The sequence below is a fragment of the Ostrea edulis genome, chromosome 8 (assembly GCF_947568905.1).
Source record: "Ostrea edulis chromosome 8, xbOstEdul1.1, whole genome shotgun sequence".
Lineage (NCBI taxonomy): Eukaryota > Metazoa > Mollusca > Bivalvia > Ostreida > Ostreidae > Ostrea > Ostrea edulis.
This window is the reverse complement of record NC_079171.1, coordinates 22,916,528-22,988,616: the sequence shown is the minus strand read 5'-3', so window position 1 is coordinate 22,988,616 and position 72,089 is coordinate 22,916,528. Positions and strand designations below refer to the sequence as shown.

The 72,089-nt window shown below is 35.0% G+C and overlaps 3 protein-coding genes and 1 long non-coding RNA gene across 13 annotated transcripts; 2 read left to right on the top strand and 2 right to left on the bottom strand.

The window, feature by feature from the left end:
- Positions 1–524: 524 nt before the first annotated feature.
- On the bottom strand, positions 525–12,066 carry LOC125660707 (uncharacterized). Of its 7 annotated transcripts, none has more exons than XM_048892446.2 (7): positions 11,999–12,066; positions 8,985–11,571; positions 7,672–7,783; positions 6,861–6,995; positions 4,528–4,635; positions 4,073–4,280; positions 525–1,664 (listed from the first exon to the last, which is right to left on the bottom strand). In XM_048892446.2, exons 2-7 carry the CDS (start codon positions 10,634–10,636, stop codon positions 1,369–1,371), a joined length of 2,511 nt encoding a protein of 836 aa, XP_048748403.2. In that variant the 5' UTR covers positions 10,637–11,571; positions 11,999–12,066; the 3' UTR covers positions 525–1,368. The 7 variants fall into 7 exon arrangements, with proteins under 7 accessions (XP_048748403.2, XP_048748405.2, XP_048748407.2 ...); XM_048892448.2 differs by having other exon boundaries at positions 8,985–10,700; XM_048892450.2 differs by having other exon boundaries at positions 8,985–10,700; positions 11,850–12,022.
- Positions 12,067–15,468: 3,402 nt separating this feature from the next.
- On the top strand, positions 15,469–54,909 carry LOC125660706 (tyrosine-protein kinase Fer-like). 3 transcript variants are annotated; one of them, XM_056147182.1, is made up of 17 exons: positions 15,469–15,628; positions 24,711–24,924; positions 25,473–25,646; positions 26,089–26,185; positions 27,385–27,577; positions 28,378–28,521; positions 29,452–29,574; positions 35,352–35,474; positions 38,174–38,360; positions 40,339–40,518; positions 41,493–41,702; positions 44,253–44,429; positions 45,780–45,993; positions 47,937–48,060; positions 48,997–49,148; positions 49,247–49,369; positions 50,351–54,909. In XM_056147182.1, exons 2-17 carry the CDS (start codon positions 24,712–24,714, stop codon positions 50,488–50,490), a joined length of 2,574 nt encoding a protein of 857 aa, XP_056003157.1. In that variant the 5' UTR covers positions 15,469–15,628; position 24,711; the 3' UTR covers positions 50,491–54,909. The 3 variants fall into 3 exon arrangements, with proteins under 3 accessions (XP_056003157.1, XP_056003158.1, XP_056003156.1); XM_056147181.1 differs by lacking the exon at positions 15,469–15,628 and adding an exon at positions 23,568–23,714; XM_056147183.1 differs by lacking the exons at positions 15,469–15,628; positions 48,997–49,148; positions 49,247–49,369; positions 50,351–54,909 and adding an exon at positions 23,547–23,714 and having other exon boundaries at positions 47,729–47,964.
- A 2,265-nt stretch (positions 54,910–57,174) lies between these two features.
- Positions 57,175–58,080, bottom strand: LOC130049469 (uncharacterized). 2 transcript variants are annotated; one of them, XM_056147180.1, is made up of 4 exons: positions 57,923–58,080; positions 57,667–57,817; positions 57,489–57,544; positions 57,175–57,368 (listed from the first exon to the last, which is right to left on the bottom strand). In XM_056147180.1, exons 1-4 carry the CDS (start codon positions 57,963–57,965, stop codon positions 57,190–57,192), a joined length of 429 nt encoding a protein of 142 aa, XP_056003155.1. In that variant the 5' UTR covers positions 57,966–58,080; the 3' UTR covers positions 57,175–57,189. The 2 variants fall into 2 exon arrangements, with proteins under 2 accessions (XP_056003155.1, XP_056003154.1); XM_056147179.1 differs by having other exon boundaries at positions 57,175–57,544.
- A 3,342-nt stretch (positions 58,081–61,422) lies between these two features.
- Positions 61,423–65,294, top strand: LOC130049468 (uncharacterized). Its single transcript, XR_008797977.1, has 2 exons — positions 61,423–61,532; positions 64,687–65,294. It is a non-coding gene; the product is annotated as an uncharacterized LOC130049468 (long non-coding RNA).
- Positions 65,295–72,089: the final 6,795 nt, after the last annotated feature.

The window sequence follows — 72,089 nt, the reverse complement described above, 5'->3', positions numbered from 1 at the left end:
ATCTGACCACCAGCGGTCGAACCTGGCTGACCGCCACACATATAACTGGTATTATTTCAGTAATAGTGGAGAGCAAAATGTAGTTTCACTTCCCAGCTATATAATAAAGGCTTCACTTCTGGGATTATTTTTATTTGGGTGTAATTTTGCTCTCCACTACTTTCTCGTGTGGATAATCAGTTACTGTAGAATCATTTAAATTCGTGGGGGCCAATTTTCGTGGATTGCTGAATTTTTACGGGTTCGTGGGGACATAATTTCGTGGATTTATTTATTTGTAAGAAAGATAACTCTGGAATGTCTTAATTGAGGATGTAAATTTATGGGTGAGGGGTGCCCATGAATTCCACGAAAATTGAGCCACCACGAATTCTAATGATCCACAGTATATGTAATATTACCGGAAATTGAGAGAGAGACAGCTATAGTTGTCTTCCTTCATTTGGATGCGACTCCATCTTAATTTCTATAGTCATTTGGAATCCCAGTGCCCTTCAAACCACAAGACAAAATACTAGTAATCATTTTTCTTTCTTTCAATCTTTTATTGTAGTAGTGTAAATAAGTTTTCAATCCTTTCTGAAAATAGCACACAACTAGAACTGTCCTAATGGGACTAATACCCCCCGCACACAATGAATACTCAAACATACACTTCAACACTCTCTGTTGAACTTGCAATGCACAGCACAAAATTTTTACAATTTTATTTTTCCCCATGACATAATTAAATCCAAATTTTAATCTCCTCAGTTCAATGTCTATGTGTGTTTAAGGGCTTCTATTTGTTTATTCAAATTGATGGTCTCAGTTATTTTTTTTCTTTTCACTCTGATAAAACTTGACCTAGATTATGATAGCTTTATGGCATCATAAAGATACAATATTTTTCCACACTTTTCAGTATTTTGTCATAAAACACAATTTTTCATCCAGAAAACTTGGAAGTACAGGCTTGGACAACCCTCATTTTTATGTTATACAATTCTCTTTCCACTTCAGCGACTTCAAAATCTTATTTGTTAAAACCTGTGCTATACATGCATCTTTTCTGAAATAAACACAGTGGCTGGGTCATTGGAATATGTAACACCTGGATCCACCACCCACCAAAGGATACCTGAAATCCTTGATCCACCTATCATAATAAATTGAAATAAATAATAAATGTATGTGTACAAAATACTTCATATATTGTAAATGCAGTTCTCAATTTTTTTGTACTAGTAATTGTGTATTTTCAAATACTGACAAGTCCTGCCAAGTACTAATTAAACTGTGAGAAGTCATCAACAGTCAAACTCCATAAAAAAACACCAAAAAAACCAAGAAAAACAAAACTAACATCTGACAAATCTGAGTAAAACATCACACGAGCATATCAACGTGGTTCTGGTCATCATTAAACATGAATCCCTCTCGCCGGGCACGCTCAATGAGTTTCTTCGACTCCAGAATAAATGTGGAGTACGTGATATGTGGATACTTTTCCACCAGTTCCTCGACTCCCTCTGCTGTCACCGAGTCGCATCGTATCAGACCCAGATACTGGAGGGAGGAACACGTGGCGGACAGAGATCGAATGCCGTCGTCCGTCACTGCCTGACACCAGCCAATGTCCAGATTCTTTAATGCCTTTGTGTACTTGCCAACTTCTCCCAAGACTGCAAAGAAATAATAAAATGTAATGAAAAAAAGGAAAACCTGATTAAGAGAGTCGTATGCATTGTCATTACAAGGCAATATTAAGGAGGAATAGCCCCTCACCATAATGGCCGACTTCCTTTTGGAATATACATGTACAGTGAAACTTCTCCAAACCGGCCCCTCAGAAAACCGGTTCTCCCTGAATATCGGCCGATTTTCAAAGTCCTGGCAGAAATCTTAACATTTCTTTACAAAGAAAGTCTTACAAAACCGGCCACCCCTGGAAACCAGACATCGGCCACTTTTTAAAGTACATTTGTTAATAAACATGTGTAATTTACCCTTATAATACAGGCCACTTTTTGAAGACAAGAAAATTTTGGCCAGAGGGTGATCAAAACCAGCCAGGTGTGCAAATTAACTGACCAAAGAGCCAGGTGGGATATTATCCACTGGAGGTGTAAAAAACATGAGTGGCCTCTATAATTTCTATTGTTTACCTGTCATGAGTGTTAAGTGACACTTGACTAATCCAAGTGACTGACCCTTCCAAATTCAGTACCAAATGTAAAAAACAAAAGTTAGGAATATATTGAATTAATACGACATCAAATGCCATGTTGTTGCACCATATTATCGCATGGATATAAGCGGTAGTTAATAAAGAGCAAATCCATGACTGTTAATGATAATTGTTAAAAGATAACTTATTTTTCTTGGTTTCCAGATACTTAAAATTCCTAAGAAATATTCAAATTACAATTTCATATTTACATGTGAATATACAGGTAAGGGCTATTCCAGAAATAAATACATGGGGGGGGGGGGGGGGGGTCGGGAGGCACCTTTTGTATATACCAAGCACCCATAAAAAAAAATAAAAAATTACCCCATGACCCATCAAATTAATAAACTCATTTTACAATGACCCATCTAAAAAAAAAAAACTAACCAGACCCACCACAAAAATATTTTTAAAAATGAAAACGGTACAAATCTCGCGAGGTTTTCGGGACAAACATTCTAGTCAATGACGCGGTAATGCCTGTGCGACATTGTATCACAGTAGTTCTGAAGAAACGATGTCACATCAACAATCAAAGGCATCTATGGCGGGAATGTTGGAAAGACTGGGAGTCCAAACGATGCTATTATCATGAAATGGGTATGGATGTTTTTCCACGAATCGTTCGTCTTCTAATGGAGCCCGCGCCCGGAGGCCTCTATATCACCATCACACTGACTGATAAATATAACGCATCGGTACCCTCGTATAAATCAACTAAGGTTTGCCTATTTTTATTAGAAAACGGAATACCTATTGGTTACAAAATATTCCCAAAATCGATGCACTGTAAACTGTAATGAGTTCGCCGCCATCACGTCCAAAGGGACCCTACTAAACGCGCCTCTAATTTGAAGAATGTCGTAATGGAAAGTTATGCGCTGCAAAGAGCGACAACTCGAATAGTTCTATGTTACTTCCGATTTCCGATTTCGAAAGCAGCATTTCGAAAGCACGTTTTTCCCTCCGACGTTTTGTAACCAACACGACGAGAGCGACAATAAAAATATTCTGAAAACTCAACACCCACGTGGCACAAAATAAAACAATAGAAACTACCCACTACCCATAATAAATATTTTTTTAACAGTCCAACCACGGACCAATTAAAATATGAAAAAATACGACCACCCACACAAAAAAATATCGTTTGCCGCCCGACCCCCCCATTTGATCATTTCTGGAACAGCCCTAAATATACAGGTAAAAATTTTGAAAATTTTCTAAAGAACCACTAAGCGCAGAAAGTACAAATTTACATGAAAGCTTCCTGACATAGTGCAAATTCTAGTTTGTTAAAATCATTACCCTGGGGGTAGGATGGGGATCAAAGTTTTACATACAAATATATAGGGAAATCTTTAAAGATTTTCCCCTCAAGAACAACTGGGCCAGAAAAGTTTATATTTACACGAAAGCTCTCTGACCATAGTGCAGATCCAAGTTTGTTAAAATCATGACCCCTAGGGGTAGGTTGGGGCCACAATAGGGATTAAACTTTTACCTGCAAATATATCAGGGAAATCGACTGAGGTGAGTGATGTGGCCCATGAGCCTTTTGTTTATGACACTTCCTTGCGCTGGTTTAAAAGTTAACCTACATGTATACACATAACTTTATATTTGATATAAATCTATTTTTGAAATGCAAAGTTCTGATTTTCATTGATGATGCAGGCTGACATCTCCAGTCTCGAAATGTTATTTAAATTATAAAAGTCTTGACTTTTATATTTCAAAATAACATTTCTTGACCTTGGAGCCCAACCTGCAACATCCACGGAAACAAGACTTTGCTTCTGAAATAAATTCCTCCCTGAATATTTCAGAATCTGCAGTAAGGTCCTGTTGTAAACTTACACAGGTCTGTGATGTGACAGGACACACATTGTAAGAGATGAAGCTTTCGGCCATGTTTGATGACCTGCAGGAGACATTCGTCATTTATCTGAGGATTCAAAGACACGTTCATTGCTTCAAGGTTGGGACAATACTGGGTCAAGGTCGCTACATCTGCTGGCAGAATGCCAGGGAGACTGGATATGTCAACAATCCTTAACTTTCTCAGCTGGAAAGGAAAAAGTTTTGATCATTAATTTTTAAACAATTTGTTACTTCCTTTGATTGTAAAAAAAACAACCTCTTAACTGAAAGTAAAGTTTTGGACATTCTCATCAATATGTGCTGTGCACATTTAAAGGCCTGCATAGACATATGTACAAATGAGTAATAAAAACATTAAAAGAGACTTTCCTGCCAAGCTTATTTTTCGGGACTTGTTTTTAGAGGTTTTGATAAATTCCCCCGCTTTTTACCTGCTTCAGGGCTCTAACTCCCTTTTCACTGACTCCAGAGAACATCAAGGTCACGACCTCCAGCTCTGGGCACATCTCACACAACCTTACACAGGAGATGTCCGTCACCTTATGAATAATGAAAACTTTCCCAGTATTATCTGCAATAACACTTTTATTATCTTTATACCCTCAACAAACTAACATATTTCTTCCTTCAATACATAGTTTTCCAAATCTGTTTCTAATATAACAATCCAGGGCTTGAAGCTAACTTTTTATGCCACCAGTCCAGCCGGACTGATGGAGTATAACTTCAACCAGTTCTTAGAAAAAAATACCAGTCCAACAGTTTTCCAGAAATAATTAAACATATTTCGTTAATGTTATTAAAATAAAATTTAACTCAATATGCCTCAGACAATATTGTAACACTTAAATGTGGGATTTATATTTACGAATCAGATTCGTCTGATATCTACAGATCGAATCATGCCATATGTGTATAAAATTTCATAAGTATATTTTCCAAAATGATGCTTTAGAAAATTAACTGGTCCCATCAGACTGACTAAAACAAATGTATGTCAGTCCGCCAGACTTTTAACCAGTCACAGACCGACGGGCATATGTTGATTTCAATCCCCGCAATCCTTATAATAATTTACCAGTCCAAACAATGAAATACTGTAAATAAAATTTTATTCGCAAGCACTTTATTTACACGTAATTTTGCGAGACTAACCATTCACAAAAATAAAGCTCTTGCAAATCAACTCCAACATATTATGGTTATATGTTGAGTGACCTTTAAAAAAAATGACCTGTTCCAAAACTGTTAGAAAAGGAACTATTTCTTCACATAAGGTATATCTTCTGAGTAACCTTGACCTTTCCAAAATGACCTTGAGAGACCTTTGTCCAAAAGATCACTAACTGAAATATTGTTGAAATGAAGGTTTTTCATATGTATAAGGTACATGTTCTGGGTGACCTTGACCTTTCCAGAGTGTCCTATGTTTGAAAGCTATTTGCCTGTTACTTATTTGTGTGATATATGATCAATAGCTATTCAAAAACTGTTGAAATAAGGAACGTTTTTTATACAAGGTACATGTATATGTTCAGAGTGACCTTAACCTTTCCAAAATGACCTTGGTCCAAATGTTCCCTGTCCAAAGGAATTCTAATCGATTTCTGATGAAAGATTTAGGACATGGGAACATTTATATCAAAAACTGGTCAAAACATTCGGTAGATTTCAGATTTTTTTTAGTACTGTACATTGATCTTACAAAACAACTAGTGAAAGTCCCATTAATTCTATAGTACATGTATACCTCTAATAGACAGGCCAGAATGACCATTAATTCTATAGTATAAATATAACTCTGACAGATAGGCCAGAATGACCATTAATTCTATAGTATAAATATAACTCTGACAGATAGGCCAGAATGACCATTAATTCTATAGTATAAATATAACTCTGACAGATAGGCCAGAATGACCATTAATTCTATAGTATAAATATAACTCTGACAGATAGGCCAGAATGACCATTAATTCTATAGTATAAATATAACTCTGACAGATAGGCCAGAATGACCATTAATTCTATAGTATAAATATAACTCTGACAGATAGGCCAGAATGACCATTAATTCTATAGTATAAATATAACTCTGACAGATAGGCCAGAATGACCATTAATTCTATAGTATAAATATAACTCTGACAGATAGGCCAGAATGACCACTAATTCTATAGTATAAATATAACTCTGACAGATAGGCCAGAATGACCACTAGTATACCTCTGACAGATAGGCCAGAATGACCACTAATTCTATAGTATAAATATAACTCTGACAGATAGGCCAGAATGACCACTAGTATACCTCTGACAGATAGGCCAGAATGACCATTAATTCTATAGTATAAATATAACTCTGACAGATAGGCCAGAATGACCATTAATTCTATAGTATAAATATAACTCTGACAGATAGGCCAGAATGACCACTAGTATACCTCTGACAGATAGGCCAGAATGACCACTAATTGTATATTACAAATATACCTTTGGCAGATAGGCCAGAATGACCACTAATTCTATAGTATAAATATACCTCTGACAGATAGGCCAGAATGACCACTAATTCTATAGTATAAATATACCTCTGACAGATAGGCCAGAATGACCACTAGTATACCTCTGACAGATAGGCCAGAATGACCACTAAGTTTATAGCACAAATATGTCTTTGACAGATACATGTAGGTCAGAATGACCACTAATTCTATATTACAAATATACCTCTGACAGATAAGCCAGAATGACCACTAGTATACCTCTGACAGATAGGCCAGAATGACTTCCCTCAGAACAGGACAATTCTCCGCTATCGCCGCGACACCTCTGTCAGTGATGTGATGCGAGCATCTACTCAGGTTTATCTTCCATAGTTTTTTACACCCCTCTGCAATCTACAACATTTAATATATAAATACAAACACACCTGCTATTTCATCTCTCTTTCGTAAGTTTCCTGTAAATCTAAATATACCCATGTAAGTACGAAGGCTTGTCATGATTCACACCAACACTTGAATCAATTTTTAAAAGAGAAAATTCAGGTTGTAAAGCACAGTCCTTCACTACAATGAGGAAGCATCAATCCATGTCCTGAGTCATTAACTAAAATTAAGTTGGCTTCTTTCCAAAATAAGTAAAGAGTTGAGCATGGTAATTGACTATTGAAGTACATTATATATTTAATTCCCTACAGCTGTATGCTTACTGATTAAATAATATAAATAATTATATGAATTTGATGAAGAGTTGTCTGCTAATCATTACGAAAGAGTACAAATTTAGATAGAGTTGATTTTTTAATCAACATGATCAATATAAAACAACATTGATTTCATTACAAAACATGTTTAACATACGAAAACATTCAACAACCTTGATTTCATCATGAACATGTTTAATATAACCTCAATTTCTCTACAAACATGTTTAATAACCTTGATTTCATTACAAACATGTTTAATAACCTTGATTTCATTACAAACATGTTTAATAACCTTGATTTCATTACAAACATGTTTAATAACCTTGATTTCATTAGAAATGTGCCTAATGGTGTCCACTACTAACCGCACACAGTCCTTCGTCTGTGACCTTGTAACAGCCATCCAGAACCAAGGTCGTGAGGCGCCCACAATGCCGTCCCACAGTCTGTAGAACCACATCTCGTAAGTTGTAGCACCTTAAGTATAAAATACAATGAATGTCAATAAATAATCTCAAAAAATAAATCAATCAATAACGGGGATTTTTTAAGGGTCTGTAGGGGGCCGAAATAAGGTCCCATTCTCAATGTTAAAAAGCAGGTATTTTCCCCAATTTTTGCTTTAAATTTCCCATACAATGAAAACAAATCAAATCAGGGTACATCCTTATTGTTCATATACATCATTAAATGCCCACAGATTACAATTTTTGCTTCCTAATTGTTAAATAACCTTAATTTTTTAGGCCTCTGCTTATTTAAATGGGGTAGGCTTTGACCAAAATGCAAGTCAGAACCAGAAGGAGTCTAATTATTCCTTAATCATGTTAATGCACTGGTTTGGTTTTCTCCCTACTTCTTTTATCCATAGAACATTTTCCCCAATTTCATGCAAATGTCGCTATTTTTCCCAATTCGAAAGGCCCTTGAAATCAAGACCTTAAAAAAACCCTGAATAATCTCATTCTGAATTGTTTGGAATTTTCTATATTTTACTGCAGTGTAAAACATCACAATATTCTTCCCGTTACTATCATGTTTTAAGGCCAATTCATCTTTAGTAGATTATCATCTGGGGTCACACAAAAAATGAGGCAGGTGGATTCCCGAGAAAAAAAAATTAATGACAAAAGGCATCACACAAAGTGTTGATGAAGTTAACATTCAAAGAATCCTTGGTAGAAGATATAAAACCAACATTCTGTGACTTTAATCATTCACTCATGTCACTGGGAAGCAAGTTTGTTTTGAAATTGTAATTTTTGCGAAAATAAAAAAAAGAATCTGGGCGGGCAGGGATGATAATCTATCAATTTTAATTGGCCTAACCAGATTATACGATTATACAAAAGTCACTGCCCAGATTTCAGTTACATGTTCATCAAGAGTAGGTGACCATGATGAAGTGCAAACAGTGAAGACCTTGATCAGTTGTTGGTGGATCTAGGATTTTTATAGGGGGAATTCAATCAGGGATTAGTCTACAGATTTGTGAACAAACAGTTATAATTTAAAAAAACACAACCTGTGATTCAATTTTGAGAATTTTGGCAATTTCGCCAACTCAGCAGTTTCTAAAAGCTCAGACTACAATACATGCACAGATAGCATGAACGTGTATACAGGAAGATATTTTTCTTTCACAAGACACAAATGTACTTATAATGTACCAACTGACCTAGACATATAGAGTGACCGCAAGTGACCACACCACTTCAGAGAACACTCTAGGGCATCGGAGGTCAGATTCTGAGTATCACTGATGTCAATCTCAGTCACCCGGTCACTAATCTGGGTCAAGGTCAGCAACTGTTTGTCAGTGACCTTGTGCTGGTAGCGTAGGTCAATCCGCCTCCAGATGTCCGGGTCGTACACAAGCTGATGCCACAACTTGCAGACAAGTGAGGCCCTGTGTAATAAATCACAAATTCTAAGATGTCTTAATATATTCACAAGAATGGACGCTGGGAGACTATTGATATGATAAACATCTGTCAAAGCTGGACACGCCCCTTTATCTCCTGAGCTTCCCATGGAGAATCTTTGTTTAAATCTAAGGCTGTCGGGGCAACCTTGATGTTCTGATTCAACAATACGATTACTTCCACATTTTGAGTCGTCATTCGGAGGTGGGGTAATTTTGTCACTATTGATCCTATCACAGATATTGATAATGTCATTTGAGGGACCACTCAATGAGTTACAAGATGATCTGACATCCTGCAAATTTTCACCTAGGCTTTTTTGTATCCTAAATTTTGCGACCCTTCGCAAGGCGATTAATTCTGTTACTGTGGTCCTCTCATTGTCACAGTTGTTTCCCTTTACACCACTGCCAGGTGTCTGTTTAGATTGTATAACTGTCTCTCCACTTTCCCCATCCACTTCTCCACTCTCTGGATCAGACTGGGTGTAGCTGCTTTTGACCGGGAAATCAAGAACCTCAAACCCTGGATTGCAAATTTCATGGGGACTATTTGCAGTAATGGGACTATCAGGATTTTTTGTCTTATCAAAGCTACTTGTGCAAGAACAAGCATTCCAGAAAGGGTCAGAGGTCAATTTTAATTCTGAGTTTGAATTCATCGATTTATCACTACTTTTAACAACTTCACTGTTGCACTCACACAAATGTATTTTTGAACTACCCTGTAATGAAGTAGAAGCACTTTCCACACATTTCACACTATTATTTTCATGTTGATGTGATGAACATGTATGTGAACTCTTTTGTCTGTCACTTGTAAATTTTGAGGAAGACAGTACCAGACTAGGCTTCGAGTTATCAAATGAATTTTTCATTAAACTAGTTTGTACGCGAGAATATGCAGATGCACTTTTTGGCACATGCTGTTGTGGATTTATAAATAGCTGAGTCTTATTTGAAACTGATGAACAGGTTTCCCTCTTTGAACAGCAGCCTATATTGGATTGTGATGGAGAACAGCCTGAATTTGACTGATTACAATCAGGTACAGTAAGATCCAGACTACATGATAATTCCTCCCTACCACAGTTACAACCGGGCTGGATAGCAGCACAGTTCTGATTACAGTTCAAATTATCTTTATCAAAAGTAGGTCCACAAAATTCCCCAGAATTCATCTCCCCCAAGTCATGTGATGTAGATGTTGATTTTCCAAAGTCATTTCGAATACAGTTACAACAACTTTGATCACAATTGCATGGACTGATCCTTGTTTCCATCTCTGACAATCCACATGATCCGGATGAGGGGCCCAGATGATCTGGGTTACAAACGACGGATTTGCAGCTTTCTTCCTCTTCTGTTCTCTTCCTTTTCCATGGTCTACTATCGTCCTCCATCATGAAGTTCTCTCTTTGTTGTGGTAGGAAATTACAACTCAACAATCAAACACCACAGGCTCAACTTCTGAAAAAAGTAACTTGCATATATAATACAGTGGAGTCTCTTCAATCCATACATTTAAGTTGGTTCTTAGCAAAATCGTCCGGATAAATGAAGTGTTCAGATTTAACTAAATCTCATATCTATATATATATTGAAGTATCTAAATCAATAGGCTTACTTCGTTGATGTGTAACATGAAATAAGCATTAATGACAATTTGCACAATATGAAAATCAACCATGTCACTTACTATGATAGAAGAAATTCATTATTCTGCTTGTCTTATATTGAAAAAATGTAACTGTAAGATATCAAATAATCGCAAGTCAGCCAGGAAACCTTCATTTATCATGCAGATAATTCACACAGACCATTTCTCAAATATCTTTGTAGCTCCTACTTAATATTCCATGATAGATATTCATGAAAAGAAATCGCAACATCACTTAGAAAACAAACTCCCGTCATTTGATTATAATCAAATATGGCCAGATTTATACTGCACTAGGTACATTTACTATAATTTAGCGTGTGGTAGTCAGACAGGTTTGACCACCAGTGGCCAGGTAGCTCAATTGGTGGAGCACCTGACTAGAGATTCAGGGGACCCAGGTTTAAATCCTGGTCTGGTCCGTTGCATTTTCTCCCTTCCTGTTACATTTGATGCTGTAGACCAGCCCCTGGAACTGACAGGTGAACATGCCTGCAAAGGGATAAAGATCCTGGGTTGATGTCTTCAAGGTGTAAAGAAAATCAAGGAGGGAGGAATGGGGCGATCAGACGGACTCGATCGCCAGTGGCCAGATAGCTCAGTTGGTAGAGCACCTGACTTTAAAGATTCAGGAGGCCCCAGCTTCAAATCCAGAACACGTCCGTTGCATTTTCTCCCTACCTGTTAAAAGTGTATCTGTTAACCATCAACACCATGTCAATAGAAAATACTTGTACTGAATAAATCACCAACCAAAACACACATTGATCACTTCTATAATTACCAAATTGTGCAAGCATGCATACAAAACATGTAACGGCACCAAACATCCACAGGGTTTTGACATGATCTGAGAAAAGTTTAGTATATTATACAATATGAGTACTCATATTATATCATCTATACGACAACCTTGTTCAGGGTGTCAAAACCCTGTGGGGCAGATTGGATAAATTTACGTGTGGCCGGGTTGTTGAACGTTCCTCCAATGTTATACTAGAGTCAGACATATATCTATCGATATGAAAATTGAGGAGAATATTGAAATAGTGTATGGTGCACATAATAAACAACCATCAGGGGTCGATCTCTAGGAAATCCATCCTACCTGATTTTGCTTTTATGACATTTTCCCAAAAACATGCGTTTTACGTCATGGAGAAAGTTTTTCGGAATGCATCGAATATTCTTTTTTATTATCTCGATCCCGATTCTGAAAATGCTTCAAGTGCATGTAGGATCAAACTTTAATTAATTAATTAAACAATCAATCTAATTGAAATTAGATCCTATGATCCGCTCATCTACTATCGCTACACATAGTAGATGAGCGGATCATAGGATCTAATTTTAATTCGATTATTAAACAATTAGACATAATTAAACAACTGTAAAACCAATTAACAAAGGGGGTATCATTAAAGTATCTAAGTTTTCGGGGGTGTCGGATTTTTTTTTTTAACTTTTGTTTTCTTGTAACCCCCCCCCCCCCCTCTCTCTCTCTCTCTCTCTCTCTCTCTCTCTCTCTCTCTCTCTCTCTCTCTCTCTCTCAATCTATCGACGATGAAACTGAATTAAAATTATCATCAGGTCATTTATACCGAGCTCTAAATTAACTTTTTGCGAGGAATATACCCACCACATTGTTGCGCGCATATGTTAAATTGATAAGAGCAATATTAAACTGGTTTGATCCATTCAAATAAGGCGCGTATTTGATATCGATGTTTCGCATCAAATTAATTATTGCTCTCATCAATTGAATTGATGCACATATTAACAATAATTAATTGATTTGAAGCGCACATCAATTCAATTGTTGCATGCATCAGATGAATTGCAATATCTTTATATGATTCACGATATCTTCAATTATTTGAGTTAATTATCTTAATTTGCCGCGGTATTCTACAGTTGCAGTAACTATCAAACGCTGTCGAAATCGAAGTATTAAATTCTGAGACCTTGACCTTTGTAAACATGACCTTGAATTAGATCATGGCACACAACAAGTCAAAGCTTGGAATCAATGAGGATAACAGTCGAACAGTGGGTGATCAATTTCCTTAAACCTATAAAGAATATAAAATTAAGAGTAGGACAAATACAGATCCCTGGACACACCAGAGGTGGGATCATCTTCGCTAGCCAAGGGTTTTCGGTCCACTCCGCTCCCCATAAACTTTATGGGGAGCGGAGTGGACCAAAAACCCTTGGCTAGCGAAGATGAGGTGGGATCAGATGTCTAGGAGAAGTAAGCACCCCCTGTTGACCGGGCACACCCGCCATGGGCCCTCTATCTGCATGTCTTCATCAGTAAAAGGAGTAATCCGTAGTCACAATCAGAATGTAAATATCGGCCTAACAATCGGTATCAAACACGTCAGACAGCATTTTACCTAATGGTAGGTTGTATTAGCATTCTAGATCGTTATTACGACCAATGCAAACTGCTGATTTTAAACTTCCACATTGTGGATCAGCTCTTTGGGCGAATAGTACATCTCCTAATTTGTTCCGCACTATTAAAGCATTGATTGGCAAGTCTAAAAACCAAACGCATGTAGTCTGTGGTGTAAATACATGTGTGGGTTTAGTGTAGTTGTTGTGCTGGGTGTAAATATCAAATTATATGTAATTTTGTTATTATTCTCTGTTAATATTGGCCACATTGTGTAAATGTTCTCGTTTGTCCTGAAGAAGGGACAGGTCGACCCGACTATTTGATAGTCTGGTTGTTTGTGTCGCTGGTAATTTTAGTGCTCTTTATATTTTTTGTACACTAGAATCGTTGTGCTGTACATATAGATGTATAATATATATTTCTATAATGCAGTATATATTTTGTATGATCCTCTAACTCTAAGAACTATATCCCGCGACAAACTTTACTCGTTAAAACAGGTAGTAACAGTTCCATCACCAAACGCTCGACATCAGGTGTAAATATCACAGGTCCTCGGAGATTAACTTAAAAACGGATGTCCCCAGAAGGTGTGGCACGCTAAAGAACCCTCACTGCTCAATGGCCGTAAGCGCCGAGCAAAGGCCTAGAATCGAAGTCCTTCACCGGTCTTGGTGACGTCTTTATAATGAGTGAAAAATCCTCGAGAGCTAGGTACGATAAACAAGATACAATCAATCAATCCATTCTCAATGATAGTGTAACGAGTGACAGTTTGGCGAGGATATTCCATCGTCGTCGGGAGTTTTTGACTTGCGCTAGAGATGGCGCGCTAGTCATCCATTGAGCTAGGAGATTTATAGTTCCGCTGATCGGGAGTTCAACCCGGGCCCGGGCTGGGGCGGAAATGCATGGACATCCAAAATACAGTGAATTTTTCTTCATGTGCTTTATATTGAACATTTCTTCACTTTAGGGCACTTATATGTATGAGCTATAATATGATTACAAAAGAATTGCAAAGTGGTTTGATATTTTTATATATGAAAAGGGCCATAGTCTAAGCGGATTTTAAAACTTTAGTATTTCAGAAAAAAGTATATTTTTGATAGCTTGATGACGGTAAACTAACTTGATATAGCTCAGATATATATCTATCCTTTGAATTTTTGATTTAAGTAAGAAATGTCATATCTTGATTTAGCCACGCTATTCTAAGATGCGTATCAATTTCCGTATCATAATTTTCCTTAGACTTGCTCAAGTAAAATTTGGATGAAATGATAATGTAATAAAAACAACATATGTTTTTATTACATTATCATTTCATCCAAATTTTACTGTGTTTCTCTGCTCTCTACCATACTTAGTGTCACCAAACATATGTTTGGCATTATCAGAAGTATTAAAGAGAGCACTGATTATTAAACATAGAGACTTTGAACAGCAAGTCTAAATTTCCCTCTAAACGCTTCGAAATGATTCCCTTTTAAGAGTTAAGTAGGTAGACAGGCAAGACTTATATGCACCCACTTCTCTCTGCAAACTACCATGTTTTCATCTGGAAAACGTGTTGCGGGAAGTGGTTACGGGTTTACGCTTTGGTCGACGTTTAGACTCAAATATGCAATGGTTTACGTAAAAGACAAGTAATTTTCATAAATGACTGCATGCATCTGTCACAAGGAAATCGACTTTTACTCGCAGTTAAATCCAATTTTACATGTTCCTTATCCCGGGATTAAAAAAATAAATAAATAATAATAATAAAAATAAAAATGAATAAATAGATAGATAGTAAATGAATTTATAAAAAAAGAAATTAAAGATATAAATGAAAAATAAAGTAATGAAAAAAAAAATATAGAATTGAAAAATTTGGAAAGACACGCATTTTGGTTCTCTGACAAAGTTTCCATTTTGATTCATGCAAACATAATTTTTCTAATGCTATTGACAAGAATAACCTTTTTAATCATGACGAAAAGCTTTTCAAAAACAAAAATTATGTCTAAAATAAAGAACCTAAATCTTTATTCATAATTCATTGTTTTAATTGTCATACCCGTGACATTCCTGGGATGGGAGGGGCAGCTTTGAATACACATTGGCGGAGAAAAAGTACATCGGGTTCAATATTCCCAGAGAGATATAATTTAGAAATGTTCCGAAAACTACGCGAAAACTGATGACATCACAGCACAAAATAGGGAAAGCGGAAGCTCCGATAGGAAAAGCAGCGGTTTTCTTATAAAACTGATTGATTCAGTGATTGCTTAGGTCATTATGTAAATATAAGGATCCGAGCAGACAGCAAACAGCCCACGTGAGAGCGTAAGTGTAGAGATGAGAGCGAATGTAAGAGACAATACAGTTTTTGTGGATTGTGTACATGCACCCGTGCACACACCCCGTTTAGCTGGTGATGTTGTTCTGTTGGTGTGCAGTCTGTTCTAGTTATTAGTGATTGATGGAATTAATTCGTTAGATGTTTTGATCAGTACTGGGACTGAATATGTGCATAGTGAATATGTGGCTTGTAAATATAAACGTCGTATGCACACACATGTTGGAATGTCATTTTTTTTTAAGTGCACACATACACCGATACAGGTATATTATGTAGTACAAGTAAATGAGTCATGGGAGTCAATGGAATTTCATTCATTCAGTGGTCACTCAGGCTGGACACATCATGTAAATGACATAGATCAATATCAAATGTCTGTGGTATTTACCTAATGAGTACATTTCTTCACCATATGCATGTTTGTTAAACTGTAGTGCATAATGATAAAGTGAGCTCCATTTATCTATAAATTACTTTGACAGTAAGAGCGTCATGTGGTTTCATTATTGTTTTATCAAAATAAGCTTATTTTGGGTCTTGAATTCTGGATTACAATTAAATTATTTTTCTATTGGATCATTGCACTGAATCAATCTTTCATTTCCAAGCTTTAGTTTAAGCAAATTGGAAGTTAAAGTTTACTTTGTTTGAATATGATGAAGGGCACTACAGATTTTGAAATATTTAGATATTAGAAATGATAGAGCGAGTTTTTTCTACCCATTGGTACTGGTACCGGTACCCATTCAATTGGAAAAAATAGCGTCAAAATTGAACTAATTGGGAATTTTCTACCAATGTATCGGCAAATGATTTCAACTAAGAGAAAAGAAAAAAGAGTTCTACAAAACAAGAAGTAGTAAATTGGGAATTTTTAGTCTCAAAATTGGGGGAAAATTAATGGTTTTTGGCATTGGAAATGGTGCCATTTATCAGTACCAGTTATATAAGGAAAAAAATCGTTGTGATATATATGCCATTTATTTACCGATATATATTTTCTGTTTCATAATATTGAAAGTTTAAAACATCCTTGTTCATTCATCTGTAAACATGTTAAAAAAAAACAAAACAGCAATTCCTTTGGATCCATATTTCACCTGTATTTTAAAAGCTTGTCCAGGTAAACATAGTAAGCCCTATAGATATGATTGGTAGTATTTTTTTCTTTACCCTGCATTTAATTACAACAAAGTTTTAAAAACGGTACATATAAACAACACAATTATACTTTAAACATGCTTTTAGTGTCTGTGATTTTACTTCCTTTTAGCCATTTTAGAGTGATAAGATTATCACCCATCACTGTAGCTCGGCTTGTAGAGGTAGGTCAAGTGTTTGAACCCCAGTCACAACAGATGCTGATTATTTTTTGTAATAAGTAGCGAGTGATGGCTTGTCTGGCTCTTGGCATTGCAAGTGTGAAAGTCGTGGTTGTGATTCCGTGATGTTGTTACTACATGTAGTACTACAAACTTTGTGTCTATTTATCTATGTAATCTACTTGGTCTACTTTTAGTTTCCATTTCAATGAAATGCTGTTTCCTGATTAAGGCCAATTAAAATTAATTGATAGATTATCATCCCCGCCCGCCCCTCATAAAATGGCCCGCCCTGATATTTTTATTTTTGCAAAAATTACGATTTCAAACAAACTTGCTTCCCAGTGACATGAGTGAATGATTTAAGTCACAGAATGTTGGTTTTATATCTTGTACCAAGGATTCTTTGAATGTTAACTTGATTAACACTTTGTGTGATGCCTTTTGTCATTAATTGGTTTTTCTCATGAAATAGAAATTTAAAAATAGAATTCTCCCACCCGCCCCATATTTTTGTGTGACCCCAGATGATAATCTACTAATTAAGTTGAATTGGCCTAATGTTGGAATTATGTCTCATCCAGGGGGAGACATTGTTTTTGTACTTTCTGTCAATCTGTCACAAAATCTTTAGAATAGTTCTACTCCTATATGGCTTATTGGCTTATTTGATATACATGTACTTGAAACTTTGTACAATGGTTCATTGTCATTTGGGACAGGAAGATCCAATTATTTTCCTAAAAGTTTAATATAGTGGATCTACGAGGGGTGGATGATGTAAAATAATGTGTGAACACTTTTGCTATATCGCTTATTGGATAACTTTCAGATTTAAAATTTGTACAGTACTTTCTTATCATCTAATGATGTCCACATTTTTCTGACCCAGGGATGTAATATTTTCCTGCAATTTACAGTGGATCAAAGAGAAGTGTTAAATATAGCTCTTTTTCACACATTTACAAGCATGACAAGTGTATTTTCACTTTCTAAGTACTGGTACTTCAGCATATTTTAAAACAGTTTATGTACAACAATGACATTGGTCACATTGATGTTGAATCTTTTCTCCATCTTTTTCCTCAATGCACAAAGTGCAGTTTATAAATTAATGTTATGTTCATGCATGATCATGCTTTCTTCTCCATATCATGCAGGACGTTAATGGGAAGGGTAGGGTGTAAATTGGAGCTTTTTGGCACTGGGGAGACATTTGTTTTTAACAAAAACAAATAATATTTTGACGATGTAACACAAATTTATGATAGCAAAGTGCTCTATTTACATGCAGATATTACTATTTCATTTGATATTATAAACAGATTTGATACTGTATTAGTATTTCATGTTTCTTTGCGTGCTTTGCTTATTTCAGTCTGGACTTTAATTTCCTTTGACAAACGCAAAGGAGGAAGTAGTCTGAAAATTTCTTTTGAAGGTTTTTGATAGAGTTTGATACTACATATTTGATAGTATAATAAAATTTGTGAACACATCCATCGTGTTAGAACTTGCAGTCCTATGTATGTGATTTGAAAAACACACAAAGTGTGTGTAAAGGTAGTTCTTGGAACATCTCTCTCTCTCTCTCTCTCTCTCTCTCTCTCTCTCTCTCTCTCTCTCTCTATATATATATATATATATATATATCCAAATTGTGTTTTTAAAAAAATCACAGTGTCCGGTATAAAATATTAAAAGAAATAGAATAAACAGTACACAAAGTTAAAAATTTAACGCAAGCGCTTTCATTTTATAATCCTCAGGAGTTTATTCTATTTCTTTTAATATATATATATATATATATATATATATATATATATTTGATATACTATGATTTATTTGATAAAATAGAATGCTGTGCTTTCATTGTAAGATTACACAGCAAGAATATTGGACATTGGAATGTGTTTACATGATAGCATTTAGCATCATTATGTTGTATTTGTTTTGTTTATTTAACCAGGATGTTAAATGTGTTCAAGTGTCCTTGAAGTTTTCATTTTATCCCAGTTGTCAAAAGAAGATGATAATTAAAGATACGATCTCATTTTAGTCAAGATTTAAAGGAAGTATAAATTGTTCTGTTTGAGCTGCAGAATTAAAGCTCTCTGGGACTGGTCCATCTAAATTTGTACATTTAAGGGCCTGTGTATGGTATTCTTTGGGGGATGGGGGAATAGGCTGGTTTTGAGTTATTTCCCTTTGAAGAACTCTCGTACATAGTAAGGCGTAAACAATGTGTTTACATGCGGGAGTGGGACGAATATTCATCACTGCATAAGTAAATGTACTCAGTATTTTTCTCATACGCTGTTTCATCACCTGAATTCAACTGATACACAAACTAAGTAAGTGATAAGTTTTCAAGGAGTAATTAAATACATGGAATTCTTATTATATCACGTAATTTCGTTGGTCGTAGATATCATATCCAGAATATTACTTTCAAATATGATATTGTTTTTTTGTTTCTGCTTTAGTAAAACATATTTCTTTCGATAGTATTTTGTATTTCCTACATTTACATATTTAAAAAGAAGCTACTATTAATACATTTTATCATCTTCCTCACTGACTGTAGGTTCACTCTGTCCCACTTAAGCACTCAATTAAGTTCTAAATATACCTCCTACACAGGAGAGCTCTTATTTTGAAACTGGCGTATTGGGGTAGAACACAAGTTTTTAATTGTGATAACACATGCCTACTGAGATTTTCAATTTTTCTGTCAGAGAAATCTGTTGCAGTATATTTTATTTTTTTTTCTCTCCCAGGACACGTATTGCAGATAAGACTATATAGCCTTCCGATCTAAAACCACACTATTATCAGTCATATCAGAAGGAAATTCTTCTCACTACAGGGGGAAATGGGTTTTTTTTTCCTTTGAATATTTTTTTTTTATGCACTTTATTTCACAAGTTTAAAACGGGATTAAAACTTGATGGGGACAGTAGGGTAACATTTGTATGAGGGGAGACGGCAGCGTAACATTGGTATGGGGGGAGACGGCAGCGTAATATGTGTATGGGGGGAGACGGCAGTGTAACATTGGTATGGGGGAGACGACAGCGTAACATTTGTATGGGGGAGATGGCAGCGTAACATTTGTATGGGGGAGACGGCAGCGTAACATTTTTGTGGGGGGAGATGGCAGCGTAACATTTGTATGGTGGGAGACATTAGCGTAACATTTGTATGGTGGGAGACATTAGCGTAACATTTGTATGGGGTAGGGCGAAGTTGGAATGGAGTGGAGTCAATTATTCAAAGGGTAATATTTGCTGACGATCTCTGAAACTAGGTTGTAACGATTCATTGAAATATGAATTCTGTTCCATATTAATGCTTGATTCATATCAATGTTCGATTCATTGCCTGGATTTTCGGTTTGATACGTTTACTACAAACGGGTTCAGTAAAAAACATCAGGCTCGGTCCGTACTTGTTATTTTTACCTGCATGAGGGACAAATTAGCGTAAAATAACGCTCAGACCGTTCTTTGCCTCGAGTTTGATGAAAATAACAATGAATTTTATCTGATTAAACTACAGATTACTGATCCAACAGGCATCTTACTGTTTGGCAGACGAGTTTGGAAACATTTTGCTTTTAAAATTATGATTGTGAATCTTGGTCTAATCAAATTTTTCTTCAATGATATTGTTGGTTTCTTCTGTAAATTGTATTGTATTGAAAATATTGAATCATGCAATCATAAATATTGCAATATGTATCGTATTGTGAAGGGGACGTATTGTTTCAACCCTATCCGAAAATCCGAAACTGTCAAATTTATGCCTCTAGAGGTGAGAAATGTCCGCTAGTGACAGTATGCATTGGATATTATAATTATATTATCATTATATCAAAAGTATTTTTAAACATCACTGGATGTTTACATTTCCATTGTTTTCGCTTTTGATATCTTTACAAATTATAATGGTAGCCATTTTCTCATGAACGCGCTGCAATTGTAAACAATACGCATATATAAATCTTTTGATAAATATGTCTAAACTTCAGCATAGACACCAAGACATTCTCAAAATGAAAATGATGCATGTTGTATATTAATGTTTGATGAATATCGTTTTTCTTAGAATCAAAGTTCAATTTTCTGACATTTTGATAGTTTTCTGAGAAACTATGCTTTTGCTGTTACATCGGTGGCAAAGAAATCAGATCTGATTCATTAAACATGACCAGTGTGATGTTGGAAATAGAATTCTATCATTAAAAACTGTAGGTTATTGTGGGTTATAATGCAGATGAAATGTAAGTAGTTGTTTTGTAGGATGTTAACCAGTTAGAACTAAAAACAAGATGTGCTGAATAATCGTAGATAAGCAATTCCACAAGGCTTGTATTTAATAGTAGTTTGAAAATACACTTTTTCCTTCCTGATTCTAAAAACGAGAGTCATTAACATATTGCCATTTTTGTTTTGGAGATTGATGAGTGTTTAAATTCTGTATTAGTGTGATAGTACTCATGATGTTCATAATGTTAGATCTATATCCATTTGGTATTTTATGTAGTTTTGTGGAAATGATACACACATGCACTGCACTTGACCCACGATTGTGTTTGGGGATGAGATCAAAAGATCAATTTCAGATGAAAATTTTAATTCAAATAGTTATAGGGATCAGGGAGGTAAAACATATAAAAGGTAATACTAAGGTGCATCATTTAACATTAATTTTATTACCATTACAATTTAGTGTTAAGTCTAGGATCTAGAGAGGGCACACATATCATATGTTCAAAAGGGCACTTTTCGTCGCGGCAAGACAATTTTGGGGCACTTTCGTTGTATCATACTATGATAGTAATAGAATAATCATTTAGCCTCTTTAAAAGTTAATACCTGCTGCCTTGATTTTAAACTCTTCAATCAACCTTGTGAAATAAAGAACAGTTGTTTATATTAACAAATATTTTTAAAAAATTTATAGAGAGAAAAGGGCATGGCACAATTAAAAAGGGCGTGGCGCCAGCCAAAAAGGGCATGGTGCGGTGTCATGCTAGTTTGCTTTAACATTACAATTGGTACGTAGTTAACCTTTTTAAATGCTCCAATTTTAGTCAGTAAAGCACTTTGTTGCAGTGAGAAGTTATGATGTTCATGATTTTATTATATTCTAATGAACATTTAATTAGTGAAATTTGAAAACTACATTAGAAAACATCTATGTTCACAGCCACAACCCTCGCCTCAGCCCAAGGAAAACCACCCGTTCCCCATCTTCTCCTTCTCCTGACTCCATTCCTCTCCAGAGGTACTCAGTCTCTTTCTTTTGCCTTCTGGTGTCCGAGAAAGAGCTATGTTGCAATCATTGTTGTGGTCTTTTCTGAGGATGTGTCCTATGAATTTCCACCTTCTATACCTAGAAGGCTTCAGTCTGATCTGTATAGTAATTCTGAGGTTTGTAGGTTTTCCTGCCATTTCTCATCAAGCTGGGGACACATCAGTGTCCCTGTATTCATTTTCCATATTTCAATGATTTATTGTATATTGTGTATTGTCCCTCTAGAGAATCTTTTACTCAATATGGAGATGTCACCGTTGCTGATGATGAGCTGGAAAATTTAGGCCCATGATCGGCGCTTATGGCCATTACACGGGGCCTCGGTTTTTTTTTAACGGTCTCATCTGAATGACCATCCCATTTAGTCACCTCTTATGACAAGAAAAGGGTACTGAGAACCTAGCTATTCTAACCCAGATCATCATGGGACACAATGTTTCACATTCATACATTAAATACTGATATAGCTAGAGTGTGTTGTAAAGCCCCAGTTTTGTTGGGTTTGTTTTTCAGATAAAGTTTGAATTCCATTTCCTTTGACTCAAAAGGACACATTGTTGCTGTAATAGCTGCATGTAGAGTCTTCCCCTTTGTTTTTCGTGAGATTTTAAAAGGATATATTTTTTAGTTCATTTAATCTATAACCAGGGAATAATGAAGGTTTTAGGGTGAATGTGCCTCACATTAATTTCATGTGAACTGCTGTTCATGTTAAATTCATGTGAACATTTCATATACATGTATTAAATTTAACAAGAATTTCATGGGAAATGTTATTCATGTGAAATTTCACAAGAATTTCGTGTGAACAGCAATTCAAGTGAAATTCATGTGCAATACGTTTGTTTGTAACGTTTTTAGGAATTAGGACAAATAAATCTTGGACTTTCAGGGGCTGGACAGAGCCCCACTAGTAAGTTCTAGGGGTCAAAGTCCCTGATAAAAAAAATTAAAAGCATTTTCATAACCCATGTAGATTAACGGAAAATTACAATTAACAACAAATCTTGAATCTGGAGCAAATGAAAGGAATCATGATTGAAAAGATCTATAAAAATATTGTCTCTATCTCTTTTTAAGCCTGATGGGGACTAATTTCACTCAATGATTGGAAAAATGAAATGATTGGAGGGAACTTTTTTCTAGAGGATAAATAAATTGCGGTACCGTGAATATAGTCTAAATTAGTCTCTGTCAACATCTTAGTATTTAATGGGAAAAGTACGAAAATTTCTTCAATCATTGATGATTAGTTAATGTCCTCCTGTGGCTACTGTACATATGCATGCCAGGCAGGATGTTGAATAGGCTGGAAATAGAGTGTAGTTGTTATTGATGTAATATGTATGATAGTGTTAATTGGAGACAGGACCACCATTCATATATAAGTAAGCACTTATTTACAAGTCATGGGACAGGGGTGGAGGTATGTGCATTTTTTATAAGTGAAAGTGCATGCATTTAAATGTTGTTTCGTGTTGTTTCGAGTAGATTTATTTGATCTGTTGCTATATTTACATTATAGGCATTTTATCCATGTACGTGCACTGTATAAATTTGTACACTTGTCTCTAGTAAAAATAAGGATGGTTGTTTAGGAGATGTGCAGTGTACTTGTAAAATAGGGATGATTGTGATAAGTAGAGCATCGTATCCCTACATTCTGTAAATTTGGAGATTTTTACTGTTGAATAATTTTTATCTATTTTTGCGCATCTGGTCCATTCACAATATTATATTTCTTAAGAATAGATTTACTGTACTTGAAAAAGAAAAGTTTTGTGAACATGTAACTTTTAAACCTGGCAGCAAAAAGAAGTTTCATTAGGAATAGGAGAAAAGAGGAGGGTTGGGTGGAGGGGGGGGGGTGGGTAGAGGAGGGAGGTGGTCCGTGGAATATACACACAGGCATCTGTACACAGCCTGACAGGTATATTTAGAATTGAAACCAGGTAATAGGCTTACAAGATAGTTGATCCATGGTGGGTGTTGATGTGTGGTCAGTAAAAGCGAAACCTGCAGGTGCAAAAAGTTGCAAAAAATGCGTAGGAGGAGAATGGAGCGCCAAGAAGCATAAAACACTTCCCTGACCTTGATTTGAAGAAATATGTCCAAGGTTTTAAAGAAGAAAGTGTTATATAATGTATATCTTTCTTGTTTATTATCTTATGCATATCTTATCGAGAGAATACGTTTCTATCTGATACAATCTGACTGTAGTACAGGCCTATATCATAATATATAGAATATAGGTCTGTATACTTTAATCAGATGTATCTAATACAGAAAAAAAAAGTAATGATTATATTTTTATTGTCAGCATTTTTAATTTATCAACACTTTTGTTGATGCCAAAAATAAAACACATATGTACTAGTTTAGATTTAAAACATGTTTCTACTTTTAGCATTTCTATTTTTAGCATGGGATTTGGGACTGAGTTCCAGGGAAAGAAATCCCATGAGGTTCTGCAGCGAATCCAGGAGCATGAAATCCGGCTGTTGGAGGTGATGAAACGCTGTCTACACATCCGGGTCAAGAGCGATCGTAACTATGCAGACGCACTCTCTGGATTGGTCAAAGAAGCCCAGAAATTCACGTGTCCGGAATTCCAGCCAATGCTAGCTGTTTTCCAGGTCACTAGGATATGTTTTGACGTTAATTATTGTTGTTTATATTTCATGACCTGCTATATTCACTAGACACATGAGATATCGTTTGTCAGACTGCACATATTCAATAACGTCAGAGTTCTTTCATGCTGGCATTTAATGTGAAGACACTGTGATTATAAACTGAGAATATACTTTAGTCAAATTGATCTAATTCAAGAAATACTAATATTTGTAAGTCAATAAAATTCTTTTTGAGATTTTATTTCAAATTCAGTTCAGAATGTCAGTAAAGTAATTGTGTGATTTTTAACAATCCATGGGTACATGAAATGTTTGCAAGCATTATGATTTGTTACTGTTTATGGAACGTGCAATATGATTGGTTGTATGAAATGTTTATAAGCATTATGGTTGTATGATTGGTTGTATGAAATGTTTATAAGCATTATGATTGGTTACTCTTTATGGAAATTGCAATATGATTGGTTGTATGAAATGTTTATAAGCATTATGATTGGTTACTGTTTATGGAACCTGCAATATGATTGGTTGCTACTTTTGATTGACAGGCCTGGGATGTGGTTCTTCAGCAGACAGACAAACTGTTACAGCACATCAAACAGAGCGCACAGAAGATGGAGTCAGAGACGCTGTCTCGCCTCAACGATCTCATCACCAAGAAGAAAGAGACCCGGAAGTTTTACATAGATGAACGGAGTCGTCTAGAAGCAGAGTTCAATAAGGTTTAGATAACATATCTAGACTGAAAATGGCAATGCAATGAAACAAAGTTCAATAAGGTTTAGATAACATATCTAGACTGAAAATGGCGATGTAATGAAACAGATTTCAATAAAGTTTAGATAGTTTATCAACATTGAAAATATTAATGTATTGACTGAACTGAAAATATTGCTGTATTGACATTACTGAAAATATTGATTTGTTGACAGAGAGTCTTAAAAACGTGACGATGATGTATCATTGCAGATAATGATGTAGTATGCTGGAGTTTAGGGGGATTCCTAGCTGCAATAATGTAGCCTGATCTGATTTTTATTTTATTCTGCTGTTTTCGGGATTAAAAAATATCGGAGCGGGCTACATTATTTCAGCAAGGGGATTTCTCACTGCACGTGATGAATATGAAATGACAACCATTTCTACTGTTGATATCGTTGACAGGTTCAGGAGGAGGTTCAGAAGAACAAGCAGGAGTACGGCCGGTGTGTGATGAGACTCTCCACAGACGAAGCCAAGTACAACGACCTTAAATCCAAAGGTCAGGGGTATTATCACTTTATATCGCCCTATTGCTGAGTACTCAGAAATATTGACTACCAGCACGAATTACTTTAAGAGGAGGCAAATGAAGTACCATCACATTGATGATGATGATGGTGAAGATTTATAGTGCAGACTGCCCAGTAGGGGCCCTGCTACACTTGGTTTGTTGCGGCGAGGCGACAATGGTGGTCGACCCCCGGATCCCCTGGAAATGGGGAAACCATCACATCACATTAAACCCTTTCCTGTCCTACATTTATTTATGTGTCCGGGACATACAGAGTCTTGGCTGGCAAAAGTCCAATCTCATCCACAGTCCCAACTCCTGTGCAGAAGTTAATAATACATGTAGATGTCCGATGCAGAATTTAAAAATTAATGTTCTTGACTACAAATATAAGTCCTGTGCAGAAGTTAATAATAGATGTCCGATGCAGAATTTAAATGTTCTTGACTACAAATATAAGTCCTGTGCAGAAATTAAATGTCCTTGTTTTAAATTAAATGTCCTTTACTGAAATTAAATGTCCTGTATCTGAAATAAAATGTTAGCATTTATATCTTTACAACTATTGTTTATCTTATATCAATGCCACAAACTTGAAAGTTATTAATTTCCTCGTGTACTCTCTAGTGTATCCTGTGTCGGGGGAGAGGGGGGGGGTGTATTAGTTTTTGAAGTGTCCATGTTGCTCTTTGACCCCATCTGTCCTTCTATTGCAAACAACTTAAACCTTGCTGATAACCTTTTCATATGTTAAACCAGATTAAGATTTGATTTTTGTGTCACTTATCAAAAGTCATAACATTCCTCATAGTTTTGTAATTGTAAAATGAGAAGGCTTTAATATTTAATTTATTTTCCTGATGAGACCTTGCTAATTGAACAAGTTTTACAGCGATTGAAATGACACGCTTACTATCTTAATGCATGGGATGGATATATTACGTATATCTCTGGGGGTGTTTTGGCAGATATATAATTTTATTCTATATTAAGCGAATATTTGATGCTAAAGAAAGAAAGAACATCAATTTATTGGTTTAAAATAGTTTATGTCTGATACAAATGGTACATAGGCTATGGTACAGAAATGTATTTAATTTTACAGGGCATGGATGTGGAGAAAGGACATTAACAGTCCTTTAAAACTTCTGTTGTAATTCTTGTTTCATCCAGATTGAATTTTTTAGGTGGAAAATTCGCAAAGGTGGAAGAAGCCAAGGTGAAATATCAGAAATCCGCAGCGCGTCTTCACCGTGTGCACAACGATTACGTCCTGTCTCTACGAGAGGTCAGCTCGTGTCAGGACGGGTATCTGACCAGGACGTTGCCAAGTTTTCTCGATTATCACCAGACGTCGCAGGAAATCCTCGTACAGCAATGGTAATGTGATGATGGTTTGGTATTTTATTGCGGTTGATTCATCATATTGTGCAAGTTTTAAGTTTTGTGTGGGTTTTTTTGGGGGGGAGGGGGGGGGGGGGGGGGTTCGACTCTTGCAGTCAACAGTATAGAATAATTACTGCTAAGTTTTCTCCATAATGATTCATTGGAGAAATGAAGGCTGTTGCAGAAGTGTATTGCTTGTCGTAAGAGGCGACTAAATGGGGTAGTCCTTCGGATGAGACCGCAAAAACCGAGGCCCCATGTTACAGCAGGTGTGGCACGATAAAGATCCCTCTTGCTCGAGGGCCATAAGTGCTGAGCAAAGTAGGCCTAAATTTTGCAGCCCTCCAAAGGCAATGGTGACGTCTCCATATGAGTGAAAAGTTCTCGAGAGGAATGTTAAATAATATACAATCAATCAATCAAAACAGATTTTCAATTTGAAAATATGTTTTCCCAATTAAAAAGCATAGAATGAAATGATGCATTTGTTCATGCAAACACTTATAAATACACTTATAAATACACTTATGGGTGTGATACATTGATGGTTTAGGAGACTTGAATTCTCTTGTTTTGTTAATTTAGTGATAGAAAGTCGAGAATTCAGTTTATCTTAGCTGCAACTCCCGATCAAGTCTTGACAAAAAGAGTTCTTGAATAAAAAGAGACTAAAAAGTGAAGGTTGGCTTGCAGTTTAATTATACATATGTATTTCATTTAAGAATATGTATGAAATCATAGATCCACCACTCCGCATTATTTCCTTGATGCCAACTGTCTGTTTCCTGTTGTAGCAAAGAGATCCTGCTGCAATACCAGGAGCTCACTGATCTATCCAATGAGACGTGTTGTGAAATCTACCGAGACACTCAAGAGGTGGTCGAAAAAATCAACCCTGAAAAAGAGTATGAGAGCGAGGACTTCGTCAGCACATTTAGGTATTTCCCGGAAAACATTGAACTTCTTCAGAATACGGGGAGTACATGTGCAAAGAAATCTTTTTAGACATGAAAGTAAAATGTGACTGATTCTGTAGAAAGTGTCTGTAGCTTGCTGTGGTAAGGAATGGTGTATGACTTGGTTGATTATTGAGATTCATCTTGTACATGACCGAGGCTTCCAGTCCACTGATTTTCTAGAGACTATGAATTCTGTAGCTGTTTCACTCGTTTTACCTAGTTTAAGGAGGAATAGCACTTCCTCGGACATACAGTTTATGAGAAGAAAACACGCCATTACTGCAAAAATAGAATCAGTAATATAGTCTGCCCTTTTTGAATTCTTCTACTGTCTAGTTACCTCAGAAGATTAAGGTGTCACGCTGTTGTAGGTCATGCTCCAGTCCAATACACAGATCCTATTGTGTTTATTCATGACAGATTTCATAGCCATTCCTCTTTAATGTATGCGAGATTGAAGAGAAAACGGGGCACATTATTTTTTACCTGTCTGTCTGTGCACTACTATGAATTTGGTTTGGTTACTTTTTAACTTTACAAGATAGACACATTCAGGTCTGACCTTTACTTCCAGGAGAAGTCAAGGGCCATAAAACTCATAGATGAAGGTCATAAACCTCAAAGGTGAAGGTCATAAACCTCAAAGGTGAGGGTCATAAACCTCAAAGGTGAAGGTTAAATTTGTTATGACAGGAATAGGGTTGGGAGGGACAAAGGTGTTTCACAAAACCATTTAAACTTGATTTTCACAGTACATGTATTTGTTAATTTTAGTATCAAAGAAATGTAGTTTCTTAAAGTTTGTAGCAAATCTAGTGGTAATTTAATAGATTAAGATGTTCAGTGCAAATTACCTGATTAATGAAGCCATGTGATGTTTTGATTTCAAACTGACCAATTGTTCTGCAGTTCAGAGAAGATTGAACCCATAGTATTCGACTTCAGTAGTACGCTGTTGGCTGATTACCAGGGAATTCTAGAAATCAACAAACTGGCACTCAACGACATGACAATAGCAGACATACAGACAAGGTGGGTGCATGTTTCTTTATTGTGAGGCAGGAGAGACACGGCGTAGAAACTTCTACACAAGTCAAGAGTTTTCTGTCTGCTTCACTCCGCAAAAACTTAAAAGATGATTAAGGCGCAAACTGTGACCAAAATTTTTATTACATGTTTTGTTTTGGCAAGCGCTGATGGGTCAGATAAGTGAATTGAAACTTGTGTCTTTTGTGGATGTGGCAGACTTGTTATTGAGATGTGACAGACTTGAAATAAGGATGTTGCTGACTTGTGGCATGGATGTGGCATGTTCATTGCAAGGATGTGGCAGACTTGCATTGAAGATGTGGCAGATTTGCATTGAAGATGTGGCAGATTTGTCACATGGATGTGGCAGACTTGTTGCCAGACTGTAGTATAGGGTTCACTTTTTGTTTTGTTGTGTATGTTTTTGGTCAGGAACAGCTGGACATGTCTTTGTTGAGATGGACTGTCTGCAATGTTGACTAACTCTAGCACTGCTTCTTTATCTTCTAATGGAGTTGGTTGAGGTCAGCATGGAGAGAGGTTGGTAGTGCCTTTGAATGCAGGCCGGTTCGAAAATTTGTGTACTCATTTGAGAAATTTATGAAGTAGAAATTAGAGGAACAAAAATGCTTCAATGGGGGGAGGGGGGGGGGGGGGGGGGGGGGGATATACCTCACCGGTCCGGAAGTATATCCTTGTCAGCAGAAGTTTCCAACATAGACCTGGAGAGGATAGTAACAAATGCTTAAGATATTTTTACTTCTGTGGATTTAGTCGTACATGCAGAACATTGAGATAAAGCTGGGGATTGCTTCCTTTTACACTGGGTAAAAGTTGTAACAAAACCCAAACAAAATCAGTCAATGAGCAATTTATCTGTAAAGTTTTAAAGCAATGCAAGCAGTAACTGACAATAAATAAATTGAAAAAATATTGAACATATTTGTGATTAAATATATATAACTTTTTACCGAGCAAAGTTCAGCCTGTCCGTGAAGCAAGGCTCTAAAGGTAACACATTTATACAAAAAAAATGACAAAATCAGCAAAGGAATAGAGATAATCACTGAAAATTTTGTGATCCATATGGGCGTCGCCATTTTGTTTTGTTCACAAGTTGCTAGCATCTACAGTTATTCATGTTTTAATTTTGATTGACAAAAATATAAACTCATGTGCTATTTGTAACTCAAACACTTAGATTGAGGAGAGTTGTTTTTTTTTTTTTTTTTTTTTACACATGGCTGTAGCATGAGTTATCTTTCCTTTCTGTGTTGACTACAGCATGAGTTACCTTTTCTTTCTCGTGTACATGTGTTAATATAGAGTTAATAATGAAATTCTCTTATTTATTTAAAAAATAAATTCACATTACTTTACACTCTTAAGTGTTTACTTTTATCTTTAAATATTTGCACATAAATGAGCATGCATTCAATTATTATATGATCAGAAATATACTTATGATTTCATTAAACCCTTCTGAAAGTTTACATAAAAATCTATAACACAAGAGTTACTTCATTTTCATATATAAACAAGTAAAAATTGAATAATAGAATACCATGTGGTACCTTGACAACCAACCGGTGCCCGACAAACTATTGATTACTTGTTTTTGGCCAATGCCGTCAAAGTTATCTCTCTTTATATATTAAATTTATTTCTATTTATTATGTCTTTGGGACAAGGTTTGTATTGAAATGATAATTAATGGCACAAGAATATGTAATATCTGTTTAATTTGAATTTGGTGATAAAACACCCCCACAGTTTTAGAGTTTATAAAAAAAAATTCATCTCTTTACTCATCAAAACTTTTAAAATATGCTTTAATCTATATATCTTAAAAGTAATACCATATTAAGCCCAATTCAACTTAAAGCAATAAGATCAATATTTGACACCCCCATGTGGGGTAAGGAGTGTATGAGGAAGATGACCAGGCTCAATAAACCTTGATGAGCTACAGATGAACTGAAAATGAATACATTATTGTATATACAATGTATTTATCTCCCGAAAGAAAACAAAAATAACCCTGTTTTCTTGATAACTGATTGGTTGTGAGTGGTTGCTACAATACATTTTTAAAAGTGTCAAATAATAATTTGATCAATTCGAATTTGGAAAATTAAACTAGAACAGAAAATATTCATGCATCTTCAATTTTCTCCTCACTATGATATTTTTAATAGATGATAAGGTTGTAGAATTGTGTTATAGACTTGGACAATAAATGAAAGAATTGTGTTATTGACCTGGACAATGAAAGGATTGTAGAATTGTGTTATAGACCTGGTCAATAGATGAAAGGATTGTAGAATTGTGTTATTGACCTGGTCAATAGATGAAAGGATTGTAGAATTGTGTTATTGACCTGGTCAATGAAAGGATTGTAGAATTGTGTTATAGACCTGGACAATGAAAGGATTGTAGAATTGTGTTTTTTAGACCTGGACAATGAAAGGATTGTAGAATTGTGTTATAGACCTGGTCAATAGATGAAAGGATTGTAGAATTGTGTTATAGACCTGGACAATGAAAGGATTGTAGAATTGTGTTATATAGACCTGGTCAATAGATGAAAGGATTGTAGAATTGTGTTATATAGACCTGGTCAATAGATGAAAGGATTGTAGAATTGTGTTATAGACCTGGTCAATAGATGAAAGGATTGTAGAATTGTGTTACATAGACCTGGTCAATAGATGAAAGGATTGTAGAATTGTGTTATATAGACCTGGTCAATAGATGAAAGGATTGTAGAATTGTGTTATAGACCTGGTCAATAGATGAAAGGATTGTAGAATTTTGTTATATAGACCTGGTCAATAGATGAAAGGATTGTAGAATTGTGTTATAGACCTGGACAATCGATGAAAGGATTGTAGAATTGTGTTATAGACCTCGACAATGAAAGGATTGTAGAATTGTGTTATAGACCTGGTCAATAGATGAAAGGATTGTAGAATTGTGTTATAGACCTGGACAATGAAAGAATTGTAGAATTGTGTTATAGACCTGGTCAATAGATGAAAGAATTGTAGAATTGTGTTATAGACCTGGTCAATAGATGAAAGAATTGTAGAATTGTGTTATAGACCTGGACAATGAAAGGATTGTAGAATTGTGTTATATAGACCTGGACAATGAAAGGATTGTAGAATTGTGTTATAGACCTGGACAATGAAAGTATTGTAGAATTGTGTTATAGATTACAACATCAACTACAAACTACCTGTAGATGTACCTGGGGAAAGAAGTTCATATATTTATACAGATATAAGCTAGCATTATTTACAACTGCATCACAATCATGAGGAAATGGCTATGATATAGGAATTTTTAGTGAGGATTTAATTTTGGCATTATTAGTGAGAGTGATGAGATCCCTAGAATTGAATACCGCTAACAGTTTATTTCATATCAGAGGTAATAGTTATCTTTCCTGGAGTTATAAAGTCACTAAAATAAGCTCTAGCTAAATATGTATACCCATTTTTACGGGAAAATCGCTAAATTTGTGTTTCACTAAAATTTCCACTTACACGGTATGTGAAAGCAGGAGATTTGAAATGTAAATATATTGTTAGTCAGTAATATTTCTAAATCAGTGACTCAGAGACAGTGATCCTGTAATCATTATAAAAGTTAAAATAGGAGTTGCTTCCCTTTATAGAGAATATCAAACCTGATAAAATAAAGCAGCGACAGACCATTTTCGTACAACATTTGGCATCACTGTATTAGAATTTTCATTGATTGTAATGCAATTGGTTTCAAATAAGCTTTATAGAATTACCTGTAATTTCATTATGAAATTTGGATAATATAGTTGAAAATTTATTTATCAATGAGAATTTTTATATATTTAGATTATTGCATTCCTCCCCATTGCATGCTCGTGTGTAATGATTTGTACTGTAACTAAAAAGTTTCGAATTATTGGCACCTCGCAGGAGGTTATGTGATGTTGATGGAGTACCACTTAGTGGAACTAGATGTTTCAGGAGGTTATGTGATGTTGATAGAGTACCACTTATTGGAACTAGATATTGCTTGAGCTTGTTCTGTTATGGACTATGGTACAGTTATGAACGATAATTTGTAATAAAAGTTGCATACGAATGTCTTGTTCTTTGACCACACTAACTACAGTGGTGGTGTGAGTTCTTACACCTCGAACCCGTTCTCGTGATGCATACTTGGCGTTCGGGATAGGCAGGAATTTGTACTCGTGCGAAGAACGGCGATCTCAAACGCTCTTATCATGTCACAGATCTCACGATTCTTGGGAACTTTTGAGCATTTTGATTGGTTAGAAATGTTAATGAATATTAATGAGGTAGTAGTCCCAGTGAGTACGCATTGATTTTGCAGGGAGTAGTCCACCGATCCCCCATCTGTGGATGAAATAAGTCAATTTTAGTGAAATGGTTGGTTTTATCATATTACATACTAGAAAATAATCAGTAGAGATTTTTTATAACGTAGTATATGTATATTTATGGGGCATGTATGATAGGGTATTATTCATAGGAAAGCTATTTTCTCTCATATCTACGTTATGTAAGATACAGATATTCTATGAAAGAAAGGTATGTAAGATATTTCTATCTTTCATATCACGTGACGTTTATCTTACATATTCCGTGATGTCATAATCAATACACAACTAGCTTGCAACTTGCCTCGCCTCGATTGACAAACACTAGTGTCTGCAAAGCTCTTGTACAAAAAATCACAGATTGTAAAGTCCCTGATAATCTCCAGGTGTATGTGACCGGACACAAAAATACACATTCCTTGAACAATTACTGCACACTCAACAACAGTCACAAATTCATCATACACCTATGTCATCCGGTGCATTATGCCAGTTCACAGAAACCCAGCCCACACGGTCTATAACTTCTAGGCCTACGGCCAACCTCCACACTCACTCTGTCAACGTCTACTGTCCGTGTCTCAGGTGAAATAAGTGCCTTCAATGTCCATGAGACTCGAGTCCTTGCACGCGTGAAAAACGAAAGTCTAGCCATGCCCATATTCACCAACAAAAACCACTTGGAATTCCTCTTCACACACTCGTCATTAAATAGCTGCTCAATTAATATCAATATCAATGCTCCTTTAAGAAAAAAAACGTGCAGTTGTGGGTTCATATTCTGATTAGGTCTGTCAAAATGTTTCGCGCTGATGACTGTCGAGTTACATCACGCATCACCCTGGTTATTGATTTATTCAAAGAGGAATAACTCTAATACAATTCACTTATCTACTCGTCGACCGATTTTTTAAAATTAATTTCAATGTACAGCGAAAAATTGATTAATTGGAAAGTTCTCAAAATGGCGTCGCTAGGCACAAGGAAAATGGAAAACTCTAGAAATATGAGAGAAAAATACTCTCTTATGAGTTGTCATGAAATATTAAGGTGATTCCACCCTCGGGGTTGCAAAAAAGCGGTAAAACCCTTGGCAAAGCCTCGGGGTTTCACAGCTTTTTTGCAACCCTCGGGTGGAATCACCTTAATATTTCATGGCAACTCATAAGAGAGTCTTATAATACTAAATCCTGGGTTGCCCGTTAGTAACACTCGTACATTTCTCGTTAATTTCTTATGAATAATGTTGATGATATGGGGATGGGCTAACAGTTTGGTTACCAGTTGATTTGAAGATGTAGAGTATAAATAGAACAGCTGATAGATACAGTTGTACTCCATGTGTTGCAGGAAATTTACAAATGAAATTGAAGATTTGACGATTTTGTAGGAAAAAAGAACTTGAGGATGAAAAGAATCGCTTGGACCTTCTATTGCACAATCAACAGGGCTCGCTCAGTCGACAGGAGGAGGAGCTTAAAGTGATTGGCAGTCAACAATGGCAGTCTGGAGAGTAAGTCTGGATACCAATTTTAATTTATTTATCCCCCAAGATTAAAAAAATGGAACCAATTTTTTTTTTGTATGCAGGAATTTTAACCTTGATAGTAATAAGATTCATGTTTGGTGAAGTGAGATTGCAGATACAGGTGATGTCTCTCAATGGCTTGTACTTCAGTTCTTTAACTCTCGCATTGAAATCTTATTCCCAATTACAGTCAACTCTCGATAAACCGCCACCTTTTGTTCTTATGAAATTATGGCATTATAACGAATTTGGCGATGAATTGAATCACTGCCATCTTGAAGAAATAGAGTTACTGTTCTTTTATATGTAAGAGTTATCTTTCCTCTATTTACAATACTTATGTAAGTGAGCGATCCTTTGCTGCTAAGATGTCGCCCACTGTCCTTCTTTTGATATAGCCTTTTCCCATAAAACAGAAAAATGATTTGCAATATTCTGATGGGTACATTTTTGATGATGTCCTTGGTACGTAATGATTTGCTTTCTCTCATCGAAATTTAACAGGACCCTCTTTCGTGGCGAAGCCATAGCTAAATTGAAATGTGTTTCTTTGATGTACAGTATAAACAACTTGAGTATTGTTCATCTCGAGTATTGTTCTTGTTTATTCAATACGACAATTACTGGGATCCTTCTGTCCAGGTGTACGCCCGAGATTGATAATGACCAATTTACTGCTTCACTGACCACATGCACCCATGGCGGTTTATCGAGATAATTAACACGTTGAAATAGACTTTTGTAATGAAAACACTGCGGCAAATGGCGATAACGAATTTGGCATTTTAACAAGAGTTTTAAGTAACAGGAAAAATGTTCCTAGAAAAATGCGGCGTTATAACGAAAATGGCGATGAATTGAGTGGCGATAATTCGAGAGTTACCTGTATATGTTCTATGTATCGAAGGACACTTACTGGACAGATGATCTCTCGAAATTCTGATCTCTTGATCTTTCAAGGTGAAATTTGGGTTCCATAAAACATAGTTCATTGTTTTTCTCTCTTGATATCTGGAACCAGTGGTAGTGATAGTGGATACACACCATCAGTCAAGTGTATTCTTGTTTCTGACTGGTTACCTAGATAACAGTGAAGGTCTGTGGTGGCTGTGTTATTAATAATCAGATGTTTACATCGGTGACTCCACACTCCGAGTTTGAACCCTTCACCTGCGCTTCATTTTGGGGGATAGATAATTAATTAATGGCACGATTTTAGAGATAGATAATTAATTAATGGCACGATTTTAGGGATAGATAACTAATTAATGGCACGATTTTAGGGATAGAAAATTATTTTGGGGATAGATAATTAATTAATGGCACAATTTTAGAGATAGATAATTAATTAATGGCATGATTTTAGAGATAGATAATTGATAAATGGCACAATTTTAGAGATAGATAATTAATTAATGGCATGATTTTAACAATGACTGGATAGCTGTATGATGCCGTATAATTTTGAAAATTTTGTTTGGACTTGACGAGACAGTAATTTTGGGGAAATAATTTACCCTGTAATTTAAGAGACATGCTAACGAATTTTCGTTGCCAGGTTTATTCACAATTCCAATACGGCAATTACTGCACGGCACTTCTCTTTCAAGTTCTGAATAGCAATACTGAGCAATCTGGTGAAGGACACAAAAATGTCTTTCGATTTATGCAAGATTAAAGTTTTGTGTTTGTGAAATCAAGTTCATTACCCAATTAAAAAATGTGAATGAAAAGAAAAATGACAAAACTCCCAGGATGTTGTCAATATACACTGTATACTTAGAATTAATATACAATCTGAACCAGTACGATCAGACCCTTGATTTCCCATTTTGATTCAACCTTTGATCTCTCGGAACTCTTGGTTTCTTAAAGTTTACTCAAAGTGTTTATAGGTGAAAGTTCAAGGTCAAAGTTCATTTTGGCACAGTAGGATTTGGCCAAGGTTGGAAGTATGGTGTTTCACTTTATTTTTCAAAAATACATGTACAGTATAATTAAATCCATCAATGGTTAAATATGCTATTTATGAAATTGTTACAAAATGATTTTAATATGTATAGAATTTTATATTATGTGTGTATGTTTAAATTTGTTAGAGATCAAGTCATTAGTTAAATCAATATTTTGTACATCAGCAATCCTAACAAAATAATGAGCAACGCCATTTATCTTTGTTGCGCAGGCTATATTTACAATGGTAGGTTATGGTACGAGGAAGATCCTATTGCATTTTGAGGTCACTAGGTCAAAGTTCAGGGCCTCGATAAAACTCATTACTTTTGATAAGGATGTACTCTACATCGTCATAATGGCTGATTTTCTTTCAAAAATGGATGAAAATATAAATATCAGCAATATTTTTGTATTCATTATATCAATATAATATCATTGCCTAGCCGAGTAGCTCAGTAGGTTAGCATGTCGATTGCTGAACTGTAGATTGTGGGTTCGAGTTCAGTAGAGATTTAAAAAAAAAAATTCAGATTGCTTTCTACTAAAACTGCAATTTTTGACTAAAATCAAGTAAATTTGAAAGTTTTCTATTTCAAAATATTGTTCCACATATCCTTCACTTTCCATCCACATCAAATTTCTCTGGTGTAGCATACCTCCTTAATGTCCGAGCTTGGCTGTACTGCTGTCATAGTGGATGTCGTAATTCGTACCTACTTTATTTTTAGGTACCATCAGAAACGGCAGGAATTGGAAAAACTTCGCTGTGATGTCGCAGACACCGAGTCCAAACTTGCCACGCAGGAAGTTCTACTGAAGGAGGTGTTGGACTTGATTGAAACGACGGGGGATAACATCCCATCAGCGCTGGAGTTCTCGGTGGAAATTCCACTAGATGATACGGGATCAGGAACTGTAAGAACCGTAGTCAAGAAAGGAATTTGTAGGTTGTTCATTTTATGAGGGGTATAGAGGCAATTCAAGCAGATTAGGTAGAATTACACCACTTCAATTTATATCCCTAATAATGTAAACAAAATTATACCACTTTTATATCCCTAATAATGTAAACAGAATTATACCACTTTTATATCCCTGATGGACAGAATTATACCCATTTTATATCCCTAATAATGTAAACAGAATTATAACCCTTTTATATCCCTAATAATGTAAACAGAATTATACCACTTTTATATCCCTGATGGACAGAATTAAACCCCTTTTATATCCCTAATAATGTAAACATAATTATACCACTTTTATATCCCTAATAATGTAAACAGAATTATACCACTTTTATATCCCTGATGGACAGAATTATACCACTTTTATATCCCAGATAATGTAAACAGAATTATATCACTTTTATGTCCCTGATAATGTAAACAGAATTATACCCCTTTTATATCCCTGATAATGTAAACAGAATTATACCACTTTTATATCCCTAATAATGTAAACATAATTATACCACTTTTATGTCCCTAATAAAGTAAACAGAATTATACCACTTTTATATCCCTGATAATGTAAACAGAATTATACCACTTTTATATCCCTAATAATGTAAACAGAATTATACCTCTTTTATATCCCTAATAATGTAAACAGAATTATACCACTTTTATATCCCTAATAATGTAAACAGAATTATACCACTTTTATATCCCTAATAATGTAAACAGAATTATACCCCTTTTATATCCCTAATAATGTAAACATAATTATACCACTTTTATATCCCTAATAATGTAAACAGAATTATACCACTTTTATATCCCTGATGGACAGAATTATACCACTTTTATATCCCAGATAATGTAAACAGAATTATATCACTTTTATGTCCCTGATAATGTAAACAGAATTATACTCCTTTTATATCCCTGATAATGTAAACAGAATTATACCACTTTTATATCCCTAATAATGTAAACATAATTATACCACTTTTATGTCCCTAATAAAGTAAACAGAATTATACCACTTTTATATCCCTGATAATGTAAACAGAATTATACCACTTTTATATCCCTAATAATGTAAACAGAATTATACCTCTTTTATATCCCTAATAATGTAAACAGAATTATACCACTTTTATATCCCTAATAATGTAAACAGAATTATACCACTTTTATATCCCTGATGGACAGAATTATACCACTTTTATATCCCAGATAATGTAAACAGAATTATATCACTTTTATGTCCCTGATAATGTAAACAGAATTATACTCCTTTTATATCCCTGATAATGTAAACAGAATTATACCACTTTTATATCCCTAATAATGTAAACATAATTATACCACTTTTATGTCCCTAATAAAGTAAACAGAATTATACCACTTTTATATCCCTGATAATGTAAACAGAATTATACCACTTTTATATCCCTAATAATGTAAACAGAATTATACCACTTTTATATCCTTGATAATGTAAACAGAATTATACCACTTTTATATCCCTAATAATGTAAACAGAATTATACCACTTTTATATCCCTCGTAATGTTAACAATCTACACGATGATACTGTATTTATTCAATATAGTCACATTTTGTGAGAAAACTTTTATTTTTAGATAAATATGATATTATGAATAAGCGTATTAATGCTGTATCTGTATATATTTTTATACACAGGTAGCAATATTGTAATTCTATTGAATTTTGGGGAAAATGTTTTCTTGAAAATTGAGTCACTTGCCTTGTCTTTTCTTAGTGCAAAAGTGCAAAATTTTAATTCCAAGAAATAAATCCAAGCAAAATTTTCCTGTTTCACAGCATTTTATATAATGAGTTATGTGCAGGTGTAACAAATGCACCAGTCATGAAGAACTAGAAAATCGACCACTCGTATGAATTTTTGATCTGAATTTCAGGGTAGCATGTTTGGTCCTAAAGGGTTAAAGGGAATCAAGAACTTGACTCATACCATTGGTAAGGCCCTGCAGCGGAAGTCGGTGCCAGAGAATGAAGAAAGCCATCGGGACAGTTATGAGGACCAGGACAAGAACAGCAAGTCCAACGGTCCCCAGTCCCCTGTATCGCAAGATTACCAGGTAATCGAGGGTTGGATCTAGAAATATGCATAACAGGGAGTGGGGTATACAATTTGTCTATAGGACCACTGGTCCTCAGCCCATGTTCTCACTGGACTACTAGGTAATAGAGGGGTGGATCTAGAAATGTGTATGATGGGGTGTTCCTCGGCCCATGTTCTCACTGGAATATGAGGTCACCAAGGGAAGGATCCAGAAATGCTTATATCTCAAAAAATGGGGGGGGGGGGGGGGGGGGACTGTATCATGCTTATATCACAGGGAGTGTGGGGCACTGTATCATGCTTATATCACAGGGAGTGGGGGGGGGGGGGGGGGTATTGTATCATGGTTTGATTTCTACTTATTACTCCCTGGTAATGGTGCTGAAGGGGATGTAGAATCAGGAAGATTTGTACATGTGTGAGGGATGGACTGCGACACTGACGTGTTGAGTTCGATGTCGTGTAGATTCAATAAGTCCAGTTGTGGGGGGGGGGGGGGGGGTACTTTCCTTTGAGGTGCTCTGTTATCATGATTTTGTGTTGAAATGTATTTCCATAATTTTTATTTCTGCTTTTGATAACTACCTTGGTTAAGTCACTGTGCAGTTTGATTTGATTTGATTTCACCATATTTTGTTGTCTAAATCTTATAACAAAAGGAATGAGCACAAGTTCTTAAAACTTGGAACAACTTCACAGTTTGGTCCCCAGTAAAAACAGGGAGGTGGGGGGGGGGTACACGTAGTAAAACAAAGACTGCTAACAATTTGTCAGTTTGAGGATCAATAATAATCCTCAGCTTAAAAGGGTAGATCTCAAAAGTGGTTTTATTCAGTAAAACACAGTGAACGGGGACAGGGGTATAAAGAGCTCGTTATCATCAAACTTCATTATATCCAGTAACATTATTGTTATATTTCTCAAAGTGGAATAAATAGCACTTCCCAATAATTAAGCATGACCTACTTAAATTTCTAATTCTTCGATCAGTTGGCCTCAAACTCGTCAGGTCCTGAGATTCCGGTGGAGGAGCAGGACTGGTTCCATGGTGTTCTGCCGCGGGAGGAAGTCCAGCGACTGCTGACGAAGGACGGCGACTTCCTGGTCAGAGAGAGTAAAAACAGGAAGACAAACGAACCCCAGTATGTGCTGTCTGCATACTGGCAGGGATACCGACACTTTATCATACAGTATGCTGATGTAAGTATAAGGGGGGGGGGGGGGGAGGAGGATTTTGATTTAGTTACAATTTTGGCTAGCATTGCCTTTAGGTTGATAATTGGGTATATTGGTTTTTGGTCTGTCTGTTTCTCTAACCAGGGTCATACATGTATGTTTTGAACTGAAGGGCAGTGGTGTGAAGGGAATATGATAAATCAAGGTTATAATTGAAGATCAGAGGTCACATCTCCAACAGTAGGAGTGGGCCACAGTCAGGAGCATAATGTTTTGCAAAGAAATTGTTATTTCTTTATTAAGTAATTGTTATCAAGAAATGGAGTAAAATAAACAAAGAAGAGTGGCTTCATTTTACTTCTCATGAAAGTGGTAAAATAAGGAAAGATTGGCATGCTATTGATGTAAATGTGACATTTATTTTAAGTGACATTAATGATATTCTTGTCCAAAAATACATGTTGTAAGAGTGGTGTATAATCAGGGTTTGACACTAAGGCACGTCCAACTGACCGAGTCAACTAAGTGAAAGGTCCGGTCGGCTAAAATGGCGATTTACTAATCCGACTGGTCATGTTGAAAAAATAAACAAGGAACTTTACTTTAAACTGTAAGATATTTTGTTCTAACAAAAAAAAAAATAACTGTAAGGAGTTTGCGAGCAATTTTGAACCTTGTGATGACATAATCACTATATTTAGTTCTAATAAATAAGTCGTGGTCAGAAGTGATGTTTTACGACATCTACTTGATGTTAATGTGTGTAAAGTTATGTTTCGGATAAATAGATATAAATTTGATTCATTTTCAATTTAAAAAACACAGTTTATTTGAATTTAATATCAGAAAGTGTTTGTCAAATTAATGAATTATGTTGTAAACAGCCATTTTTTGGTGTTGTCATACATATGTGCGGAAATGTCTCTCTTTTCAAATACAACTTCTCATCCTGAAGGAAAGATGCCCCAAGAGAAAAAAAAGGAATAGTTTGGGAAGAAACAAAGCAGAGGTTATGAAATAGAAATTTGAGAAAGAAAAAAACAGCTGAGGTCATTTTATTCTAATTGGACTAAAGAATTTCCATGCTGGGTAGAATTTCAAGAAACAGAAAATGTGTTTGAAGATAAAAGCATCAAATTGAATGACAAGACAATTAAATATGTTTTAGTTCAATCTTAACGTTTGTCATTTGAAGTATTTAAATATGGAGAAACTATTCAGTTGGTCAGGGCTAGTGGATATAAGGTCAGGTCTAGTAAAAATCATTTGAATTAGCCCGATTGGTCTATAGTGTTCAAAAATGTAAATGTCAGACCCTGATAATTCACTGCAGTGTTCAGGGCATTAAGTACGTTAAATACGTACAATGTGCTGTAGTGTTATATAAAGGAAATTGTAATGACGGTACATTATGATATGAGAAAATGTATATACTTCGTATAGATATGTTGAAGTTTTATTTATACTGGATTTGTACTAAGATTGCAGACTGATTTTTGTGTCATTGCATTGTACAAAACAAACTTCATGTCAGGGGTCACACCTCTGTCTGTCAATCCGTCTGTAACTCCATAACCTCTTCACCATTATATGGAGCACTCTAATATAGGTGCATTGTTTTGCACATGCAAATCTATCTTGTGATGAAGGGAACAATCATCATGATTAAAGTAGGGGTCCAGTAGCGTGACGTCATGTCCGGATCGAACTCCGGTATTGGTTCACGTACTATTATTATCAAAAGTATTTATACATTTACCTGGATGTTTTTTAATTTAGTAAAATGAATACAATAACACTCAATCACTTATATTTGAGTAGACTATGGCTCCAATCTTCTTTCCATTTTTTGTCATCTAATTCACACATAAAACCAGAGGTACATATTTGTTTAATTGATATACAGGGGTATTACATGTTAAAATTATCTGTAAATTAAAAAAAATTCATGATATGCAATAATGCACTTGTGGAATTAAATAAAACAATTCTGCACTTGTTATATATTTGTTATCTTGTTATATATTTGTTATCTTCTATTATGTGAAAATCATCTTCAAAATGGCTATTTTGGACAAAAAATGTAAATATAGATTGAGACGCTGTGAAAATGTTATGCTGAGAAAGGGCAGATTTTTAAAATGTATTTTAACAAGCATTCATATATGAAAATAATATGTGAGTTTGAATGAAAAATCACAAGTCAAATTTTTAAAATATTCATATTAGTGGTGTTGCAGTGCCGTATTTTTGACTGCCGAGGGCCTGTATTGAGTTCAGTTTTGTACCACCATTATTAAAAAACATGAAACTGTGTTAAAATGTCACTTTTAATTATTTATGGACTTCTTCAATGAATTCTGATATTGCCGTTTGATAAATGGGGGTACACGTAATAAAAATACCATAGTTTACTCATTATACTGACAACCCCCCATTTTTTTGTTATCATACCCTCAAATGAACAATCTAAGTATTTAAACTCAAATTTTTGAGAAATCACAAGTAGGTCCAGGACTAGGGACCTACCTTAAGAGGACTAGTTATAATGGGGATCTTGTTCTGTGTTTACAGAACGGCTGGCGATTTGAGGGACGAGCTTTTCCTACAATATCAGAATTAGTGAACTATCAGCATTTGTCCGGGGAACCTGTCACAACAAAGTCACAAACAATCCTGAAAACACCGATCCTCAGAGAGCAATGGCAGCTCAGGAACGATGACATCGCCCTGGAAATGAAAATAGGAAATGTATGTATGTCAGTCAAGATCTGAAAGGGACAAGATCAAAAGACCGATGTGGGATAAAAGTCTAAATTCAGATAGTTAGGGGGAAGGAAATAAAATCTCCCGTAAGTTTCTTGTCATCCAACATCGATTACACTTAAGGCGAAAAAGAAAAAAGAAAAGCGACTGTTAACAATCACATAACATTACATTTTAATGAACATGTAATAGTTTCAATGTGCACTTTCATTTGTGAATAAACAGTAGAAAAGGTATACAGAGTGTTATTTATAATCATATGCTTTTACTTGTTAATCAATAAGGTTCAACATTCATCATATGTAGTTTGGGAGGGGGGGGGGGGGGGGGTTGGGTCTTAATGAAAATTATGTGAATTTAATATTTTGTCAGACATTAAACTTTTGATCTTGCCCCTAATTAGAGAAATATTTCCAAGATTGTATTTAAATCAAGATTTGTAATTAGCGGTAGTTTTTCATATGTCTCACCACTATATTTGCTACTTTGAATTTGGACCTGATGTCGGAGATGAAAGAGGGTTGTGATCACGTTGTCCAACTCTCAGGCTTTTCCCATTAGTTGCATCATTTATGATAATCAAGTTTTTCATGGACAGAAAGAAGCACTTTTAGATTTTGAAGTTTCGAGGATTAAGGTCCAGATTATGTTATGATGTTAAATATTTGATATATGTAACTTGAGTATTATCAATCTGTATAATAGCTTGTGCATATTTCCACCTAGACCTAAAGGTATAAGGTCAAAGGTCAATTTTCAGATAATATGAGAGATTTAAAGGGCTGTAGATGGCAATGTGTTGCTGTGGTAAATAATCATGATTTCACACTGGGGGATCATTTCATATACACTGCATTTACACTGTAGATAGGTTTCCATGTAATACAAAGAATTAACAGTCGATATCATGTTTATATTAACCGTCGATTTCATATTGTATCAACAGTCGATATCATGGTTATATTGTATCAACAGTCGATATAATGTTTATAATTATTGTATCAACAGTCGATATCATGTTTATATTGTATCAACAGTCGATATAATGTTTATATTATATCAACAGTCGATATAATGTTTATATTATATCAACAGTCGATATCATGTTTATATTGTATCAACAGTCGATATCATGTTTTTATTGTATCAACAGTCAATATCATGTTTATATTGTATTAACAGTTGATATCATGTTTATATTGTATTAGCAGTTGATATCATGTTTATACATGTATATCAACAGTCGATATCATGTTTATATTGTATTAACAGTCAATTTCATATTCATATTGTATCAACAGTCGATATCATGGTTATATTGTTCCACTATGACAGGGTAACTTTGGAGAGGTGTATAAGGGAGTGTACAAACCTAAGACAATGGTGGTAGCTGTGAAGACTTGTAGAGACACACTGTCTGAGGATCAGAGGAAGAAATTTCTACAGGAGGGCCGCATCCTGAAACAGTACGACCATCCAAACATAGTACGATTTATCGGCATAGCGGCCCAGCGACAACCCGTGATGATCGTGATGGAGTATGTGGCTGGTAAGTGTTCGATTGCTTGCCTTACATAAGTTGAAGAATGTTAGACTTGTATTGGGATGGTTCCAGTTTTAATTTGTGGTGACACGGTTTGATTATCGTTTAATGTTAGACTTGGGATGGTTCCAGTTTTAATTTGTGGTGGCAAGGTTAATATCTCGTGTGACTTGTCATTTGTCTGCTCTGGTTATGGTACCTTCACATTCACGGATTTTTCTTACGGATCCTTATGTATTCCACAAATCTGTAAAAGTACACAGATTGTTATTATGATTTAGACATGGATACTGATGAGTGACTTACGAATGCTTGTGATTCACTAAATAAGAAAATAGAGTGTACTTGTATGGCAAAAAAAAAAAAAATATGAATTTGGGAAAAATATTCCCTCTGGAAGAGAAGAGACATTCCAAAATGATATAACCTAATGGAATGTAATGTGGTAACAGAATGTAACACACCATAACAGAATGTAACACACCGTAACAGAATGTAACACACCATAACAGAATGTAACACACCGTAACAGAATGTAACATACCATAACAGAATGAAAATTACCGTAATAGAATATAATTCCAATGTTATTTATTACAATTGTTTTGATTGGACAAAAATAAAGCTGAACAAGAGTTTATACATCAATAAATCCAAAAATGTGATGTATTCATACACGCCTGAAAACAAATAACATAGTGCGGGGAAACTATTAAAATTTTTGCAATTGTTAATGGAGTGAATGCATTGGAATTATAAGAATCAAACATTCTTTTTGAAGAATTTATTGATATGTAAACTCCGGACATTTAACTCTCAAACTTGACATAAAATTGCTTCGCACTTTTATTCAGTTTGTGAGTAAAATGTCCGGAGTTTACACATCGATAAATTCTTCAAAAAGAATGTTTAATCCTATAGTAACATACCATAACAGAATGTAACATAACAGAATGTAACACACCATAACAGAATGTAACATACCGCAACAGAATGTAACATACCATAACAGAATGTAACATAACAGAGAACGTAACAGAATATTACACACCATAACAGAATGTAACACATCATAACAGAATGTAACATACCGTAACAGAATGTGACAGAATGCAACATAACAGAATGTAACGCACCATAACAGAATGTAACATACCATAACAGAATGTAACATACCATAACAGAATGTGACAGAATGCATCATAACAGAATGTAACGCACTATAACAGAATGTAACACACCGTAACAGAATGTAACACATCGTAACAGAATGTAACATCCTAACAGAATGTAACACATCATAACAAATGTAACATAACATAACATAATGTAACATTGTAACAGAATGTAACATATAGTAACAGAACATAGTAACATATGTAACAGAATGTAATGTAACAGAATATAACTTACCATAACAGAATGTAACAAACTGTAACAGAATGTAACTTGCCGTAACAGAATGTAACATACCATAACAGAATGTACCACATCGTAACAGAATGTAACACAACGTAACGAAATGGAACATGGTAGCAGAATGTAGTAACACATCGTAACAGAATGTAACATACTGTAACTGAATGTAATGTGCCATAACAGTAACGTATTATAACATACCGTCACACAATATGAGATATTGCAGCAGAATATAACATATAGTAACATAAAATGGGTACGTGTACTATAACTTTCCCTGTGTAAATCATTGTGAATAAACAAAGTAATTTCTTGGTTGTAGGAGGGGCCCTATTGAATTATTGTGAATAAACAAAGTAATTTCTTGGTTGTAGGAGGGGCCCTATTGAATTATTGTGAATAAACAAAGTAATTTCTTGGTTGTAGGAGGGGCCCTATTGAATTATTGTGAATAAACAAAGTAATTTCTTGGTTGTAGGAGGGGCCCTATTGAATCATTGTGAATAAACAAAGTAATTTCTTGGTTGTAGGAGGGGCCCTATTGAATTATTTGAGGAAGCAGGGAAAGACCTTGTCCAAGAAACAACTGACAAAGATGTGTGAGGATGCAGCGAATGGAATGGCTTACCTGGAGAGTAAGAACTGCATTCACAGGTAAGAGCAGCATTCACAGGTAAAAACTGCATCCACAGGTATAAATTGCATCCACAGGTAAAAACTGCATTCACAGGTAAAAACTGCATCCACAGGTAAAAACTGCATTCACAGGTATAAATTGCATCCACAGGTAAAAACTGCATTCACAGGTAAAAACTGCATCCACAGGTAAAAACTGCATTCACAAGTATAAATTGCATCCACAGGTAAAAACTGCATTCACAGGTAAAAACTGCATTCACAGGTATAAATTGCATCCACAGGTAAAAACTGCATTCACAGGTAAGATCTCCATCCACAGTTAGAAACTATACCTTCAGGTAAAAACTGCATTCACAGTTAAAAACTATATCTACAGATAAAACTGCATCCATAAGTAAGAACAAAATAAACTGCACTAAATTTAGTAGTCCGGGTGTAAATATGTAGTAGCATAGTGAAGATAAATGTATAAAAGTCACAGTATTATAACATACACAGACTGATTTATGTATAAAAGTCACAGTATTATAACATACACAGACTGATTTATGTATAAAAGTCACAGTATTATAACATACACAGACTGATTTATGCCTTCGAGATCAAAGATTTGGGGGCGGGGGTAATATATTTTGTATCAGAGTGTCTTTTTTTGTAACACTTTAACTGTAGAACTATTCAAGTCAAAGACTTCATATTTGGTAAAATGAAAGGTCAAGGTCTTTGTGGACAGGTAGAGGACCAGGGTCATGGATGTGGCCACATTGCGCCCTGGGCTCTGTGTCTAGTTTTATTCACTGCTAAACGTTCTGATATTAACGTATTGGAATTATTTCTATTTTTAAATTTTGTTCAAATTTGTCATGAAAGACATAAAGAGAATATGCAGATTTATTTTGAGAAAAAGCATGAGAAAAATACCGCATTACGTGTGTAATTTACTGTATACAGGGATCTGGCTGCCAGAAACTGCCTGGTGGGTGACAAGTCGGTGGTGAAGATCTCCGACTTTGGTATGTCCCGGGAGGAGGAGGAATACACTGTGTCGGATGGTCTGAAACAGATCCCAATCAAGTGGACAGCTCCCGAGGCCCTGCTGTACGGTATGTAAAACTGGAACACCACTGGAATGCTACATTGGTAGGCCTTGTTTATAATTTCTACATAGAATCACATGACTGACATGTGACCTTTGTTACAGGAAAGTACACGTCGCTGTGTGATGTGTGGAGCTTTGGGATCTTGATGTGGGAAATCTTCTCCAGTGGTGTGACACCTTATTCTGGGATGACCAATAACCAGGCCCGGGAACAGATAGACCGAGGTAGATACACCGGCACATGTTTTATAATACTCTGTGTATAATCAATTCCTGTTTCAGAGTTACTGGAAGAGAGTGTAAATGTAGATTTAGCACAGAGGTACCAAACGTTTTTAAAGATACATGTATGTAAGATTGATAAATACAATTTAGCACAGTTCAATGAGCTATGTATGGTACTGTTACAAGTTTAGGATTAAATAATCAAGAAATAAATACATGTACTAAGAACATGTTGAAACTGACTACTTTTTATCATATCTCTGCAGTAATTTTATTGATAATATTAAAAATTTTTAATTTGAGTAAAGGAACTGCTGGCATTTTTAATTTGAGTAAAGAAACTGCTGGCATTTTTAATTTGAGTAAAGAAACTGCTGGCATTTTTAATTTGAGTAAAGGAACTGCTGGCATTTTTGTGTTACATGTATATGGTGACAGTTTTATCTAAATCAGACCATTAAGGTAATTTTTATATATAAAAAAGTGATCCTGTATGAATCATGGTTATTATCAAAAAATTCGATATGAGCTTGAGTAACATATCTATAGCTGTATACTAGGTTTCATCTTTATTTTTGCCCCCATTTTTTCACTTAAAATTGGTAACATTTTCAAATAAATCATTTAGTAAAACTGCATCCCTTCTCTCTTTCTCTCTTTATCACAATGTTTCTGATGTAAAAAAAGTGCTGAAAGAGTCTGAAATGCAGAATTTGAAATCAATGAAACCTTTCGTCCCCATCTTAGCCCCAAGTGTTCCATTCCCGGCCCAAATTGTTTGTTCTCCATCTTAAAGTGTTCCGTTCTCTATAAGAACTGTTCCGTTCATGCAGAGAACCATTCCATTGAAATCGTTCAGCGTTCGTTCCCCCAAACAAAACTATTGTTTTGATAGTTTAATAATTGACTTTTTAAACTTGGATGTTTTAATGATACGGCTTTCTACAGTTTGATATTTTATTGACTTTGTACACTTTCCAGGCTACAGAATGCCAGCCCCCGAAGGGACGCCCGATGCCTGCTATGATCTGATGATGAAATGCTGGGAATACAATCCTGCTGAGCGTTATCATTTCGACAAAATCCACAAAGAACTTCAATCCATTTTAAAGTCATTATGATAATTTCCCAGGAGCCTTTATGATTTCCCAGGAGTCTTTGTGACTTTTCTATGATGTGACAGGTGCATTAATTTTGTTCAAAACTTCCTTCCATAGTCGCTAAAAAATGGAAGGGGGTGTTCTGCTGAGAGAATAGTTTTGGTTATCTGCATGTGTGTATAAGGAAGGTGCTGACTGGTGTGTATAAGGAAGGCGTGGACTGGTCTTTCATGTGATGTGTCTAAGCTTAGATAACAGATAACACATACAGATTTGTCTGTCTGTACATATACGTACGTGTACAACTTGCATATGATACACATGTAGAGTACTTGTGTGTATATATATATATATACAGTATGTGTATATATGTACAATATATGTATATATGTACAATATGTATATATATATATATATATACAGTACGTGTATATATGTACAATATATGTATACATGTACAGTATGTATATATATGTACAGTATGTGTGTATATGTAGAGTATGTATATATATGTACAGTATGTGTATATATGTACAGTATGTATATATATGTACAGTATGTGCATACATGTACAGTATGTGTATATATGTACAGTATGTGTATATGTACAGTATGTATACACATGTACAGTATGTGTATATATGTACAGTATGTATATATATGTACAGTATGTGTATATATACAGTATGTATATATATGTACAGTATGTGTATATATGTACAGTATGTATACACTTGTATCTGACATGATATTCATTTAGGAGGAAGAGACAATCTATAACAGGATTTGAACTCTTGACCTGTGACCTTTATGGTAAGGACCAAAGATGAAGGTCAAGAGATTGAATGTGAAGAAATATGAAAGCTGAGAATATTGATAGTGATAACAATGTTACATAATGGAAACCATTGTTAGATTTTTTTGTTTTATCTCCAAGGCATGCACATTTTTGGGGTTGTAACCTTTGACCTCTGCCTTACTTTTATGCAATTTAACATCTTTAGCCTGCTGTAATGAAGAATATGCATAATTAGTACTGTATTTAATTGTTTTTAAAACATTTATCATGTTAGTAACTATTGTTTTGACTATATTTGTTCAATGACTTTTTTATGGCAGACCTACATACTGTTGTGATGTACCAGTGATTTTTCACATATTTCGTATCTAAAAATTGTTAGTACAGAGATTTTAGAAAACTTTCTATTGATAAGTGATAGTTTCCTACAAAACATGCCAAGTTAAATCTTGTAAAAAATACTCTAAGACTGTGGAAATCTTTTGTGTAATTATTTTTTTTTTTTACAAGATCTGCATTTTCGATTTATGAACAGGAGGTAATTTTCACATCTGATGATTGATGTTTTATTAATTAATTCAATTTATTAAAAAGCAATAAAAATTTAGATGAGTTTGTAATCTTGAAGAAAAAAATGAAATTCTCATATATAGTATCTTATTGATTATTGTAAATTGCATTTCGTGATAATTAATTTTTACTCAAGTTGCTTTGTGAAATTTATCCCCAAGATATTTTTGTGTGTGTGATTGTTCACTTAGATCAACATAGCATGTATGCATAAAAAATTTCTGAGGATCATATTTTTATGAAGAGATGAACTGAATTTCACAAATTCGTTTGAAAATAAAGGTCTTCGTATTAGAAGTTGATTTGCAGTGGTCAATCTGAGAAGGAACCAAAGATTTGCCTAAATACAGAGTATCTATGACCAAAATCAGCAGGTCTGTTATAAAAGAGAATATTTCTAATTTGATGAACTGTATGTTATCAATATTTATCAGTTTCTTGGCTGTTCTCATAACTATCATTTAAAACATGATGTATTTCATAGTACAATTTTTGATAACCCTCGATATTTTTTTCAGTATGTAATTTTCTCGTGCCTATTGTCAAAAGTAAAAGTAGCAGAACAATGTTACATCTGCTATGAGAATTCTTGTTTCTGTTTTAGCAGATAATTTGTTAGAGATTATCAGTTATTTTTAAACTGACTTGTAAAATTCTTTATGTAGGTCTTTGTGATTCAAATATTAAATAGTAGGAATGATTGGTTGTAAGATGATCATGTGATCAATTCCCACAATGCTCTCTGTGAGTGATGTTGTTTTCTGTCTTGACCTCTTTGTATAAATCCATGCACCAGAAACAAACATAAGAATAAATATTAAAAGGCATGATAATCAAACAATTTAAGACACTTGTTGACATTTGTTGAACCAATAGACATAGGAAAATATATCGACATTCTATGGAAATATTATCAGCTTTCAAAGTTTTTCTTTTATAATCTGATAACTTGCGTTATAACTTTACCTTAACAGTTCAGAAGGTAGGATAGGTAGAATCAGTCATTTTATTGATAGACAATCTTGCCTTGAATTTCATTAAGATACTACATGTATATATCTATATCTAGATATATATATATATATATATATATATATATATATATATATGAAGTTGTGAATTCATTTAAGATTTTATGTACAAACATGGAACAAAGTTACAAGTTTGTTTCTTCTTGTGCTATTGTATATATATGAAATTTATTTACAAATGTTAATATATATTTGAAAATGAATTTATTTTGAATACGTTTCGTACACACCTGCTTTCCGTGTATAGTTCACTAGGTTCTGTTCCTGTTGGAATGTGTTCGGCCTTTGTTCTTCTCTAACACTTTCCTATATATCAATATTTAAAATATGTATATTAACTGCTGCTGTTGTCACATGACTGTCATGTGACAGATGATATATTCTATGTTATTTATTACAAATGATATATATATATATGTGTGTATATGATATACATAATATGTTATCGTGACGTTGCTGGACAAATCAAATACATAACTATACATACATGTATTATAATGTTTTAAGAAATGCCAAGTTACTAGTTTTGTTTTATAGGTGTTGTACTCGTGGTAATCATTACGAATTTAATCATGTTAATTAAGCACGTGTTGTATAAGACTCACAGAATAAATGGAAGCAAGTGTCTCTGTCACTGTGTGTAGTGATTGTTCATAGATTTGTATAGAACATTTACAATATCTTAAACATGTTCAGAGGTGTTTGTTTCTCCCAGATTTCATACAATGCATAATGCAGTTTGAATAATTATATAATAATTGTATTCTATGCTCCTTCTGCGGAGCATCCTTAATTAACATCATTATTAGCCACTCTGAAAATATTAGACGATTTATTAAAATAATTATTTTACATTTTGAGCTATGGTATACTCAAGTTTAACATGCAGTGAAAAAAACCCCAGTGTGCATAATTTTGTCAAAAGTGTGTCTAAACAATAGTTATACCATTCAACTGAATGCTAATGAGTGATCAAGGGTAGATACGATTTTTTTTTATCATTTGTTGTCTTCCATGATCTTGTTGATGTTTGGTCATTTACATGGATAAGAGACAAGCTTGTCTATTTCAATGTTGAAACATATGTTGAATGTGTTTATATTATGGTTGACTTTCAGAATGAATGCATGCATCTCAAATGATAAATCTCACTGATTCTATACCTCAATCTTAGGACTTCCTATTTATTTTCTCTTTGATTATTTCTTGATATGTTCTAGACTTATTCAAGCTGCCAAACCTTTAAAAATGGCTTTGAGTTTTAAGTTTTAGGAACATGCGTTATTCAATGGCAGTGATGTAGACTCATGTGTACAAATTTGCATATTTATAAAAAAAAGATTTTGATTTGTGTAAAGTTTCCTAGAATTCTGTGTTATTAACCGTAGTATGTATGTTGTATATATACAGTGAAGAGAAACACTGTGTTTGCAAACTGGTTGTAACACCACACATTCTTTACATTGTAGTCCAATTCAAAAGGTATCCTCATAAACATTTTTAAACAACAGAAAATCGTTCAGATTCAGAAGATTTTACATTAGTATCAACGAAGAACGAATAGTTCTAGGAAACAGTTCCAAGTTCACTTTCATTATTGTGTCTACAAGCTGTACTTTTCTAATGAGCTCAGAGAAAACAACCAGAATTATTGTCAATGACGCCTATGAATACTGCCAGATGCTTCCTTGAAATATTAATATGAATTTGCTGTCACAAATTGTTTCTGGTGAATTGACAATTTTTCTTTTGCAATACTGTGAACCAGCTTTATTTTAGTTTTCTGTATATTTATATAGATATATATAATACGTTATGTGAAAAAAGAACCAGTTTAGTAAGGATGTAACTAGTTCTGTTCTTCAACAAGGTATTGTGGTGCCACACTGTGGATCAGAATACTGTTATCAGTGTATTGTTGTAGTATGAATTCATTCTGTGTAACTATAAAGGAATTCATTATACCTACTGAGGCAATGTTGAAATGATTGTGATTTCTCATGACATGTTCAAGTCTGAATAAAATATAAGGTAAAAGTTTTTCTGTTATTCTATGTACTAGTATTATCCATTCTTAACAAACACTACACAGGAACTGCTGGGTTTACTGAGCTGCCGGCTGGACCTGCTACTCTTGTCGAGAAACTCGATCTAACCCTTTCGAAACAGTTTAACCTACATGTTGAAAAAAGTCCGAATCTTCTGGACAAAGTAACTCCAGGGCGGTATGTGCTGTGCTCATTACTGACCTTTAAATTTTGACATTGTAACCCAAAATGCTGTTGTGTGTGTGTTGTTTTTTTGTTGTTGTTTTTTTTACCTTTACATGCAATGTACTTTGCACCTTGAATGCATTATCTATTAATATTCTTTTAAATTCCTGTTTTACCCAATTTGGATTACAAAGAGATTCTGTTGTCCACATTTTAAGAATTGGAAGTCTCTCTTTATAAACTGAATTATATAATTTAAAGTATAATTTATCAGTATTACTATTGAAATGAAGTTAAGACCAAAATGCTATTATTCTTATCTCAATGATAAAAAAATATTCCCTTTCTTTTACAAAATTTGAGTGCAGAATTTGTCTTCAAATCGCTGGATTGTTTCTTTTGTGTTTCTGATGACTGGTCTCCTTTGATCTTGTGGCCGGTCTCCTTTGATCTTTTGGTGTCCAGTCTCCTTTGATCTTCTGGTGGCCGGTCTCCTTTGATCTTCTGGTGGCCGGTCTCCTTTGATCTTCTGGTGACCGATCTCCTTTGATCTTCTGGTGTCCAGTCTCCTTTGATCTTCTGGTGGCCGGTCTCCTTTGATCTTCTGGTGACCTCGCTGCTTTGATCTTCTGGTGTCCGGTCTTCTTTGATCTTCTGGTGACTGGTTTCCTTTGATATTTTTGTGACTGATCACCTGTGATGTTCTGGTGGTCGGTCTCCTTTGATCTGGTGGCCGCTGTCCTTTGTTCTTCTGGTGGCCGGTCTTCAGACCATCAGTCGACTTTGTGACGTTTACAATATTTAAACATCACCACAGAGTCAATTTTATGTATACAATATCATTTAGTAAAATAGAGCAATCATTATACATGTATTATCTGTACACCGCTAAAGATGTGTTAAAAGAACACGCGCTGTGCACAGGAATTTACCATTCCTAATGATTTCTTGTATGGTAATCAGGTATTATGGTATATTCCCTGTGCTTAGGGGCTAGCGTTACAGAAGAGGGCTAAAATAGGCTATGCCTGATGCTCAATATCTCACTATTTGGGAGTGAATTATGAGGAGGGCTTTAACTTTAACTTTAAGACAACAACTTTCCTTCAACGTTAAGAAAATCAAAATACACTACTCAAAATTTGATAAGGATCATAGATATTTTTTGTTTGAAAAATTAATAACTGGCAATATTGTGTCCAAGTGAAATCAAAAACGTCTTCAACAAACTTGCACGTGCATTTCATGCTATGGGAAATGCGTTTCTCATCACAGTTTATGCTTTTGCTACCATTGCACGATTTTCACTCAGGCATCGGTGTCAGATTCTTTCTAAAATTTCAAACCCACTTGAGTGTTTACACTACGTTTATCAACACAATGCCCCCTCAACGTGTAAGGCGTCGCCTGACGACAGAACAACTGGGCAGATGTATTGGAATGCTTGACGCTGGCTATTCACAACGTGACGTTGCAAATGCACTAAACGTCAGCCAGAGCGTTGTAAACGGGGCCTGGAACCGACAGCAAACTTTTGGTACAGCGGCACACCGACATGGGGATGGTCCTCAGAGGTCGACAACCCAACGCCAAGACCATTTTGTGGCTCTTCAGGCACGACACCATCCCTTCTGGACAGCAACCAGCCTACGTAAAGACCTACTGAACGCCTCGGGGGTGAATGTGTCCACTCAGACGATTCGGAATCGGCTTCACAATGCAGGTCTCAACTCGAGAAGGGCATGTGTTCGAGTCCCTCTGACTGTTCGACTCCGGCGGGAACGATTGGACTGGGCTGAAGATCATGTCACTTGGACACAGGGCGATTGGGTTCAAGTTCTGTTCACCGATGAGTCCAGGTATTGTTTGGACTTTACAGACAGGAAGCACCGAGTGTGGCGACGACAACGTGAACGTTCCCATGATACCAACATCAGTGAACATGACCGTTATGGTGGTGGTTCCATCATGGCCTGGGGTGGAATCAGCAGGGATGGAAGGACAGATCTTCATGTCCTGGAGAGAAGAACAATGACGGGGATGAGGTACCGGGATGAGATCCTTGATGTTTACGTCAGACCCTACGCTGGTGCTGTTGGCCCTGAGTTCATCCTGATGGATGATAACGCCCGTCCTCGTCGCGCCAGGGTGGTGGAGCAGTACCTTCAGCAGAAGATAATTGTCCGTATGGACTGGCCAGCGTGATTTGGTCGTGATTACTGAGGATTACTGGGACCTTGTCGCCATCTACATCAACGCTGCATAATACAACTCCAGGCAGCAGTGCTGAAAAAGTGAAGTGATGAAACTTGCGTATCCCTTTCAAAGGCTGAAAAGTTGTTTTTATATACTCTTTCCATTCATAGTATTTCACATTTCCATCCTCTATTATCACAGCCTCGTTACTTTTGGAGGACTTGGAGACTACGTCAGCAACATGCTGTAGAGTGTCACAATCTGATCTAAAAACAAAATGCATCACCGCGTAAAGATTTTGAACAAATATAGACTATTATAGTAATTCTCGATTATGCTAGATACAATTTTATTTTTGGAATATTAATTGATATTAACACAATATCACCTCCTGTACTTCTTTTTGATCTGAGCAAAGCCTGCATCCACTTGACATTTTGTATGCCCTGGTATCTGCATGTGAAGTTCAATTGCTCGATGTAGCCCAATCATGACCCGCCATAGCAAATATCCAATCACATACCGGTTTTTGTTTTGACCTAAAGATGAAGTGAGCATTAGAATATTAGAAGCAGCATATATACATGTGAACAAAATGAATAGAACTAGGTGTATATGAAAAAATGAAGATGAAATATACATACCTGGACAGTTATCACAGTGAAGAACAGCACATTTCTCTCCCATGCTATAATTTTGAAAATGGTGATGAAGTATGCTGATGACTGTATTTGGCCCATGGGCATTCTTTCCATCTCTTCCAATGGTCTGGTCTTCATCAATCAAATAATTTCGCTGAGATCCTGCTCCATCCATACAAATTCCAAAGATCTGAATTTTCCGTGGTGTCTCAAAGAATAATGGCCCTACTTGTCTGGAATGATGAGGTACATACACACATTGCGCGAAGTCAAACGTGTAGTGAGTTTTGAGGAAATCTGTGGAACAGGGTCTAACAGGTGGCTCAGGAAGCTGAATAGACTGATGTTCTTCCCTGGCTTCTTTAATGCACTGAATGTAGAGGTGATGCTCCCTCTCTGCTTTTTCAATGTGATCTGTAAAATTTCTTGTTGCTGTAAGCTTTTCATTTTCAGATCTTGCATTCAAAATGTGCTCTCTGTGGCGCTCACAGGTATTGCATACATCAGATCTGGGGTTGGCAATCTGAATGTTAGGAAGGCAGGCAGACCAGATGGAATAGAATGAGGACAATTTAACAGCACGAATGTGGACCTCATGACAAGCTTCAACATATAACTGATGAATTTCGTTCTTTGGTGTTGAACAAGGTAGAAAAATGGGTGGTTCGGAGTCGCGACCTCTTGGAGCAGCTGGCATAGGAAGTCCATTATCTTCAGAATATCGATTGATAAACTGCACGACAAATTTAATTTCTTCAAAGGACAGGGCATTGTGTGGTTTTTCCCCGATGTTTCCATGTGTCCGTGGTTTTATTCCATGGGTCTTCATATGCTTCACAAGATTTTTAAAATGTTTTCACCAATGTCATGTAAAAATAAAAACACATCTTTACATACTTCCCGGTCATCAAAATTGTATTCGTATCTCTGTCGTTTGGCATCGCATCTTCAAGATCCGCCACCAGAACTTTTACTTTTTAGCTTTCCCATAATGTACATATCCTTCTCTTCCTTGGAAAGTTCTCTCATGGAATAAATATGGTGACTGATTTCTTCAAAACTAATATTTGATATGCAATCCATTCTGCAGGAGCAGCCTTTGATTATCTTTTCACGAATTGTTAAGTCAAGATTGTTATTCTCCCAGTCCTCCTCCTCTGAATTTTAGGTTTTTATTCTGATCATTATCAGGATGCACAAGTTGAATTCTTTGTTCTAAAATATTTTCGTTGGATTCATTTTCTGATGCAGTTGAAATATCACTATCGTCTGTATTTTCATCAGATGATTCAACACTTTGTGAAGGAGGAAAATATTCCCTATGCCACTCGTCAATAATCTGTAACAAAATATCCCTGTGAAATTCTACATGTTCACATACCATGCAAATATTTAAACCTTCATGTATTTGTTTAAAATAAAATATCAAATACATTCATATTACAAGCAGAGATTTTACAGTAGTACTGAATTTAAATTTTGACAAGTTGTTGATCTCAGCACAAAATGGTAATATCTTTTTTATTATTATAAGTATTAGATTGTTTATGAGCTATTCATTAAATAGAAATCCAGTGAATAGTATTTTTATTTATCATTAGCATGTTGATCAATTGAATGTAAGACTGAAATAAGCACCCAACTACAGAAATATTTTATCTGAATAAACGTGTACGACGGCAAATATATTATCAATCTACTTTGATCGCAATTCTACATGCAGAAAACTGCTCTGCACTCTGCATATTTCGATTAATAATAACTGCATTTGATAGAAAAAATTGTATTCAGTCTTTCTAATTTGAAGTCCCAGCTCTCTCTCTCTCTCTCTCTCTCTCTCTCAGTAAGAGTAATAAGGGGTCATCCACTATGGTCATTCTTATTAAACTGGATTTATGTATTCAAATATTTATATATTTATTTGTTGAAACAAAACTTTACTTTAAAAATTGTTGATGAATTTGAAAAGATTAATTCTTTATTATTTTTTTGAATTTAATATGATCATTGTTTATTTAATTTTTGAGTAGCCACCGGTGAATCCGCCTATGAGATACGAAAACAGCGGGACGTAACTCTAAATTTTATCCATTTACCTATAAATAGCCGCGATGAAAGGCACTAAATAAAGTTTAGAAAGCCAGATGATAACCCCATTATGATATAAGAACAATTAGTTATTTGTCTTTTTAAAAACTTTATGAAAAATAACTAGGATATCACAAGCGGGACATATATAAACACATGTACATGCACGGAGCTCAACAATCGCGAATGTAAACAAACGTACGTCATTGATTTATGTTTTAATGAATATCGGTAAAATAAGTATTTTTCACTTAAATGACAAATCTCTAAATTGTATCATTTGATTTGTTTAATCTGCTTAATGCGTAAAATTGCATGTATATATATGTGGATACATATGATCTTAGATTGAAGTGCACCTGCAGTACCCGTCAACATATGCGCGGATCCCAAATCTTGTGCATCGAAATATTTTATAGGCCTAATTGTCACCAAGACAATATTGGTTATGTCTGTTTATATAAAACTCACCTCTAAAAAGTCCATGTTTTCCTCTTGTTAATTCCAGGTACATGTCGGCATCGTTCCAGATGATTTATATAAACACAATCACGTTATATTGACAGCATTGCAAACATAAATAACAGACGCAACTTGCAAATAATGACGTTATCTTTACCAGCGTTTTTCTCATTATGACGTCAATATACATAAGGGCCCTTTTTGCATGGGACGGCTCATATATATATATATATATATATATATATATATATATATATTAAAAGAAATAGAATAAACAGTACACAAAGTTAAAAATTTAACGCAAGCGCTTTCATTTTATAATCCTCAGGCGTTACATTTGAAAAAGTAACGCCTGAGGATTATAAAATGAAAGCGCTTGCGTTAAATTTTTAACTTTGTGTACCGTTTATTCTATTTCTTTTAATATTTTATACCGGACACTGTGATTTTTTTAAAAACACAATTTGGATATATATATAAATATATATATATATATATATATATATATATATATAATAGATGTGGTTGACACTGTTAATAGATAACTACTTAGCATTTGGCGCCTGAATTAATATACAATAGTCATCATAAACATTTTGTATATCTTTTAAAGAAACCAGCTTGATGAAATTGTTATGAATACTATGAATACTCATATCGTTTTAACCAGTTTTTGTGAAATTTTGATAATGCGGTTTAAGGAAAATTGCATTTTCTGAGGTTGATAACAGGTAAATAGGTGCAATTGATAAGAAAAAGAATATCAATACCGCAACACACTTATTTTATCATTTTTATTTGCTACTAAAATATATTATTTGAAGAATCAACTATCAAATATAAGATGAGCCTTTAATTCTAGAAGGGTGGAATTATATTAAAAGAAAGATGTGTATTTCCTAACACTGTACTATGTAAGTGTTGACGTTAACAATTTAATCACTGTATTAATTAGTGATAACCTGCGCTTCTTCACCATGTGAACACGGTACCTGCACTGATTCACCTGTGGGATTCGTTTGTACTTGTAACAGTTCCTACACGGGGATTAAATGTGAGACAGGTAAGAAAACGTTAACCAGTCATGGATATTGTGACAAATAAAATTGGATGCAAAGTACCTGTAAGCTTTTTTTCTTTCAATCTGACATTTCGATACATACTTAAACTCGTCATCAGAAACCCACAGTTGATTACGCTTCGTTCCTCTCCTAAGTAATCATCGGAAACCCACGGTTGATTACGCTTCGTTCCTCTCTCCATCACCCGTTGGTCCATTCATACATAATTGCTCGTTCTCATGAATAATTAATGAGATAATTTGATTGGGCGCTCAGGGAACACCCTGAGAGAATTTGGCCAATCAAATAGACGCTTTCAGCCCAATATCGGTGTGCAATTATTGTGAGAGCAAAGTTAAGTTAATGATACCTTTAAAAACAAAAGAGTTCCGTTACTATAACGATTACCTTGATTGGACGATATCTTTAGATATTTATTCATGAGAACGAGCGAGTAGAAATGAATGGAGCCACGGGTGATGAGAGAGGAACGAAGCGTAATCAACCGTGGGTTTCCGACGATTACTTAAACTATAAAATCAATATATGCACCCAGGGGTGCATAAACAGAGTTGCGTGGGATACATTGTAATGTCATGAATGATGTGGCATATTTATAATTGTAAAGAACTAATTTCAGTTTTAAACTTTTCGAGTTACTGTTCAGAAACCATATTTGTCTGAAGTCTTCAATCTATTTTCGGTCACTGTGACCTTGACATTTGTTTGCTCCAAAATCAACAGGGACCTTACTTTGCTGGTATTCAACAATATATCCAAGTTTCATTTGATTCAAAGTAAAAATGAATTCGAGTTATCCTCCGGAAACCAAACTTTTTGGAGTTTTAAATCTATTTTCGGTCACTGTGACCTTGACCTTTGATTTATTTTCTCCAAAATCAATAGGGGTCTTCCTGACCTGGTACATAACAATATCGTTAAATATCATTTGATTCGGATATAAACTTTCTGAGTTATCATCCGGAAACCAAATATTTCTGAAATTTTCATTTTATATTCGGTCACTGTGACCTTGACTTTGGACCTTTTTTCTCCAAAATCAGTAGGGGGTCTTTCTTACCTGGTACCTAACAATGTTTCAAATTTTCATTTGATTCGGATTTAAACTTTCTGAGTTATCATCCGGACACCACATTTTTCTGAAATTTTCATTCTATTTTCGGTCACTGTGACCTTGACCCTTGACCATTTTTCTCCAAAATCAATAGCGGTCTTCCATACCTGGTACCCAATAAAATATAAGAGTTTCATATGATTATATTGTAAACGTTTTGAGTTATCATCCGGAAACCGATTGTTGACGCCCAACCACCCTCCACCCCCCCCCCCTTCCGCCCGCATCACCAAATCAATAACCGAGTTCAACTTCGTTGCAACTCGGCTAAAAACGGGGAAGTACCATGTGGGGAAATATGTGCCTATCATTGGGAAAAATGCTGTCTGACTTGTTTCATACCGATTGTGAGGCCGTTCTTTGTACACTAATTTTGACTACGGATAAATCCGTTTACCTGCTACATGTAAAATGGATGAAATATTGCCAAAACCGCGGAGAACCATAAACAGTCAATCACTCCGTTTTCCTGATCAATATATTGGGCTCACCGCGGATTTGACCTTTCGACAAGGGATGCTTACTCCTCCGAGGTACCTGATCCCACCTCTGGTATATCCAGGGGTTCGTGTTTGCCCAACTTTCTATTTTGTATTGTTTATAGGAGTTATGAGATGTATCACTGTTCGTTATCTTCGCCTTTCATGGTAGTTCGGTCTTAATCAACAGTATGGGTAGTTTAATAGTAACAATTATGTGTATACTTGTAATTTTGAGGTGCAATGGCAGACAAAAATTATGGTATATTTTACTATGCTTTCTTAAATCATTGGAATCTCACATAATGAAAATCACGCAGAAACAAAGTACATGAAGTCATAAGACTAATAATTTTTGTTAGAATATTCCAACTGTTGTAAAAGCGAACCTCCTTAATGTGCGACAACTTATTCCATAACCAGACACATAAAAACGAACCTCCTTAATGTGCAACTACTTATTCCATAACCAGACACATAAAAACGAATCTCCTTAATTTGCAACTACTTATTCGATAACCAGACACATAAAAACGAACATCCTTAATGTGCAACTACTTATTCGATAACCAGACATATATGCTATTGTTGATATTATATTTGACAAGCTCACCTGCCAATTACATGCAAATTCAAAAATCGCGTTACATATAAGTTTGGAACTCTAATGAACTATTCTAGCATGATATAATCACGGTGGATGGTTAAATGAAAATGTCATAAATATACACCACCGCATTCGATTACGTCCAATTAATGTCACATTCTTTCACATGTTAGTTATCGATACATTCTAAGGGCATAATAAAATTCAAACCATGTTTTTTCCCCTGATTCCTTATCTTCTGATCATCGTCGTCGTTGTTGTTGTTTGGGTATGCCCTCGGCATATTATTTTTGATATGGGTGTTGTAGCAATTTTTATTACGTCATTTTTTTGTAATCAAAACATGCATGTACTTATGTCAATTGCATAATAATTCTTAAATCTAATTCCTGGCAGTGTAAAAGAAACATCCTCAAAGACTTTTCATAAAGGTTCATCAAATTAAGACTAAACATGAGACAGATAATAAAATAATTCACCATTTCTTAGAATAGTAGATGGTAAGCCAAACACTTTTCTTCACCATGTAGTTAATAATGCAAGTTTATAAGATATAGTATCAGTGTTTTGAAAGATGCCTAACGATTGTTTCATTGATTGATTATGGTTTTACGCCGTTTGGCATTGAACATTGATCAATCTTATAGCTCCTAAATAGGAATACAAAATTATGAGTCGGGCAAACACGGGCCCCTCGATATACCAGAGGTGGGATCAAGTGTGTAGGAGGAGTAAGCATCTCCTGTCAACCGATGATACCCGCTGTGGGCCCTATATCTTGATCAGGTAAACGGAATAATCTGTAGTCAGAATCAGTGTGCCAAAAACGGCCTAACAATGAGTATGAAAAACGTCAGACAGTATTTGACCCAATGACAAATATCATGAAATCATGTGATTTGGGATTCTAATAATATTCATGGTTGTCTTGATAGTGTTGGCAACAGACGAGGAATCGGAACATCTTCCGGACTGGTTTCCATATTTAGAATATGTATTGATAGCATCAGCTTCACTCATTGCTCTGGGGGTTTTGGGCTGCGTATGTTTGAAGTGTTTTCCGATGTTTTGTGTCAAAAAAGATGATGATGACAATGAAGATGACAACTTGCGAAGGCGCAGCATGAATTGTATTTCTCCACTGGATCGTTAGGATTCCATTTCTCCACAGGACCATCCGAAACCTACGTTATTTATTACACACATCTGAACAGAACTCTGACCTCAATATATGAAAAGGACGAGCCAATTTTTTTTTTCATTAATCTAATAACATTTTCCAGACATTACAATGAAAACATTCTTACTTATAAAATCATGTATCTGAATAGCATTTTTACGGACTGCATATTGAATATTTCAGTAGTATTGCTTCATGCGTTTCATTACTTCTATTAAAAAAAAACAAATTCAATGTTAAAACCGTTTCTTGTGTAGTGAGTGATTCTTTAAACATCCATTACATGCTTTACTTTTGTATTTACTCCTGTATTTTACTTTTAGTTGTGTGACTTCCTTTGCATTAAAAAGCATTGTATATCAAGGTTTTACACTTTATACCTATTTACAGAATCTGTTAAATGCATTAACAGTGCTATATATTTTAGTGCAGTTGTTATCCATGTCCATCCGTCTTCCACGCTCTCTTATAATTACTAACATATTTTCACCCACAGCAAATGCGCTTTTTAATTAATGTTCTTGAATTATATATTGGAATAAAGAGGTTCGGCGTATTTAATCTCATTTACTTTTAAAACCTGAGTAGCATGTCTTTTATTTTCATTTTAGTCAGTCGATAAGCTGTTGTTAGTCGACATGTGGATAGATTAAGTATATCCATACACAATGTTTTTATTAAGTTAGCCCAAAAGCTAAATATCCATGTGATATTCCATTTTCAGTTAATAAAACTGTTCAGGAGGAAACGGAGTGAATTTAGTAATCTGTATTCGATTGTATATGATTGGGCATATACATGTCCTGTATAGTATATCAAATTGTTGAATTTTCATTTGGTCAAGGGGGTCCGAATAAAGGGTCAAAGGGGATATATATTCTGGGAAAACTTTGTCTTTTAACTTATCCTAAAGTCAATGGTTCACAGGGAGAGTTATTTCGTTACTGCCTTGACATGGACAACAGACACAAACTTGACCAGAAAAACCTCTAAAAAGGGGGAAATTTTGTTTCTAAATACCATCCAGTCAAACACAAACTCCATTTGGCGTGCTTGTCATGGCCATTTACTGATACATTGGAGAAAGTACAAATATAATACAATGATGATAATATGGCAGCATAAGATAATAGGATTTAACTTGTCGATGATAAATCGGTTTATCTAAGCTAAATATCAATATCAATCATTAATCTGCATCACCGGGGTAATTTCCCGCTGCCAGCTATTCTCTTTTCGGGTATTTGTGAGGTCACAAATTACGCCATGATCCCCGTGCAGGATTCCTCAGCAGTTCGCACATGGAAATTTACCCACCCAGCCCTCCCCGTAAACTGAAATTGTACATTTCTTAATTCGTTGTCGGTGTTTTGGCTTTGGTTTTTGTATTTTTCAGGCAATATCCTATTATGGAGAGCCATCTCTCCGTCAGAGCTGCCATTTCCGAGTGGGCATTCTGTCTGAAACTTTAACTTTGGGGAGGGTCGGCTCTACTGGTGGTGCAGTCTATGCAGTGGCTTCATAGTCTAGTGGTTGAGATTCAGCTTACCAGTAGAGCTTACCTGGATTTTTCATTCATTTAATTGATATTACAAATATAAATAAACATTATCTTATATTTTCCCGAGCGTACATCTGCTACCAGGGTTCACTTCGGGTTATGGTTTTTCTCCTTGCACTAGTTATGAGCAGCCGCGATCATTACCGCCAATAAATCTAATAAGCTACAAGTCTCTTTATTTTGTTTTGTGTACCAGTTTGCTTGCCCATGTGTATACCACAGATTGTCTTTCATAGATGAATATTGATATTAAGCAATAGAAATACCATCTTGGTCCAAGGGAGCCTGAAAAAAAAAAACAGTACCCCGGAGACAGAATTCTATGCAAAATTATGCCCAACAGTCACACCGGACAGGAACTTTGGAAGTCTGCAATGCACATTTACAGTCAATGAACCTCAGTCTGCATTGATCCACGCCATGGCGCTGAAACGAGAAATTAACAAACCGGAAACGACAACCGAAGAACAAATTGAGATACTAAGGGACATGAAAATTGAGGGGAAGAGGGAGGGTGAGCGTAAAAGTTTTTTAGTGTCTGATCTGTTTGAATGACGAAATGAATAGGAGTTTTCTATGACATGCGCGCAGAAATGAAAATAGGAAATTCGTACAACGAACCCGATGCATTTCGAATTTAATCAAGATAAAAATGCAAGAAATAACCCGGTTTATCCATATTAGATAAACCCCATTAAAGTGTGACCACTAGAATCTTGATACCTACATGTAATAATATATATCATGCGTCATTCAGTAGAATATATGGCCAAGCATATTCCGGGTATTCCCCAATGTCAAGTGACGGATAAAAAGTTAAAAAAAATCTGTTAATACTTAAGTTCTTCCTGTAGAAAATATTTAAAATAAACAACAATAAGAAGTGTTTTAAAAATGATATACAATTCAACAGTATAATAAGACATATATGCAATCGGCTGGAACAATTTCAGAAATCTTTTTTAAAAAAAATATGGTCAGTATGAAATCATATTTCAACGATTCTCCCATCATTGTTTTGTAAACCAAACCACATCCTTTTGATCGAAATGGTGCATATACGAAGGTTGATACCTAGAAACTGAGTGTATTTTTGCATCACAAATAGTATACACGGCTCCAAATCAAATCCCCTCGCAGACTATTAAGTTATGATTTTATTAGACGATGCCCCAGAAATAGTAAATAACGCTACAGCCAAATTCATTCTTAATTTAACTATGATATTCAAGATAACAAATCTGCTATCCAATATATATTTTCGTCGTATATGTACGATGTAGAAGCCCCGAAAATCACATTAATTTGTATTTGTTGTAATTTCACACCCTGTTGTTGTGTCACGCTTTTAAACAACACTGAGCTGAATAAAGTACAAAGTAAGTAAGTACAAGGTAGGCTATTGAGCGTTCGAGTTTCATCAAATTTATTCTGGTTACAACGAATTGTTTTCATCGTTGCTTTAAATGTCTTCAGTGAAGATTTTGAAAAATTCATGAAAGATTGTGACGTCATACAATAAGTACACTCTGTGTGCAGTGAAACTATCCGCCATGAGTGGATGCCAGTCGTCATATTTGGCTGTAGACCGTCTGTAAATGTGGGATTCAATTTCGGCTGCTACAATTGACCAACGTTTTCCAAGTTTTAGAATAATAAAACTTACAAGAATTATAGCTGCATGTACATCCAAGTATATTTAATCGTCAAACTTCCTATTTTTTGAGGATATTCTGATCTTTTAAAAGGATTATTACTTGATAAAATTACAATTCCATCACTAATTACAATACCGTAAATCTCGAGAGCAACATTATATTATATACTTATTATTAATCATATTATATGTCGCAAATTCTGTCGTCGTTATAACGATCTAGTTTGCTAATACAACCAATCATTGGGTCAAATGCTGTCTCGCATAATTTTCTTGACTTCTTTTTCTGAAGAGTTCCCAAATATCCCGTATCTATGTTGGTTTAATGTATCAACTCAGTTTACTTTGAATTAACGTAGATCTTATACATGCATTGTTAAATTAATGTTAAGTAAATGTTAGGCACAATACGCTGTGTACATCATATTGAACTCTGACAAACATTGTTCTAGAAATAGAACGTTTAGAATCGTGTCTATGTCACAAGTGTCAATCGGTTCCTACACATTATACAATATTGTCAAAAGCATCCCGTGTCTTTATATTTAGCTTAGTTGCGGTACTCCTATGGGATGTACAGAATATTATGGATGTTTACGTTACTTTGAGAAGTAATATACGTGCGTTTGATCGAGGCGACAAATACCTGGATCGACTCTACGTTAATATCAATTTATATTTGATATTTTCATAATCCGTTATCACATGCATATGGTGTTTATGTATCTCAACTGATAGAAAGGGAGAACAAATTAATAGACATTGTGTTAATAAAAGAATGTCATGGCGATCGTGGGTTTTATTCATAAGTTCCTCGAAAATAAAATGAGCTTTTATGGATTGTGTTGAAGTGATTAATTTCACAATACATGAATCACGAACCGATTTCAATTTAAGATAAACATATGCTTTTCATTGGTTTCATTGTCTATAAATACGTTCTGATAAAGTGTAAACTATACTTTTCTCCCTTACAAGTGTCATGTGTTGTCTCGCATTTTATTTCTTTTGTTAATATTTGCAAACAGTAAAATCGATTTGAGACATGAAAAAGAAAATGAATATAAGATACGCTACATATTCTACTTATCTTGAGTACGCTTTGATGGTGAAATAGATTTATGTTATAATCGTACACCAGAATCGTCTGCTACCATTCTCCATTTTATTATTCGGTTTGTTTCCGTTAAGGTTAAACAAAACACGAAATAAAGTGCAGAACAAAATAATATCCTATAAGAAATGAGAATAAAAGGATATCCTCAAGAATTCATATTCTAGCGAGATATTATTTCCTGAGCAATGTAAATGAATTAATTTTTTTTTTATTTTTTTTTGCATGTCTTACTGTTGAATCTGCAATCGTTATACAATTGAAATTGATCCTTGCTTATTACCTTCATAGTATGTGCCGTAAAACAACTAGTAAATAATCAGAAATACTAAAGGTACACAAAATGACCGTTCAGTGTCAAAACATATCCGCAGTGCAACCATACAGGGCTTTAATAATCGTTCGTTATTTTTATCTTTTTGCATGCAATGAAGATTTATTGAGAATAATCTTCAAATCTTAAATTGTACTTTAAAATGATTATTGAAAAGTGTTTAAAGATTAAATAATTAAGCTGATATGCCGAATTCCCATTTGACATTGTATTGTACTAGAACATGAATTAAAAAACACGCCCACTTCAGCTGATGACAATGTGCACTTTTATGGGATACTTGTGTATAAATTAAGTTTTGCAAGTCTTATCACAAACACCGTCGGCTGTTTTCAGAGGTGCTCAAGAGATGGTATTCAAAATGGTAAGAGGAATTTAATATCATAATTATACTGGATATAGATACTACCAATTATGATATGTAAGCATGTAAAATATCAAGTATCTATGGAGAATTATGTGATGTGTTAAACGTGATGAAAAGGAAATCATGCAAACACGTAAGACTAGCAATGCAGCGATTTATTGGACAGTGTTTAGTAAACCAGAAGAGATCAAACAGTTTGATAAGTTTCACTTCAGCTCCTCACTAAAATATTAACTGCTAAATAGGAGAAACTTAAAACATATAATGTAATGATATCTGCGAGAAGTGATGTAAATCAAATATGGATTCTTATAAAATTTAAACAACTTTAAAGTAAAAGCATTCCCACATCAACAACATCAAAACCTATGACTTTTCACTTTATACCACGTTTCCTCACAATATATTAAGAAGATGATACTTTCTGATATCATATACAGCTTCTTCAATAAACGGCACTCAGAAATATTCGAATTACGTAAAGATCACTCTGATTTTACGTAGTAGCATTCTGAAGCTGATATAAAAAAGATGCAGGGTTTCCTAACAGACAAAATATCCTGTTTTGGCTTTCAATTTGACATTTTAGATCGACGTTTCATCTATCATCAATAGTCATTTTCATTCGCATGCCAATCTAATATTGTCTATAAATGTCGATATATCTCAGTAAACTCCAAATAAAAGACGTCACAGAGTCTTCCTCACCTGCCTCCTACTTCGATATTTTGATGAATATAGATGTGAGAAACAAATGAACAACTCAACTTCATAACAAACGGAATTTTTTCAGGTTCTTCATTGGGGACTTCCCATATATATGTAGTACTATTCAATTATTAACTGCATGTGATGTTTAGGTCTGGTCTCTCAATTTATTCGATACGTAGGGATACTTTATGCGTTTGATGAGTGTATGTATAGAGACAGGGTACTTACAAATAGGTTGATGCTAAAAGGGGTTGGTTTCTTCGATCTCGATTAAAGTAAAAAAAATTTGCTAATTCTCTGATAGTTATGACGATCTACTTTACAAATACTATCTGACATTAGGTAGAGTACTGTCTGACGCGTTTCATACCAAATGTTAAGCGTTCTTTTCATACTAAATTTGACTATGGATTACTTCGTTTACCCGATTTAGATATAGGGTTCACAACGGGTGTGGCTGATCAATTGAGAATGCCTACTCCTTTCAGGCATCTGAGCCTACCTCTGGTGTGTCCAGGGGTCCGCGTTTGCCCTACTCTTTACTTTGTATTCTTTATAGAACTTCGAAATTGATCACTGTTCGTTATTTTCACTTTACATTGTGATGAAATTGCCAGTTACGTTGTCAACTATATGATATTTTAAAATGTTGATACGATTAACCCAATGGGGTGTTTATAGTACAAAATAACATCATGAAATAAGAAAAAATACATTTGTAAATCTCCTTTAAATTCTGTTAAAAGGAATGATTCACGTGTTTAGAAGAACAAAACATTATTTTGATCTTAAATATTGAATATGTATACCTCATTTAAAGTTGACATACAAAATTTGGACATTCTTAATGCAAGGATAAAAGCAGTAATTTAGCCTTAACCCTATGTTATGTAAACACGACCCGATGCGGTCATTAAAATGGACACATTCTCACTTGCTTAACAGAGAACTTCATCCATTTAGAAGAATAACAGACTCACAGTGGGCCGTAGGGGAAACTCCAAATCAAACTTTGGAATATACATATTTATTTCAGTTAGTTAACCGCTGTAAAATGGCTGATATATGACCAAAAACGGCGTAAAATCGTACACAATCAATCAAATAAAAAAAAATTAAAAGTACGCTTTAATAAAAAAGTGAAAAACAAAATGTTTAGGAAAATCGTGTACCAGACCCTTTAAAAATTGATTGATTGATTCTTTACCTTCAAATTTTCATGAAATCAAATAAAGTTGAACGTTTTTACTCTTGTAGAAGCATGAATAAGCTATTGCAATTATTATATTAAGTTTTGGCAAATCAAAGAAATCGAAAAAATTATAATGCAATGTAATTTATGACGTCGTCATTATATAAACAGTCATTGGGATTAGTAATGAATGCTCAAAAAACGATCGATTTCACTGTATCC

Excerpts from the sequence above, each read along its gene's own strand:
- LOC125660707 (XM_048892446.2), bottom strand. The coding sequence starts at position 10,636 with ATGATGGAGGACGATAGTAGACCATGGAAAAGGAAGAGAACAGAAGAG. Across the intron at positions 7,784-8,984 it reads CGGTCACTCTATATGTCTAG|GTGCTACAACTTACGAGATG; the intron begins GTCAGTTGGTAC and ends TTTATACTTAAG. Across the intron at positions 4,636-6,860 it reads TTCTGGCCTATCTGTCAGAG|GTGACGGACATCTCCTGTGT; the intron begins GTATACTAGTGG and ends ATTATTCATAAG.
- LOC125660706 (XM_056147181.1), top strand. Across the intron at positions 26,186-27,384 it reads CAACGACCTTAAATCCAAAG|GTGGAAAATTCGCAAAGGTG; the intron begins GTCAGGGGTATT and ends TGAATTTTTTAG. Across the intron at positions 49,370-50,350 it reads CCGGGAACAGATAGACCGAG|GCTACAGAATGCCAGCCCCC; the intron begins GTAGATACACCG and ends TACACTTTCCAG.
- LOC130049469 (XM_056147179.1), bottom strand. The coding sequence starts at position 57,965 with ATGGGAGAGAAATGTGCTGTTCTTCACTGTGATAACTGTCCAG. Across the intron at positions 57,818-57,922 it reads TCACTGTGATAACTGTCCAG|GTCAAAACAAAAACCGGTAT; the intron begins GTATGTATATTT and ends CTTCATCTTTAG. Across the intron at positions 57,545-57,666 it reads ATCAAAAAGAAGTACAGGAG|ATCAGATTGTGACACTCTAC; the intron begins GTGATATTGTGT and ends TTTTGTTTTTAG.